The sequence below is a fragment of the Micromesistius poutassou genome, assembly GCF_964030765.1.
Source record: "Micromesistius poutassou genome assembly, chromosome: 16".
Classification (NCBI taxonomy): Eukaryota; Metazoa; Chordata; class Actinopteri; order Gadiformes; family Gadidae; genus Micromesistius; species Micromesistius poutassou.
This window is the reverse complement of record NC_140286.1, coordinates 2595751-2663976: the sequence shown is the minus strand read 5'-3', so window position 1 is coordinate 2663976 and position 68226 is coordinate 2595751. Positions and strand designations below refer to the sequence as shown.

The 68226-nt window shown below is 47.7% G+C and overlaps 4 protein-coding genes across 5 annotated transcripts in view; 2 read left to right on the top strand and 2 right to left on the bottom strand.

The window, feature by feature from the left end:
• Positions 1-9656: 9656 nt before the first annotated feature.
• phb2a (prohibitin 2a) lies at positions 9657-20165 on the bottom strand. 2 transcript variants are annotated; one of them, XR_014638603.1, is made up of 11 exons: positions 20061-20165; positions 19327-19459; positions 18480-18564; positions 17217-17296; positions 15664-15848; positions 14771-14900; positions 13816-13919; positions 12346-12423; positions 11021-11100; positions 10466-10541; positions 9657-10427 (listed from the first exon to the last, which is right to left on the bottom strand). XR_014638603.1 is itself a non-coding variant. In XM_084481532.1 (10 exons), exons 1-10 carry the CDS (start codon positions 20079-20081, stop codon positions 10523-10525), a joined length of 915 nt encoding a protein of 304 aa, XP_084337658.1. In that variant the 5' UTR covers positions 20082-20165; the 3' UTR covers positions 9657-10522. The 2 variants fall into 2 exon arrangements, 1 of the variants encoding a protein (XP_084337658.1); XM_084481532.1 differs by having other exon boundaries at positions 9657-10541.
• Positions 20166-27517: 7352 nt separating this feature from the next.
• LOC311360830 (PEX5-related protein-like) lies at positions 27518-51993 on the top strand (the record flags this gene model as incomplete). The annotated part of the gene is made up of 14 exons (XM_084480926.1): positions 27518-27532; positions 36061-36156; positions 37931-38045; positions 40573-40830; positions 41625-41748; positions 41958-42048; positions 43104-43196; positions 43426-43545; positions 48495-48638; positions 48967-49037; positions 49150-49359; positions 49898-50063; positions 50871-51028; positions 51795-51993. The coding sequence occupies 14 exons, from the start codon at positions 27518-27520 to the stop codon at positions 51991-51993; spliced, it is 1860 nt and encodes a 619-aa protein (XP_084337052.1).
• A 3740-nt stretch (positions 51994-55733) lies between these two features.
• LOC311360822 (mitofusin-1-like) lies at positions 55734-65661 on the bottom strand. The gene is made up of 18 exons (XM_084480916.1): positions 65645-65661; positions 65400-65522; positions 64591-64726; positions 63943-64105; positions 63433-63557; positions 62730-62838; positions 62222-62329; positions 61956-62109; positions 61541-61608; positions 61100-61221; positions 60633-60759; positions 59765-59869; positions 58798-58900; positions 57980-58200; positions 57590-57703; positions 57062-57258; positions 56474-56608; positions 55734-56194 (listed from the first exon to the last, which is right to left on the bottom strand). Exons 2-18 carry the CDS (start codon positions 65512-65514, stop codon positions 56107-56109), a joined length of 2190 nt encoding a protein of 729 aa, XP_084337042.1. The 5' UTR covers positions 65515-65522; positions 65645-65661; the 3' UTR covers positions 55734-56106.
• A 2463-nt stretch (positions 65662-68124) lies between these two features.
• LOC311360533 (erythroferrone) overlaps positions 68125-68226 on the top strand; it is a 7182-nt gene continuing 7080 nt past the window's right edge. The window contains exon 1 of the mRNA XM_084480616.1: positions 68125-68226. This exon is cut by the window's right edge and continues 129 nt beyond it. The gene's annotated coding sequence lies outside the window, so the exon portion shown is untranslated.

Sequence of the window (68226 nt, the reverse complement as noted above, 5' to 3'; positions counted from 1 at the left end):
CTGCACTACACTTACACACATAAAGGAATTTAATAGCAGTGTATAGCCTATTATAAAAGGTATTGTGTGTTGTTGCCTTTATATAATCATTGTTATAGGGCCCTAATGTTCTGCAATGATCAAGACAAAGGCGACGTTATAAAAAAAAGATAAGACAGCAAATCATTAATCCCCGTCTTTCAACAACAGAAAAAAATGAAACCGGATAATAAATCCTTACAAAACCCTATTTGGGTACACGGAAACTATCCTGAAGCGTATCAGCTCTGAACTTTAATATTTTAACATTGGAAAATGATAAGAGAGTGTCCGTCTTAAGTCCATTGGCGCCTTGTAGTGGTCACTTGGCGCATCGGTTAGGCGCCAACGGTGGTTCCTCCCCCCGACCTCATACTCTCAATGCTGTGACCGCTGGCTGTCACGTGGCTCCCGAGGAAAAAATATAAATTATAAACAGTGAATTTTGATCTTCCTATCGGTTCTATCCCGTTCGAAGAAGAATATCCAACCCCGTCCACAGACATTCCTTCCGCAAAACGAGGACGCAAACTATTGAATGCGTGACACGGCGTCGGAGTGTTTGAAGAATACAGATCTTCACTTCGTTATATATTTACTTGGCTACTTTTATCAAACAAATCGACATCGATTCGCAACACATCTCCAACCCCCTAAATATAGACCTATCATTTCGTGCCACGTTTGGTTTGACCAAAACGTAAAATGAAATGCGCCATCGTGAGCTTTTCACCCAACGTGTGCTGACTCGCATCATGGCGGGCTTAAGATGCAAGCGGAGACGGCGGGGACAACATGGAGTCCAACAACAACAACAATAGCTCGTCAGCAGTCCGCCCGCTTACACTCTAATCTCTTCGACTGTCCACTGGTGTCGCTTTCTCTCTCTGTGGTCGCTCCTACTGGGAAATATGCCAATCTTTCGGAGGATCGCGGCTCCTCTTATTTATTGTCTCGCGCGTCCTCCACGGTGACCGCGCTCTCGATTCCACGCATGACAATACAGGGTGGGGGTGGAGAGAGAGGGTGTGTGTGTGTGTGTGTGTGTGTGTGTGTGTGTGTGTGTGTGTGTGTGTGTGTGTGCGTGTGAGGGGGGGGGGGGGACTGCCGGTAGCACTGCGCGCCCTCGCCTGTTGGCAGCGCTGCTATTCATATGGAGAGTCTACTGACATGCGGGCAATGTGCCCTCCGTTACTAACGGTTGTTTTAGTTGTTCTGGTGCCCTGATCCGGCGATACGGGCGCCCCTTTTTTATTCGAATTATTGGACGTTCAGTCATTATATAACAATCTCGATCACACTGGGATCAAGTGTTTTGACTGCGATGGGACTTGGACGCGGGGCTAACGGCTGAATATGCCCATTGTTAAAAGAGCCACAACTAGGAACAGATGTGGAGTAGCCTATATTTAGGACTACCTCTTTTTTGTTTAAAATCAAAGATGGCTTTGCTTTTAATTGTTGCGTTATTGCAGCCCTGGTTTTCGGGTGAGCGACAGTTTTAGTCTGAACGGTGACATGAAATACATTGAAATATGGAAGCTTTTGCGCACCCTCCAAAAAGCCCCTAACAGCGCCCCGCCCACCCGGCCCTCGCAACCGAACATCAAACGCTCCTTTGATATTATGGGATGGCCTTTCCGAGGGCCCTCTGTTCTGTCCCGGGGAGGCTGTGTGTTGAGAGAGATAATTTGTGTACCATAAATCACTCGATTACAGAGAAGCTATTCATAATTCATATTTTTGTTGTTACCTGGTGCCCAAAACGAAAAAAACGCGTTGTTTTATTGTGTGCGTATAAGTTAGGCACTTATCACAGACCGCCACAAGACTGTCTGTTTAACCTTATACACAATTACCTAGATTATTTATTTCACTAATAAATATGTTTTTAATCTTTCAAAAACGACACAACGCTGTGTTGTTTCTACAGTGTTGTCACACACGGTGTGTCGACTCGTCTGGAAAGCATGGCTGCGCCGGGAACACAAAGACCGTCTTTTGCTCTCCTTCCATGACACGACTTGCGAGGAGCCCGAGACACGAACGTGAAATGGCGGCGCGGGGAGAGGAGGACAGTGAAACCTGAAGCTCGGAGCGAAAGACGGAGCCAAAGACCGGACTGGATCACGGCCGGCAGCGGATCAGGACTCGGGGACTCCAGCCATACGATTTGAATTGTCGTTTTGGTTTAACTCTAGTTCTTCTTTTAATTAATAATATTACTAATCCATCTATAGGGATTTGAGACTGGCGGGCATGTAAACAACAAAGTTGAGTGGACGGTTACATAAAATAATGTATATTCACAAAAGGGGAAGTTGCATAACAATACTGGACTATTTACCACAGCGTATGCTAACTTTAGGTTCTGCTTCCTGTGTTGCAGCTTGTCCAACCTCTTGAAACACAAAACTCAGCCAAACAAGAATATACATGAAGAGCTATCTAGCGGCGCCCCAACTTTCTAAGACTCTCTCTCTCTCTCTCTCTCCCTCACTCCCCCCCCCTCTCTCTCTCCCTCACTCCCTCACTCAATCTCTCCCTCTCTCTCCCCCCCCCCCCCCTCTCTCTCATCTAAAAATAAGAGCTAGCTCAGAATCCTGTTGTAAGGTCACTCCCTGTTTGCTTTTGTCATGCGAGGTACAAAACTTCCCAGCACCTCCTATCCTCCATTCCTTTCCTCACTCCTCATCCACTCCGCCCTTGTTCCCCATCTCCTCCTCTCCTCTCCTCCCCTCCCCCATCTCCTCTCCTTTATTCCTTTCCTCCCTCCTCCCACACCAACTCTCCCCTCCTCTCCTCCTCTACTCACCCCCCCTTCTCCCCCTCCTCTTCTCTCCTCCCCCTTCTCTTTTCTCCTCCCCTCTCCTCCCCTCCTGCTCTCTCCTCCCCCTCTTCCTCTCCCCCTCCTCTCTCCCAGTCCAGACCATACATGGAGTTGGATGAGAAATGGACTCCAAACAGAGGGAGGGGAGGGGGGGGGTAGAGAGAGAGAGAGAGGAGGAGGACATCAAGAGTGATGGTAGTGTTGGGAAACACACACACACACACACACACACACGCACCATCAGCGTTTCCTCATCCAGAATCTCACCGGACTGGTTTCACGTAAGGAAACACAACATGGACCTTCAACTCCTTCTCCACCTCCTTCTCTTTCTTCTCCACCTCCTCCACCTCCTTCTCTTTCTTCTCCACCTCCTCCACCTCCTTCTCTTTCTTCTCCTCCTCCTTCTTCTTCTCCTTCTCCTCCTCCTCCTCCTCCTCTTTCTCTTTCTCCTCCTCCCTGCTCCCTGCCTCCTCCCTCCTCTCATCCACCACCTCTCCTCCCCCCTCCTCTCACCTCCACCCGACAGGAGAAAGACAATATTTGCTGTCTAGAGGTGGGGGGGGGGGGGGGGGGGGGAGGGTGGTGGGGGCGGAGCCAGCAGGAATGTGGAAGTGGCCTGTTTTTTTTCGGTGGGTGCAGAGAGCAGTTTGAGAGGGCGGGGGGGGGGGGGGGTGGAGGGTGGAGGTGAGGGCGGGCGGGGGGGTGGAGGTGAGGGCGGGGGGGCGTGCACGGCAGCCTGATAACGAGCGTGAGCCACGGGGCACACGCGGCGCTATCTGCCGTGATGCGTTTCCTGTTGTTGTGGCCCTGTTTCCCCCCCCCCCCCCCCCCACCCCCCCCCCCCCCCCCCCCTCTGAATGGGTTACAAACACACAGACAGAGAGGAGGACGGTGATGAAGACGAGGGAGACGTCGGTGAGGCGCCCTCAAGTGTCCCGGAGCGCGGCGCTAGGGGCTGTAGAGGAGGGCCCCCCACCACCACGCTGCTGCTGCTGTCCAGGTGACACAAGCGGCCCTTTCATTGGCGGTTATCTGGTAACCAGAGTAACAGCGTGTGTGTTTGTGTGTGTGTGTGTGTGTGTGTGTGTGAGAGAAGTGTGTGTGATAGTGTGTGTGTGTGTGTTGGGGGATGCGGGGAGGGGGGGGGGGGCGGGTTTGGGGGTGTAGTGTATGAAGGTGAGGGAGGAGTAAGGGGACTAGTGTGAAATAGGTGTTTCTGTCTGGTGTGTGTGAGTGCATGCATGACTGGTGTGTGTGTGTATGTGTGTGTGTGTGTGTGTGTGTGTGTCTGTGTGTAACTGCATTGATCCCTGGTTGACCTTCGTTTCGATGACATCATTAATCAATAAGTCACCCTTTCACCAGGACTCAAATCTGCACACAGACAGAGAGTCCCCCCCAGGAGAGACAGAGAGAGAGAGAGAGAGAGAGAGAGAGAGAGAGAGAGAGACCAGTATAGACAGACAGAGTATAACAGAGTATAAGAGAGAGAGAAAAATATTGAGATAGAGAGAGAGTGTAATCCGACACCTCCTTCCTGGGTCTCCTCAGGAGCAGGAAGAGGAGAGGAGGTGGTCTGTGAGGGCCTGAGAACACACACACACTGTGTTACTCCTCAAATCCATCCTTCCCTCCACACTTCGCCACCTTTCCTTCACTGTCCTTACCTCCATTCCATCCCTCCTTCCCTTTCCCCCTGTCCTCAGCGCCTTTCCTTCTCTCCCTTATATTTCTCTCTGTCCTTTCCTCCTTCCTTCCATCCCCATCTCCTTCCCTCACTTAATTTCCTTCCCTTCCTCCTTGTCTCCTTTCCTTCACAGCACAATAATGTGCGCCTACACCTCACAGTGTCCATCTCTAAGATGGTGGAGCGCCACGCAGCAGCAGCAGCAGCGCGGCCATACAAGGAAGCAGACGGAAGTCTCCGGAATGAAACCGGTCCCAGCGACAAACAGGAAAGCCCCAGATTGAAAAAAAAGAAAGAAAAAGCAGGAAACAGAAAAGGCGGGCTTTTTCTTGTGGCTCTGAGGTCACCGGCAGCCCTCGTCCACACTGGTGGTACGGCCCCCGGCTCAGGCAGAGAACATGAAACCACAGGAGAACCCCCGCCTCGTAAAAGGAGAGGGAGTGGGAAGGCAGGTTCACGCGTCTTCACCTGCAGGAGAAAGATCTCGGCTTTCACACCACAGAAGAAACACGACTCTTCTCTCACCAGCGAGGGTTCATTGTATCCCACACGGTTAACAAGCTAGCCAGCTGACGTGGAGCCGTTGGATTCCTGCTACACCATCCCTGCGTTTTGTTTTCTTTTAGTTGTATACATTTAACTGTATCACGTCAGACATCCTATTCATTCAAATTGTACTACAATACAACAACAACATATGACTAGCTTTATGCACTTCAAGCATACCTCAAGTAGCTTAGACTTTCTTTTTTGTTGCAACCAATCACTAATGAGCAGGTAGACCATCTTCTAACGGTCTACAGGTAGACTAGAGGTAGACCGTTAGTTAACCCACTCTAGGACAGGTAGATTGTTAGTTAACCCACTCTAGGACAGGTATACTATTAGTTCACCTGCTCTAGGACAGGTGGATCATGAGTTAACCTGCTCTAGGACAGGTGGATCATTAGTTAACCTGCTCTAGGACAATTAGATCATTAGTTAACCTGCTCTAGGACAGATAGACCGTGAGTTAACCTGCTCTAGGACAGGTAGATCATTAGTTAACCTGCTCTAGGACAGGTAGATCATGAGTTAACCTGCTCTAGGACAATTAGATCATTAGTTAACCTGCTCTAGGACAGATAGACCGTGAGTTAACCTGCCCTAGGACAGGTAGATCATTAGTTAACCCGCTCTAGGACACATAGAGGTAGACCGTTCTACTACTCTACTACTCTTTCATACAGCTAGATGGCCGACATTGGGGATTTGAACCCAGAACCTTTCGGGTGGGAGTCCAAGGACCTGTTGGGATATTCTTTTGGATGCGGCGAACGTACAACAGAACAGTTGTCGGGGGGATTTTAAATTTAATTTGGGCTCGCTCCAAATGACATAACAGCTCCACCGCGTAATTATCAGCGAAATCAGCGCTAGCGCCCCGAGAGTTCAAGCTAGGTCAGCGGCCATGTTTAGGCGAAAGGTTTGCTGAATAAATATAATCAACTCAAACCAAAGGCTGTCATTTGGCGGCCGTTTCCACCAATCAGAATCCGGAACAGAGGTGTGTGTGTGTGTGTGTGTGTGTGTGAAAGAGGCGGGTCTATGAATTGGGCCACCCAGAGTGGCGTCCCGGCGGGCCTTTGTAGGAAGAGGAGCGATCCGCAGAAGCAGGTTAATTAGAACCATCAGCGCTGGAGATTAGCAGCACGCACACGCGTACACAATCATACACACGTACGCACACAGACACACACACATATGCACATAGACACACACACGTACACATTCATACACACATACATGTACGCGCACACACATGCGCACATAGACACACACACACACACACACACACACACACACACACACATATGCACATACAGACACACGTACACAGTCATACACACGTACACACACATGCACACGTACGCACAGACACACACACACACACGTGTACACAGATAGATACACACACACGCACATATATACAGAGACACAGACACACACGTACACAAACAGAGACAGACAGACACACACACAGACACACACAGAAATGTTCAGAAATTAGATCTGGTTTCTGTGGAGAACAGCAACAGTTCTACATTCTGCATTCTACATTCTGACGCCTCGCTACCCTTGCTCTTCCTAGAACTGAACTGATCTTAACTTGACCCATGAGCTTTGCTAGGGACTAGTTTTGCCATTAAAACAATAACAAAATGTCCAGAATGAGCCACGAAGACCCATAAACACCGCCCGTCCACGCAGGGTGTGTCATTGAGGCTTTACGTGCATCTAGCTTTGAGATTTTCACAATCCCAGCAGTAACGTCCTGGTTCGGAACCTAGATCTATATCCTACGACATGCATGGTACACATCTTTATATTGAGCTAAATAGTTAATGAGTTTCCCACAATTATCCAAAGGGTCTTACAATGGATTCAAATCCATGTCATTCAGGAGCATGTAGGGGTTAGATATTACAGAGACAGGTCATTAAGGAGCAAGTAGGGGTTAGACAGTACAGAGACAGGTCATTAAGGAGCAGGTAGGGGTTAGACATTACAGAGACAGGTCATTAAGGAGCATGTAAGGGTTAGACAGTACAGAGACAGGTCATTAAGGAGCAAGTAGGGGTTAGACATTACAGAGACAGGTCATTAAGGAGCAGGTAAGGGTTAGACAGTACAGAGACAGGTCATTAAGGAGCAGGTAGGGGTTAGACATTACAGAGATAGGTCATTAAGGAGCAAGTAGGGGTTAGACAGTAGAAAGGCCATTAAGGAGCAGGTAGGGGTTAGACATTACAGAGACAGGTCATTAAGGAGCATGTAAGGGTTAGACAGTACAGAGACAGGTCATTAAGGAGCAAGTAGGGGTTAGACATTACAGAGACAGGTCATTAAGGAGCAAGTAGGGGTTAGACAGTAGAAAGGCCATTAAGGAGCAGGTAGGGTTAGGGGGCATCTTCCTCTAGGACAGCTACAGGTAGACTGCAGACATTTGGGGGCTCGAACCCAGAACCTTTGGGTTGGGAGTCGAACACCCTCACCACTCGACTGATACAGCCAGGTCAAGAGCACAGCTTGAGGAAAAGGAGGGGTGACCACATCTGAAGACGGCTGGTTCTAACGGCCGGCGTGCTGGATCTGGTGTGTGCCAACATGTGCATCTGTGTGTAGAGGTGTGTGTGTGTGTGTGTGTATAGAGGTATGTGTGTGTGTGTGTGTGTGTAAAGCAGGGTTTTGCGAGTACAGAAGCATGTCATTGTGCCTAAAGGTGTGTTACTACACGCATGCAGGTGTGTGTTACTGTTTACAGGAGTGTGCTTGAGTTTGCCGTTGCTACCGAGCGTGTGTCTTATTATTATTGTCTGCGGTGTGAGGCGTCAACGTGAGGAGCAGTGTGTGTTGACTGCATGAGTCAGGGGTGAGGTGTCTCACGGAGTACTACAGACGTCCCACTAGGGGACGTAGAGATTAGAGAGGAACAGCCATGTTAAGAAGCCATGTTCAGACGACACGCCAACATTATGCTAGTCCTCACACACACACACACACACACAAAAACAAAACAAATGAGTTTGGCTTCAGACTTTGAGGTTTGGCTCGGCGTGGCTGTTTACTGCCGAGCCCCCAGTGGTCTCTCAGTAACGCGGTGCCTTTCCGACCGCATTACCGTCTGCGTGCGTTTCAAGGTGAGCATCGGAGCCCCTACAGCCGACAGTGAGAGAGGAAGAGGAGGAGGAAGAGGAGGAGAAGTGGAGGAGGAGGAGGAGGAGGTACAGCCGAGGTGTCGAGGAGCACTGCGACCCAGCCTCGCCATGGCAACCGCTACATCCTACATCTCTCTCTCTCTCCAACAGAACAGCAGTGGAGCGCCATGGCGACCGGCCCAGTTCGCCGAGAACAGTGTGAGGTCACTGTTTCCACGGTAACGGCCCAGCTGAGCGGTAATCCGTCCTTGTTTATGCGCTGCAGAAGGGAGGAGGGAGGGGAGAGGGGAGAGGGGAGATGGGGGGGGACGCATGGCGCGCGCACTGGAGAGCGTGCACGGGTGCAATAGTTAACCCCCCCCCCCCCTTTTCCTTCAACAGCAGATTTACAATCATGCAGTGCAGCACACGCATGATGCAGGCGGAGATAATAAAAAAAAGATGCTTCAGGGAGGGAGGGAGGAAGGGAGGTCATGTGACCAGGCAGCCATTTCACTGCTGCCCTCCTCCCCGTCCTCACCCCTCCCTCCCCCGCGGGAGCGCGGCTCCATGGCTCAACCCAGCCTTCTGCTAAAGCTGTGAGCAGCATAACGCCTGGTCGGACACCGCAGGTTCGATTCCCACCCGCCTATTTTACACTAGGTCACTACCTCTCTTCTTCAAGCATACTCATGTCAGTGAAGGACTCACTAACCCTACCCTACCCAACCCTACCAAAAGCAGCCAATCAGAAATATGCACATATGATAAACATACTAATTTAACAGAGATAATGCTCTTTCTATAGCTGCAGATATCGAACTGTCACTCACCACACCCCCCACCCCCAATCACATCTTACCTCATTTCTCCCTTCCTTTAAAAAAATAAATAAAAATCACTTCCCCATCATTCAAATGCTGCAGTGGCGCCCGATTGGTTGACAAGAGGACAGTGGGCGGGAAGAACCCCAGCCAATCAGGCGACGCCAGTTCATCCCAACCCCCCTTCCTGCGATAAATATTCATCCGGCTATAACATTACCCTCCCTCCCCCATCCTTTAAAGCGCTACCATACGGTCGCAGTGAAAGACAACGCCCCCCTCCCAGAAGCAAGCTAGCTCGTGTCGCATTCTCAACATGGAGGACGAGCTTTGTGTCGATCACACAAAAGCAGCGCTATGATCCCGCCCTCTTCCTGCCGCTACCCTTTCATCTACACCCGCCCCTCCCTTTATTAACCCCTCGCTAACCGCAAGGCTAACACTAGAGCACAGCTAGCCTTTACGAGCATACAGGGAAGATGTTTGAATGAAAGGTGAAGGAGAACGGGGCTTGAGTTTAGTGAATTTCAAGTACTAACCTACAAGTACAACTACTAAAACTACTGCTGCACCATTTAGGTTTTGAAAGTATTACAGAAACATTTTAGACCGAAAGACATATTTCAAGACACAAAGTTTAATTCCGCAGTTATACTTTTCCGTACATGGTTTCCGTGTTACAAACTAGAAAAGAACATTTGATTAAGGTCAAAAACCAACAGCTCAGATGTAGAATCCATGACAGTTATGATCCATCAACAGACACAAACGTTTGGGTTTAGTGCAGTAAACAAAAATCAGTATGATTGAATTGTTTTCCAAATAAAAATACATTTATTGGTTTGAGACGCCGAGCGTTCGGACCAGGACACAGACGTGATCTCCACCCCCCGACGTCCAGTTGCGGACACTCCACCGGCCCCACAGCAGTTCAGTCCCAACTGCCACGGATTCACGTTGACGGTTTTTTTTTTCCAACTTTGTTTCTTCTTCCGCGTCACTTTTGACGTCCGTCGACAAAAACTATGAACTTTCCCCGCTTCTCGGTGGACGTCGCTCGGTTCTTCTGACGGTAACGCGGAGGACGTGCCGATTCGTACGCCCCCCCCCCCGGCAACGAGGGGCCGTGGCTAGCGGCTGTCGCCACGGCAACATGTGGGTTTTGCGGGTTCTAGAAGAAGTGCGTTTAGAGTCTAGGGACCCGATGCCGGACCGGCGCCGTGTCCGTTACCGTGGCAACAATTTAAATAAAATAATAAAAAAAAAGACAAAAAAAAAGAGCAAAAGAAAAAGAGAGCAAAGCATTCTGTTTCAAAGCCCAGTTGGGATAGTCCAGTTACTGACAGAGCCGTGTGTGTGTGTGTGTGTGTGTGTGTGTGTGTGTGTGTGTGTGTGTGTGTGTGTGTGTGTGTGTGTGTGTGTGTGTTTCTGCAGAGATCAATCGGACCGATAGGAATGCAAATTCTTCATGGTGGGCTTCCTCTTACTTACTCAAATTCAAACTGCAGAGAGAGAGAGAGACACACAGACAGACACAATCAGACCGAGAGGGAGACAGAAATGACTAGTTAATCTCAGTCATGTTCACATGTGTGGTTACATTTTTTTTTTTTACGCTGCTCGCTGTAAAGCAGAAGAAGGATGCGCGGTTAAGACCAACATTGACGACGATTGATCAACTTCCTCTTTATCTCAGCGGCAGTGTTCCAGCTCCCTCAGACACGTTACAGGACCCCTCTGTTTTACCACCAGGTGTGACATCCACCAGATTCAAATCTACCCTTTAGTGACATCACAAGTGGGTAGTGTCCACCCAGATGGACGAAGGGACGGATCGGCCCACCAGTTGGTACGGCCCACTGTGGATACTGGTAGGTCGATCTGTCCATCAATCAATCACACCGTGGCGGTAAAATGTGGGGGCCTTTAAGATGGACATCGTGGCCAGACGTCCCATAATATGTGTGTGGGCGGGACTTACTTGTTAAAGTTGTCGCTGTCATTGAGATTCAGCACCAGGCTGTCTGCACTCAGGTAGACCTTGTTCTGTGACCCGGCAATCTACAGGTTAGAGACAAAGAGCAAGACAACCTTCAGAACCTTTTCATTTAACGTCCAACGATGCACGTGCGTATCTGGCGCCACCTAGTGGCCAGCGTTAAAAATCAACTCCAGCTGAAAAATTCTCCAGCACTTCTCATCCAACACTACTACAGTCTGTGGTTGAATACACATACACAATACCTGCGTATGGAAGAGAAACGGCTTGTATTAATTACATTACATCAATAATAAATTAACAAGAAAAAAAGAGTGTATTTTCTGTTGTGCAGCCGTGAAAGAAAGCGCTCCTTTTAAGTAATCAAAGAGCATTAATAAGAGTTAGGCTGACTTGAGGTCTGTGTAAGGGACGCGTCGTGTCACATCGTGGTCAGAAAGAAAGCGTCGCCCAGACACCCGACCACATGACGCTGCCAATTATTAAATGGTTCCCGTCAGGATGTGTACGGTCGTCGTGGCAACGTGTCCCTGCCATCTTAAGAGATAATCACTCTTATTCGGACGTGAAAATGCCACCATCGCAGGGGTTTACTGACACGACTGCGATATCAGCTTGAATTAATAATACAAAAAGTGAGTTGTCCACACAATGAGGTTACCCAGCTTACCTGGCCCTTTCCCCTCATTAGTTCTCCCCCCTCCCGCCCCCATTACGCATGCGTTTAAAAACGTTTTCCAGAACTGCGTTTGAACAGTGCAAAGGTTGAGATAAAAGTGTGCTTTAATGAGACCAGCGGTTTGTTCATTGGTTGGACCTGCTCCTCCTGAATTAATTATTTTCATCTGACACTCACAGTAGCTACAGAAAACAAAAACACGGGTGGGACGGCATCGTTCACATTTCGCTCCGTCTTCCCAACTGGGAAGACCTGATAGGCCGAGACAAACCGGTGGCGTCAGCCTTCTGATAGGCCCAACCCGTCGGTAAAACTTCAGCGGCAGTAAGAGGAGCCGGTAATACGAAGGTGGAGGAGCCGGGGAGCTCCTCCTACTGGGTGTTATGAAACAGTAGCAGATGCCGCTGGGGCGAGTTACAACCCGTCTGAATGACACACACAAGAGAGAGAGAGAGAGAGAGAGTCGTTTGTTTGTGCCCGTATGCATGTTGGAATCTGCGTGTGTGCATGTCTGTGTATGTTACGTTCTTGTTTGTGTGAGTGCGTTACCAGGTGTGTATGATAGTGTGACCAGGTGTGTATGTATGATAGTGAGTGTGTGACCAGGTGTGTGCGTGTGCGGGCGTACCGTCTTAGCGATGCTCTGTGCGGCGCGGATCTTGCGGAGCTTCAGGTAGCCAGGATTCTTGGTCACGGCTTCACCCAACTGTCAATCAAACACACACAATAAGACCGGTTCTAAACAACACCTACTTTCCTCCCAGACACCACGGCGGCGGTACCCAGCGACGGGTACCACCGGTGGCGGAGGGGAATGCCCCCGGGTGCTCCTCCAACAGGCCCGACCGGTGGCCCGACCATTATTCCAGAGAACGCTCCACCTGTCACTCATCCCCAAACGCTAGGGCGGGGCTGTCTGCCTGATGAGCCGGTGTGAAGTGTATCAAATTCTCAGTTACAGTTGCGCACGGCATATAAACACACCGGGCTTGTTGGCCTTGTGTACAGGAGCGCCACAAACAGTCCGATTCGTCATCTGGTTTGGATTTGAAAGACCATATGATACCAATTCATATGAAGTCGCACCCATGACCGCCAAACCCATGACTGATGGAATAGTTTCACATGATTAAAAAACGAAAATAACAATAGCGATCGCATTCTTGATCGACTGATGTCATCTGGTTTAACGGATTCCAGATCTTCCTCTTGATAAGGTGCAGCTCAGGACTCCTCCTATGTTGACAGTAATTACCCACTCTTCTTTCTCTAAGCTCTGAGTCTTTACTACAATTTCCCTTCTACAAAGTTCTTCACCTTTCCCTCTGCACGTCAGCCTCTGGGCATTCTGGGAGGTTTACATTAAATTTAAATATGTATTTTTTAAGATATATTTTTTGTTCATACAGAGACAGACGGATGCATACAGCGAGCATGAGACTGGCATACTGAAGTGTCATCAGGGGGTTGGACGAGAGGGAAATGATATTTAGTATATGACTGCGGGAGGGAATCAAACCTGCTTTTGCTACAAGGCTAAATGCTTTGTGGTTAGCGCAACGGCCCACCTGACTGAGGGTCTTTTGTATTTCACCAGTGACACCTTGTAATAAACTAAATGACTACTGTCAACAGTGTTCCTCCCAGCCTCTGAATACATTAGGATATGAGCTATAGGTATAGTGCTCAATTGTTAAAAAAATTGAAACCCATAATCGCAAACTAATAAAGGGTGCGATATACAACAGGAAAGTCAGGTTACAGTGCAGAGGTGGAGTGATAATCAGTGACAAAAATGACTGCACTGAAGGTCACTGGGTTTGACCTTGGGGTTTGGAGGAGCTTGTGTCTGTAGCTTCAGCTTTCCCTTTTCCAAATAACCTAGTCACTCACTATCCATAAGTGACCAGCCCACTCACTAGCCATAAGTGACCAGCCCACTCACTAGCCATAAGTGACCAGCCCACTCACTAGCCATAAGTGACCAGCCCACTCACTAGCCATAAGTGACTAGCCCACTCACTAGCCATAAGTGACCAGCCCACTCACTAGCCATAAGTGACTAGCCCGCTTGCTACTAGCTCTGGGGGTGACTCACCATTTTTGCGGCCTCTGCTTCTCCTTCTGCCTGGATGATCTTGTGCCTCTGGTCCTGCTTGGCCTTCTCTACGTAGAACTGAGCCCGCTGCGCCTCCTGCTGGGCTGGAGGACACAAGACACACACACAGGTCAGCTACATGGGCTTCACGGTGAAATATCTCATGTTACAATCAAAGCCACCCATGTAAAAAAAAACAACACTAAATTGTTCATTATTCCTGGCTTGTGGATAAAACACTGAAGACATTATCTTATGGTATGGTCCCAACATATTTCAGCAATGAATCCCAAAGCAAAAATCTGATGTAATCTTCCCTCTCTGGGCATAACCAATTTAACTCTATGTATTCTCTTCATACAACCATTTTAAAACCGAGCATTAGCACCATCTAGTGGTCAAAAGCAATACAACACCTTGTGTGCTTCATAAATTTAAATTGCATAAATAACATATGGTTGAACTGTACAAATATACAGTGTGTTCCAGTACATGCTGTGTTTGTGTGTGATACTGTGTGTGAACCAACTGGCAGAAGCCTACCTTTAGTACTGGCACCTATAATGGTACTTTTATGTACTGCGTGTGTACTATTGCTGCATGTGTACTGCGTGTGTGTACCAGTACTGCGTGTGTACCAGTGCTGCGTGTGTGTACCAGTGCTGCGTGTGTGTACCAGTACTGCGTGTGTGTACCAGTACTGCGTGTGTGCATATGTGTGTATCCAGTACTGCGTGTGTATCCAGTACTGCGTGTGTGCATATGTGTGTATCCAGTACTGCGTGTGTATCCAGTACTGCGTGTGTGCATATGTGTGTATCCAGTACTGCGTGTGTATCCAGTACTGCGTGTGTATCCAGTACTGCGTGTGTATCCAGTACTGCGTGTGTGCATATGTGTGTATCCAGTACTGCGTGTGTATCCAGTACTGCGTGTGTACCACGCTACTCCGTACCGACTTGCTTGGCCTCCACGGCGGCCGTGTACTCGCGGCTGAAGCTGAGCTCCGTGATGGCCACGTCGTCCAGGATGATGTTGAAGTCCTTGGCCCGCTCAAACAGGTCCCTGCGGATCAGCAGAGACACCTGGGGGACGGGGGACGGACAGAACACTCAGGTGACTCCGCCCCCAGGGACCATGACCCCGCCCCCCAGAGTCTATCCTCACCCCCCAGGCAACACAAACTCTCTGGAATTTGATTGTAGCAGCTTCAGGTCTTTCCGGCTCCATTTTAGTGAACTTTAAATTCCTTTGTACCGTAAAAAGTAGGTACGTGTGTTCCGTAGCGTGTGTGTGCGTGCGTGCGTTGTGTAGCGTGTGTGTGTATTACTTAGTGTCTGTGTGTGTGTTTTACGTAGTGTCTGTGTGTGTGTTACGTAGAGTGTAAATGGTAAATGGTCCTCATTTATATAGCACTTTTATCCAAAGCGCTTTACAGTGTTGACTGACATTCACCCAATCATGCACACATTCACACACCGACGGCGGAGTCAACCTTGCTGGGCGACAGCCAGCTCGTCAGGAGCAATTAGGGTGAGGCGTCTTGCTCAGAGACACCACGACACTCAGCTAGGAGGAGCCGGGGATCGAACCACCAACCTTTCGGTTACCAGCCAACCCCCTCTACCTCCTGAGCTAATGCCACCCCCGTGTGTGTGTGTGTGTGTGTGTGTTACGTAGCGTGTGTGTGCGTTACGTAGCGCACACATGCGTGCGGGTCCAGTGCGTACTGGTGTATGTGTGTAACGTTGCGTTTGTGTATCCAGTGCATACCTCTGTGTGCAATGCATTGTGTGTATCCAGTGCATACCGGTATGTATTAGGGTTGCGTTTGTGTCCAGTGCTTACCTGTGCTCTCTGCGTGATGAGCTGCGATGCGTTGAACTTTGCCACGACGCTCTTGAGCACCTCGTTGACGATGGAGGGCAGGACACGCTCGTCATAGTCCGTGCCCAGCTGCTGGTACATGGTGGGCAGGTTGGCGGCCAGGGGGCGGGACAGCACGCGCAGAGCGATGTTCACCATCTGGAGGTCTGCACGCACAAGGTAACATGCAGTTTAGAGAAGTTAAACAATGACTCAAAAGGTTAATCAGTGTCTGAGGCCCGAGGGACCGAGACAAGACAAATCACTGACGATGAACAGGAACAAGCATTTGTTTTGGGCTCCAATAAGCCCATATTTGTTATTCAGTAGCCCTGTTAGCGGAGATGAGCTGGAGAACACAATGACTAGGTATGATGTCATGGAATTTGTCCCAATAGAAAAATAAACAACCGCTTAATAGTCAACGTCTAATGGGTCATAGGTCATAAGTATATGGTTGAAATGACACGGTTGGCCGTTTTTTGGGCGGTTGAGCCAGAGAATGGTGGTTCTATGTACCGGTTTGAGACCAGTTGTGCGTTGTGTCCACCTGAGGTCCTCCTAGGTGTATTCACAGTACCAGGGAAGACGAGAGAGGAAAACTAAAACTAGGACACGGCTGCTTCCAAGTTCCACAGATAAAAATGGAACAGGGGGACAGGACTCAACAAATAGAGTTGGCTTCCCGGAGACCCACTGACCTGCATTCCAGACAGGCCAAGGTAGCAAAACAAACATACTCTATGGCTCCCCAGCAGACTCAGAGTGGGACCATAAGCACACAACACAGACGGCGCTGTCGTCAGTGCAAGGCCGCAAGCAGCCTGACCAGAACAGTGGGCAGTTCTGCTCAAGGACTCCCTGCACTAGAACCAGAAGGAACAGAGAACCGACCAGCAACCCTCCAGCTTTTTAGAGCTTGGATTATATTTAACACCTTTCGAGTCATTTTGGACAGATTCTTGATTGCGATCACTTTAATCAATTATATCTGATTAAAGTGACTTCTTGGGGTTATTTTACCCGCAGAAAAGGTGAGTGTTGCTGTGGTCCCAGACCTCTCCGGCTATGAAAAGCTTTTTTTTGTTTACTTAGCAGATCATTTTGGTAAAACAAACGAATCCAGAAAAATACAGTTTACCTCCCACCGAAACTATACCAAAACAAGTATGGAGCTGCATTTAACTTGTTTATGTTGTCCTGTTTGAGTGCAAACGTGCATGTCCCAGTCCCTACTGGTGTCCTCCCCTGTGTGTCCCAGTGCCTACTGGTCTCCTGCCCTCCATGTCCCAGTCCCTACAGGTCTCACCAGCGTGACCCAGTCCCTACTGGTCTCCTCACCAGTGTGTCCCAGTCCCTACTCGGCCTCCTCACCAGTGTGTCCCAGTCCCTACTGGCCTCCTCACCAGTGTGTCCCAGTCCCTACTCGGCCTCCTCACCAGTGTGTCCCAGTCCCTACTGGCCTCCTCACCAGTGTGTCCCAGTCCCTACTGGCCTCCTCACCAGTGTGTCCCAGTCCCTACTGGTCTCCTCACCTTTGCTTCCAGTGAGGGAGGCGATCTTCCTGGGCCTGGCTCTGATGTCGTAGACGATGGGATACTGGAACCATGGAACCCTGGAGAACAGAATCACCCATGTTCAACACAGTACTAGGGAAGAGTGAAGGCCGACAAGTTCTTAAAACAAAATCGAGGCCGTAGAACCCCGGGATTTCGGCACAATGTAGTCGCTGTGCCTTGTGGGTTTAAAATAGCAGGGCGACCAAGTCATTCACGTGGTGTTGTTGACAAATCCCAGGCAGCGGTTTAATGGAGGTTTGATCCGTTTAACTGAGTATCCTGCGCACACTGCAATGATCCAAGCCTGACGCTGTGTTTGATTTGATTACAAACCCACCTTTTTATCTGCACGAACAGCAACTACAATCTCAAGAAAACCTGGGCTGCGACTAATCAGATGAGACCAGATGGTTTCTTACACAGAACCTGGGAAGTTGTCTATGGAAACTGTTTGGAAAAGGGTGGGCAACTTCCAAAAACACTTGACAGGTGATTGGATGAACCATCTGTACACCACCATCTGTCATGTAGATCAAGGAGCTGATTGGTACAACATAATCTGAAGCCCTGCAAGATGGATTTTCACATGATCGGGATCTCGCTAATCAAGCCCTTGCGCAAGGCAAGGCCTCAACTACATAGTTGAGGTATTAAACAAGGTACACAAGAATAAGTAATGGCAGCTGGTTGTCTGTTTAGACTGCCTAGCTTTGAGTAGACTAAACTCTACAATGCTGTGTATTTTATTAATCCCAAACAGGAAATGTGGGCATTCTCGTACCAGTGAAACATTTTGTGACTAGCCCCATAAATAACCATGGCTAAATAACTAGCTTGTACATTCTGAGACTTGCTGATACATTGACTGACAGTGGGCAAAACTGTCTTTGTGTCTCTGGTTGAAACAACACATGCAATCCATCACAAGAAGCAAAACTCCATTGCATATTTAAAACGCATCACCTCTAGCTTTCTTAAATTTCTATAACACAGGCTAAATAAAACTCCTGAAAAATAGCCTTTAAATAACCTTTCAAACTCAGGACCTTCATGGCTGTGATGCTCTTTATTTACTTTCTAATTTGCTGTAACTTTGTAACTTTCATGCACTATGAGACGTAAAATGGCACATGAATTGCATCTTCATTGCCCCACATCACATGATTGCCGACCTATAGTCAAGGTGCTGTCTCCCTGTATCCCCATATAGGGGTCACCTCCAAGCTCCACCTGTCGTACCTGAAGTGCAGCCCCTCAGCCAGCACCGTGTCCTTCTGGATCCCTCCAATCCTGTTGAAGATGATGGCTCGCTGCCCTCCCTCCACTGAAACACACACACAAAAGCAGGTTCACTCACACACGTCTGAAGAATGTGGCGTAATGTTGAAGAGTGTACACAAAACTGTTTATTTTAAACGTGGTCATTTGTCCTCTATGATCGTCAACATAGTAATCTATGCAATTGTATCACGGTGACTGATATTAGTACTTGTACTTTGTCTGAGAAAAAGTGGAATCGGTGCATACTTACTTACTTACATCCTTACTTACAATATTTTGAATGGTGTATTCTTTTTTTATATTATAAATGATTATATCTTCAGTAGCTGCACCTTGGCAACCTACACCAGTGCTTACATTTATAGTTCAGCTGCACCACAGCTCAAAAACCTCCACAGCTTTAATCACTTCAATCTGCCTGATGTAATTTTCAGCAGAAAGCAGCCATACAGGCCTATAAATGTTCTTGCGTCTCCCTGATGTGTCATGGAGTACCAAAGGCACCGTGGCGGCTTAGTGGGCAATCCCGTGTAAAGAACCAGAACGTACCTACGGCTAGTTGAGGGAGAACTATACTTTACAGATACCGTCTAATGTATTTTGTCCCGAATCAACTTAGATATTATTTCTCCCTACTGACGCGGTCCAAGTTTAGCACAATATTTCTTGGGAGCTTCAACAACGTCTCATATTTGATATATATTTGATCCTCATTTCCCCCCACATCTAGTAGTTTAGGAATTTCAGAACGGCACAGCCCAGGTAGAGAGGCTGTATGTGGTGGTCTTGAGGTGGGCCAGCCTACCTGTGAATGTTGCTTCCCTCACGCCATAGGCCAGAGCTCCTGCCCCGATCAGAAGCTTCAGACCCACACCAGCCCCCCGTGGACCGGACCCCATCCTGGCAGCGATCTGCCTCAGCTGCTGCATAAAACCCTGCTGCAAATACAGAAAGCAATGACACACACACACGTTTAAAACCCTTGGAAGAATACCCTGTGAACAACCGTTAGGTAAAACAGCAACGATGAACGATACACGTACACCTTTGAGAGGTTAAGATGAACCCAAGGTGGTTCCTTTAACAAGGCGGTAGTTTAACATGACGGACATCAGACCTCGTGTCGATGCGATAAATAAATACTGATGATGACCAGGATTCGACATTGACGTGAGCCTTGTAAGTCAAACACCCTCCCCCCAATTCAGGTCAAGAGTCGGTCAACTTGTTGGACTAAAATGAACTGACCCACTATCCCCACAGTATCACATATATAACTGGCTAAGCAGTGGCCAATCCAACCACCTCAACTGTTAATTGTCAATCCTTATTTAATGCACATTTTCTATTTTAATGAATGGGTGCCAGCTGCTAGCTAGCTAGCTAGCACGTTCGTCACGTAGCTTCTCTCCTCACGTGTGTTCAGGAGTGCGACACAACCCGGCATGCAAATATACCAGACACAGATCCAGCTGAAACAAAACATGTCATAACGGAATGAACTTCATATTTAAAGTCTCAATTAGCAGAAGCACTTACAGTGGGTTCCTTATTTGCCATAGTTGAGCTGTTGTTACACAAACGTTACTTCAGAGCAGCCCAGAAGAAATCCAAGGTCGTGTGTGGACGTACTTCCTGTTCGCGTTGCACTCTGGGAAACGTAGGCCGAGCGAGTAGATTTCATCAGTCCAAGAAGAACAAGACATTCACGCAGAGCTTTTCTTTTTTTCCGATGAATGTTGTTTTTCTGTGAATTCCTTCTTGAAAAAATACGAATAGAAAGATGGCAGAGTAGGCCTACATCTCCTGATTGGGCCAAGGAGCTAGGACAATTAACGTCATGACCTTTATCTAATAACTTGTTGGTTTGGGACTAAATATATTTTGATTATATATAATAATAATAATAATAATAATAATAATAATAATAATAATAATAATAATAATAATAATAATTATTATTATTATTATTATATTTATAAATATAACGTGTAATATATTATTTATTTATTTATTATTATTCTGAAATCAGCTTGCTCATCAAGACGTCTGTAAACCGTTTTTGGCCGGCCTCCTGCCTGGATTTGGCCAACTGATGGCTGGATTCTAGGAACCGTGGTGACAGCTGAGTGATTATCTTTATGGGATGGATGGAGAGGTGGGAGGGGGTGCTGCACTTAACCGTATAAATAGATTTTTTATTAAAAGGATTGTTTCAGTCCTTGATTCTGATTGGCTCGGAGATGTTTTAAAATGCTGCACACCTGTGAGCGCATCATATTAATTCTTTGTATAAATGCACCGCCAACATCAAAGTATCCTAGCCTGTGTTGCACGGCAACCCTTTTGCTGTCTTGAAGAAGATTTATGATTTATATATTGTTATTGTTATTATTATATTTATAAATATAAATATAACGTATAATATACTTTTTATTTATTTAGTATTATTATGAAATCAGCTTGCTCATCAAGATGTCTGTAAACCGTTTTTGGAGGGGGGACATTTAACCCTGTCAAAAGTTCTTGAACTACAAGGTTTATATATTGAGCTACATTTCATATATTGATGAAAACAAACAAGAAGTGAATCCATACTTTAAAGAGATATTCTCATAAAAGATGTGATCACAGACAATTGTTAAGTAGAGTAGGCCTAAGTTGCAGGGGCTAACTTTGGACATTGACTTTGGACATTCTTAATTCTAGGTTTTAAGAATGTCGAAAGTCAATGCTTGTCTTCAAGCTGTCTTCAAGGTGTTACGCACACGCAACAAATGTCACGCCAAAAAAAAAGAAAAAAAACTCCCGTGAATTTTCTGTTGATGACTTGTTTTAAATGAAAGGGGAGGAGTTTAAGACATCCCCTTGCAACGTTCGCACAGCAGTATACCCCCCCCCCCCACCCCCCCTCAACAATCCCGAGTCTCACTCCAGCCAAAAACACAAAGTTGGCAACCCTGCTAGAGGTATGTATGCGTGGCCTTCGCTTACAGCATTATGGACTTGTGTTTTTGTACTACCCATCCCAACCACCGTGTGGCGCAGGCATTCTGCAAGGTTTAACTTGAAATGAGCGATGAGCAACGAGCACGGCGCTCTGAACTGACAGCTCCTACATCAAGATGACGGCTGGAGACGGATGAGTCACAATGAAACATAACGTTAATATTTAAAAGGTACAAGTAACAAGTAAAGATGTGAGGGATTACATAAAGGTCATATTATTACATTCACGCTGAAAAATAGCACCTTGAAAGAAATGAACCAACCATTTTAAGTACACATTTCTTTGGTTTTATTGTGGAAGATTTGAATGGGAAGGGAGGGGAAGAGGGGTAGAAAGAAGAGTATAGGAGAGGATTGGAGAAGTGGTCAGAGGAGGGAGGAGAGGTGAGGAGAGGGGTGGGATGAGAAGAGGGTAAAGGGGGGAGAGGTGAGGAGAAGGAGGGAGGACAGGGGTGAATGGAGGAGATTGGAGGTGGGCAGGGTGACGAGGACTGGGTTGAGGGGAAGGAGGAGATGGGAGGAGGGGGAGAGGGAGAGGAGGGGGAGAAGAGGAGGGCGTCTGAACTTAAAGTTCTACCTCGAGAGACACAAGGTGATATCCAGTCAGCAGAGGAGCAGATGGTCCAACGACCTTTACCACCAACAGGGAAGGAGAGAGAGAGAGAGAGAGAGAGAGAGAGAGAGAGAGAGAGAGAGAGAGAGAGAGAGAGAGAGAGAGAGAGAGAGAGCGTGAGCGAGAGAGAGAGGAAAGTGCAAAAAGACAATACTTGGTATGTGTGGATGTGTGTCTGTATTTATAAAGAGGGAGTGTCATGGAGGGAGAGAGAGAAGGAGAGGGGGAGAGAGAGAGAGAGAGAGAGAGAGAGAGAGAGAGTGAGTGAGTGAGTGAGTGAGTGAGTGAGTGAGTGAGTGAGAGAGTGAGAGTGAGTGAGAGAGCACAGGGACAAAGTGCAAAACTCAACTCAGAGGGGAAGACAAACTTTACTGCAGAGAGTACCATGACCCTTCTGGGCTCCGGCCCCATGCTGGGGATTCTAGAATGTGGGAGTCGGCCTCCTGCCTGGATTTGGCCAACTGATGGCTGGATTCTAGGAACTGTGGCGACAGCTGAGTGATTATCTTTATGGGATGGATGGAGAGGTGGGAGGGGCGGGGGAGGGGGTGCTGCACTTAACTGTATAAATAGATTTTTTATTAAAAGGATTGTTTCAGTCCTTGATTCTGATTGGCTCGGAGATGTTTTAAAATGCTGCACACCTGTGAGTGCATCATATTAATTCTTTGTATAAATGCACCGCCAACATCAAAGTATCCTAGCCTGTGTTGCACGGCAACACTTTTGCTGTCTTGAAGAAGATTTACGATTTGTTTTCAATAAAATGATTTTTATATACATTTGTTAAATCGAACAAAGTAGTCTATAGCAACCGTCTCAGTAACCGTTTTAGGGACGACACAAAACAACGACCCCTAGCTGTTCTTACACCCCTGTAACCAAAGGCCTCTCGTGGCTTATTGCTTAAATGACCTTTGGACACATTGTTAAGTATCTGTAGGAACTGTGTTATTTACCCCAGGTTGACGCATCCGGTCAAGCTGGAAATAGCCTGAGAATGTCCTTTGCTGTTGTCTAAAGAGAAGATTCAGTGAGCCACCTCACCCCTACCATGGACATGGTTTTCTATGGAACCATGTCATGGTTCTATGTTTTATGTTTCACCAGTAGGTCCCAAACTGTAACCAGAAATGCTTGTGTTGTTTATGCTCTCAGAAGATGATATGTTATCCACTCTGTGTGAGTGTGTAGCTATGCGTCTTCCCATGGCCATGCTACCTGAAAACACACATATACATGGTTTAACTTCAATACGGGTCAAATCAAACAAAAGATTGTAATATGTACCACCCCAAAATGGGGGGATTTAAAGAATAACCCCATCCACCCCTGTTGTTAAAACCAACGAACCTGCAGCAGCACCTTAGGATGAGAACCTCTGTATATTTGCCATTCAAGCACATAACTAATGAACTCTGAAGATGCCATGGTTACATTATCTCTCCTCTCCTCCTCTTCCACCTCCTCACCTCTCCTACTGTGAGGTGGGGGTGTTTATTCCATTAGTGTGTCTGTCGGAGGACTTGTTCTGTCAGAGTATGTTCGAGGTTAAATTGGGGGAAGGGGAGTATTGGCTGGACATACGGGCTCCCCTCTGAGCTATGGCCAGACCATTACATTACTTTGTGTAAGCAATGGTAACCGAGGTGATCCGATTACACGCAGCCCACGGTGTGCAGTGAAAAAACCGACCAATCAGCCATTGTCTTGGCCCTCCAGGGGTTAAACAGCCGAGCAAGTGTGTGTGTGTGCGTGTGTGAGCCATCTATAATCTTGCCTCTATCACTGACCAGCTGTTGGCCTATAAATCAACCTTACCTACACATGTGCATTCGCACACATGCTTATATTTGGCATTGAATCGGAGCCTTGCAGTGACAAATATCTTCCACTACATTGGACAACACCGGCCCACATGGTACCGGCCAAAACCGGTTTTAAGTCTAACAAAAGTGGTTTGATGGTATGTTGGTATACAGGAAAGAGCCCATGAAATCAGCATCGACCATGCTGATACAACCTGCCCATCTTGGCCTGGGAGGGAAGAGAGAGAGGGAGATGAAGAAAGAATGAATGAGGCTGATGAAAATAAATGTGATTTGCGGCGCCAGGAGCAGCTATATGTAACTCAATCCATCACCATAATGAATTCTCAGATGACAGGAGTGGAAAAAGCTGATGATTTATTCACTGTTGAAGTTTTAGATCACTGCCCGTGGGGAATACAGGGGCAAGACATGTATTGGATTTATACTAGTTCAGTGGAATTGTTTTTCTAATTACTGTAGATTCAGTGTAATAAGTCTTTTTTTTTTTGATTGGTTAGTGTTGATTTAGTTGACTCTAGTTGGGTTAACTGTAATAAGTCTTGGATTAGTTTAGCCTAACCTGGTTGAGTTGTATTTTGTCTTCACTTAGTTTAACTGTGTAGGTTTAGAATAATTGTAGTGTAGTGTAGTTAGTAGATTAAGCGTAGTTACTGTAGGTTTTGTCTCGCTTAGCTATTACGTCGGTCTTGGTTTAGTATATTAGTGAACACACAGATCCAATATTCTCAACTAAATAGTAACCTATTCAAATAGTTTGATCACAGCATACCTGGTTGCTTTGGCTGCAGAGTAGAGCAAACAAGATTTTGATTATATTATGAATTCAATTTTCAGTTTTTTTTGGGTTATATCTTCATTGTTGAATGCACTTATTTGAAGTCGCTTAATAATGTATAGTTGTCTAGTTCTGACATCAAAACTGGACCGCTCAATGATGTGTCTACAGGAGACTTGCCATCGGCTGACAATTCAGAGGACATCGCTTCGTCTGTCCTTTCGTGCGTCCTGTAGGTCTGCTTGTAAACACATGTTTCCTGATAGGGTGATTATTGGAGAACGGGTACGTGATGGGTCTATTTAGGTGACAGAATAAAGAAAATGGCAACTTCACTGCAATGGCTGCTTTTAGAAACAATAAGGGCTACAAACCACCACTGGTATCGACAAAGCCAGAGCTGCATCGTCTGTTAAAATCAATGTCAGTCTGTCAGTTTATCAAAAGACAAAAGGAGAACATTTTTCGGCAACGGCCGGTTGTTATTCACTCTACACACGTGGCTTTGAACTTTGACCTCGTCCTCGTGGGATATGTGACGACTACAGAGCTATCCTGGGTTCCCTCTGTAGTTTCCTACTGCCAGGCCTACCTGACAGTAGGCCTCTGACAGAGAAGAAGGACGAGGGGCTGGTTTCCATGGCGACGCGGCGAGACGCCTCAGAGCCCACACCCCCAAGGGTTATGTCTTGGGGTCAAGGTGGCATCACTGTGTGTTTGTGTGTGTGTGTCTGTGTCTGTTGACTCTGTGTGTGTGTGTGTGTGTGTGTGTGCACGTGTGTGCTGACTGTGTTTGTGTGTTTAATGTGTGTGGGTGTTGACTGTGTGTGTGTGTGTGTGTGTGTGTGTGTGTGTGTGTGTGTTTACAATGTGTGTGTGTATTAACTTTGTGTGTGTTCATGTGTCTATTTATAAAGTGTGCATCCATGTCTGAAACAAAATACATATTACCATTATCTTCTGAAACCGTGTATTCAGTCACAGGGCTGGAGGGAGTAGCAGGAGAATAATATAGAACGTTTTATATACACTTTTTATCTACTGTAGGCCTAGTTTAAGGTAATCTCTTTTAATTTAATGGGTATACTCTACTTTTCAGTTGCACTGTAACTCTCCAGAGCTGTAATTCCCAACTGCAATCCACTGTTATTTAATCCAGTCTTGTATATATGAATCCACTGCATGTTAATCCAATCCAGTCTTGTAGCTGTGAATTCACTGCACTTTAATCAAATCACGTATTTTATACATGAATCCATTGCACATTGATCTAATCGAGTATTTTATACATGAATCCACTGCATATAATCTTATCCAGTGCTCTAACCCTGTATCCCTACCTAATTTCCATATCTGATTGGCTCTTATCTCCCGGTCAATTTCTAATCAATATAATATAAATTGATATTGATTCAATATAAATTGAATCAAAGAACTGAGGTGTGTGTGTGTGTGTGTGTGTGTGGGGGGGGGGGGGGGGGGGGGGAGGGTTTAGATCACGACATTGGAGACTGATTGTGATTGTAAACCGAACCTGAAGCGAGACTCCTGACGGTGAAACAATCAAAGAAGCAGCCCACACCACAGACAGTGCGTTGGAAAGTCTGTCGAACGGTTGGCAAACAAAGCTCTTTTCATTATGTGATAATGTCGTTCAATTAAAACGGACCGCATCGCTCCGCCGTGGAGTGAACGCGAGATAAGTCAGCTCCACCCGAGCGGCGAGGAGATGTTGTAAATCACGGCGGTCAGAACGCCTCCTGACATGTCGGAGGAGTGGGAAGTTAATTTCCCAGTTCATTGGTCTTTATCAAAGTGGTTCCTGTTTCAGCAAATTGGCAGCACAATGGTTTTCAGGGGGGTGGAGGGGGGGGGGGGGGGGGATTTTGTGTCACACTGTTCATCCCGCCACCAAATCAACACATCCTTTAATTTACTACCACTAAGATAGGAGTATTTAACACAGCAATACACTGTTTTGCATTGTATAACACTTATCTACATGCTAGTCAACGGTACTAGGATCATTTGCGCACTGAAGACCAGTTACTGGGACAATGAATCCAGCTGCAACTACCACAACTGCCGCCGAACTATTGCATGGTTTATTTATTATTGGATAGTTTTTTTCAGATTTTTTGAACAACCTTTGAAACGTCCCAATATTTGGGATCTGTATACATTTGATAACAGTGTATGTTATAATATTGTAAAGTGGAGCCTTCATCCTCATATGCATCGTGGGAGTACCATCTCACGTTGCTTCGGTTCACCCTCTCGCGCCCAGTACAGGAAGGGGCACGTGAGCTGCAGTTGAGGAAACTGCTCTGCTCGAGCTTTCTTACTTGGAACGGATGCACGGGACAGCCTCCGAAGCCCACTCTCTATCCCGGGCGTGGAGAGAGAGAGAGAGAGAGAGCGAGAGCGAGAGAGAGAGAGAGAGAGAGAGAGAGAGAGAGAGAGAGAGAGAGAGAGAGAGAGATGAACTCTGTGCGGGACACGACGCGATGAACGCCCACACCGCTTATAAACGTTGGCGGTTTAGTTTACGGATAAAAAACACATTAGAGATGAGATGATGAGTGAAAACGTCGAGAAGGCAACGAGCGCTTGAACGCGGGACTCGACATCAGTTACAAAGGGGAGCAGCGCGCGGGCTCTCTCATCCCCAGCACTCGCTTCGAGGGACAGCTCCTCGAGACTTCTGCCGTCAACTGAACACGAGGAGGTTCGCTTTCCCCCTCTGGTCGGGCCGTTTGACGGAGTTATGTACCAGGTACAGGTAAGATATTGAACTAGAACCACATTTAGCCCATATTATATCGTATTGGTCGGTGGTGCGAGCGATTCCGGTCCTACAGAGTACAATGTAGAGTCCCAAGACGACGGATTAGCCGTTTAAATTTTGAGGCGGGGAATGAGCAGCACCGGAACATTGTCCCTCGTTACTCATGCCGGTTTTGTGGGATAATTTCACAGAATGGATAAGCGGAGAGCGGATGTTATGGTTTAGGCTATCTAAAGCTTAAGCCACTTCGACCATATATTCGCTGTCGTGTTTAAAACGGCTGGAAACGAAGTGTGTGAATGAAGTCCCATGGAGTCCAACCAACTACTGGGAGAATCCTTCACACATTTTACATTCACAAATCACTTATATAGTCGTGTATTTTTAGTGGGGCCAGGTTTGCAGAGTCACTTTCAACTACATACGGGTAACAGAAAAAACACTGGGTACAAGTCTGATCCATGCAATACCCTGATATCGTTTCAGTGTCACCTGCATAGGTTAGGTTTTTTGACATCCACAGCCTACAACAATCAATGTTGGAAACAATTCCACGTAATAATTTCGTAAAAAAAAAAGTATTGTAACGAGAACATAAACCTCAGCCTACAGTCCATAGTAGATATTAATAATTGTACAAATAAATAATTGTTAACCGTTATTTGCTCTCAGTAACAACCTTTGCACAAAAAAGCTATGAAATCCTTCAACCTCTGCTTTGATGATAAAGTCTCAAGAAAGCTTTTTAAATGTCGATTCTTAACTGAAGCAGCACACTGATTCTGTTTTTAATCGAAAACTACAAACAATTTCCTAAAGTCAAATCTCCTGTGCATCAATACAGCTTGCTGCATTAATTGCAGTTAGATGTTTTGCTAAACATTGCTATATTGTATTCAATCGTATCGTGACACAAATCCTCAACACCAAGTTCTTTGCCAATGCGCAGCCCTCGCCATAAATAGTGCCAAACAACAAACAGCGAGTCGTATTTCACTGGGTTTCAGGTGTGAATGGTTATTTTGGAAACATTTCTGTTTGGCCATGGGTTAATGAGATCAGAGTTGAAATAGAGAGAGAGAGAGAGAGAGAGAGAGAGAGAGAGAGAGAGATGGAGTGAGGGAGAGAGGGAGCGAGTGGGAGAGAAAGAACTTTAGTGGAAGACATAGAGACCAGCGAGGTGTGAGAGAGCAAGAGAGAAAGAGCTAAGTGTTTTGCTTCCTCTGGGAGAACACATTGTACGGACAGGGCTTTGGGCGCGAGTGTCTCCTCTCCGCTGACAGAACTGTTGTAGCTGCTCCTTGTTTTATAGACTTCTGGATTGGCTTCTTGGCCTGTCCTTTGTTTCATAGAGCAAGTGTGTTTTGTGTCCAACGGTGTGTTTTCTGGAGTCTGGAAGTCCTGCTCCACATTTATCTCTCTTAATTCACTGAAAGTAGTTTGTGCTTTGTTTTGTTTGTGAAGTGAGCATGTTTGCTCACACATTTTGTCGACTGAGTGGCCCGACCGGGAGTCCAACTCCTAACTCTGGAAGTGTTAATGCCTTGCTCTACCAGTTGGGCAAGTTAGGGAAACAAACCGCTTACCCTTGAATTGTTTACTTGATCTACCAGCTAGAACAAGGCAGGGAGTCGAACCCCTGACCCTGGAAATGACAATGCCATGCTCTATCACCTGAGCTAAACTGGGCCGTGATTTGCTGATGTTATTGGCAGATATAAGATATATATCTTTCCACATACCGCATGTAAGCGCATCCTTTTTCTTCACTCTTTAGGTCGTCTGTATCATATAACGTATTTAACATCGCTGGCGGTATCAGAATGTAACGCATGATGCACACAGCATTAGGAAACAGCCCTGATGGACTCCATACCAGGCTGAGTCAAGGTCTGTTTTCAGAGCGAGCCCTAGCTGTTTGGTCTGGGATCCTAAGTGCACTTTAGCACCTGGAGCGCAGCCGCCCCCTCCCCAAGGGAGCAAATAGAGCGGGACCCCGTAGGAGAGGCAGGCCGTAGGAGTCCTCCTCGGGCGATGGTGGTACTGCATACATTATAGAGCATCCTCCATCATCAGGACAAACAACAACATCTTCCTAACGAGGTGAAGGTGTTGGGTCTGGAGTAGCTAAACTGGATCCAGACGCCAGTCTGTGTACCACCAGAAACAGCCGTAGAAACAGCAGCCTCCTTAGAAACAGCAGCCTTACTAAACACAGCCATAGAAACAGTCACCAAAACAGCATCCTTAGAAACAGAATAGAATAGAATACAATAGAATAGAATAAATATTTAATGTCCACCAAGGTGGAACATTTTCTTTGGAAACCTCAATAAACAACAGCCCTAGAAACAGTTACACAAACCAGCATTAGAAATAGTCTGACTGTTGAAACAGTCACACAAACCAGCATTAGAAATAGTCTGACCGTTGAAACAGTCACACGACCCAGCATTAGAAATAGTCTGACCATTGAAACAGTCACACAAACAGCAGCATTAGAGATAGTCTGACCATTGAAACAGTCACACAAACCAGCATTAGAAATAGTCTGACACACAAGCAACAGCATTTGGAACAGCAGTCATAGAAACAGACACACAAACAGCCGCATTAGATACAGTCTGACCCTAGAAACAATCTCCCAAACCGGAACATTGGACACAGCAGCCGTAGAAAAGTTGCATCAGGGGACTCACTGCCCTTCTGACAATTGCAACGTTTGCAAAGATATTTTGTGTCGAGGTAAGTAATACCTGCTATTATTTTAACCTCAAGTTTAAAGGCAGGCAGCATGTAAAGAAGGACGCGCACCTGTTGAGAAGGGCCATGTGGCGTTGCAGAACAGCTAGCACTTAGCCCATAGGAAGCATCAGTTAAGCACTACTAGGAGTCCTAGTACTGATAGTGGGTCGGGAGCGATGTTGAAAAGTATTAGCCAAGGTTTGTATCGTTATTGAGAAAAGTACAAAAGTACCTTCAATGCTCTTTAATACTTGCGAAAATTTGCTGAGGTGTCAAGCTGACATGCCCACGTTAAAGCTTTAGTTTAGTGTCAAGTTTACCTCAAAAGAACAGAATACGAATACTGTGACAGTAAAACCACACACTAAATCTACACACTAAGTCTATTCACAACTATTCACAACTCCGGACAGTATGTCCTCTACCTACCCATGAGCAAGTCCTTAAGCATCTGGCCTCTGGTCACTGACAGTGGGAGGCAGAGCTTCCACATGTTAACGCCCCACTGGTTTGTGGGCACATCGAGACGGGCCGAGGGAGCCCGGTAACTATGGTTACGGCCGCCCAGTCAGCAGGGAGGGAGCGAGAGGGGCCAGACAGCGCTGACATCATTCATGTTGAAGCTGGGTCATACACCTGGTAGTTGGAAGTTTCTGCTGAGCGGCTGAAAATGGGATGATATGGGGCTTGGTCAGGCCAAATAAAAAACACACCTTGCACACTTTTGCATCGTCTCTGCACCGGAGATCCAGATGTTCTGGTTCACCTTTTGGTTTGCATGACCAACTGGGAATTCACCGAATTTAGTTTTTTTAATTAACTTTTTCTTGTAGTCAAAAGCAACGCCAGAACCCTAGTCGTTGTCATAGTAACCCTAGGATGACTCTGGTTGCCATAGTAATCCTCAAAAATGTGCGGATTAAATTCTATTCCGGGGGAAATTAAGGCGTAATCACTGTGTGTTCACTTACTCTGTAAAGGAAGGCGAAAGAATCTAATCTAAATGTAAATATGAAGCGGCACGGACGTAACGATATCACCATGTCACTCTCACGCCATCTTCAACTAAACACCCCCCCCTTGACCTGGCATACAGTCAGATCCACTAGCTGATGGAGCAGGGATCGTCTCCCCCCCCTCCCCCATCAGACCCACACCCCCCCGGGGGGGGGAGGAGGAGGCTGAAGAGTCTCGGAGTAGCCAGGGGTCGTTACGAAGCACAAGGAGGCAGTCCATCAGAGGGCCACCTGCGGAGAGAGGGGCTTAACATTGCCAAGGTGTCCGTCTGGGTCTCTGATGAGCCGTGTGCACGGCGGGCAGAAGGCCCAAACGGCTGACCTTGGAGAGGGTAGACGAGAGTGTCAAGACCGAGGGGAGAGGCCCTGCCGGATCCGGTGCCATGCTGCTTCTCTGGAGGCATATTAGGGAGCGCGGGTCCCTGCCGTACCGTCTGCCGAGGAGAGATGGATTCGGCTTGCTAATTGGCCGTAATGCGGTCTTAGTGTACACGTAGCTCATCGGGAATTCTGCCAACGTGGGTCGGCTCCCTGCTGTTTGCCGTGCAGGTACACGTTGGAAAAATATCCTTGCAGTGCAGGGCTGGTGCTATGCCTTACCATGGAGTTACACCGGAAATCCAACCCCTAACCTTGGCAGGGCTAGTGCCTTGCTTTACCATGGTTTTACACAGGGAATATAACCTCTAACCCTAGCATTGTTAGCGCCTTGCCTTTTCATGCAGTTACACAAGGAATAGCACCACAGTTTTGTTGTATTGTTGCTTTCCTTTACCCACCAAATCAAAGATGAACCATCCTTGGTTCTACCATCTCCTTCCCTGATTGGCGGATGGATGCTCTTCTTCCTGTATGGTCGCAGGCTGACCCAGCAGACTCAACACCAGAGAGCTTGAAGAGAAAGCAGATTTACTGCCACAGAGCGAAGAACCACCAAACTCTATACCTCCCACGCTAATTCTATTTCTCTTTTGTTCGTACTATCTTCACTGTAAGCCCTTGGCTGGCTGTAATTCCTTATCCGTACTGAGGAGCTGTGAATTAAAGTTCCATATTAAGTCTTCAAAATGAATCCCCATTCAAGGCCTGGAAGAAGAGAGGAATCCGCTCCCCGTGTCTGCACCAGGGAAGAGTTGGCTATGTCGGATTATAGAAGATTGAACCGTAGTGTATTTAGCTTGATCAAATATTAAGATGCAGTGCAATTTCTTATGAAAACACCCACAAACCGTAGAGCATATTCTAAAAAGAAATACATGCTAAGACAATAAAATCTCTCCAGCTCCACTGATGCAAAGTAACTACAGAGAGACTTGAAACATATTCATCATTGTGTGATGGACCTTCTCCTCCAACAGAACTGGAACAAACTGGTATCCAAGATCAAGCTTGGTCTGGCGGTCAGGAGCACTCTGTTATTCATAAACCAGGGAGATGTACAGATCAAAGTGTTGCATATGAATCCAGGCTGAATAATAAAGTTACAGTGAGGCCCGTGGTGGAAATACCTTTGGACTGCCACAGCTAGACAGGGATTTCATAACGAGCCTGACACATTGCTGCTGCTAGTCAAACCTTAAAATAACCTGCTTGGCTTTCACTGTTCTAGTCCACATCTTGGTACCGCGTGCAAGGATGTGCAATGACACTAGCTATCCCAATACATACGAGTCTGCCAGAGGTCCTGTTGGCTCTATAATTTAGCATGTGTCAATTCATCTGGCACATGGCACGAGGACTCTTACTTTAGTGACTGTCCCTGGCAGGTTACAGTACGGTAATTAAACAGAAACAGCCACGGGAGAGACTATTTCATGAAAGATTAATTAGAAACGGCACTGCTGGATATAAATATACCATCGCCCTACGCACAGAAACACACACACACACACACACACACACACACACACACACACACACACACACACACACACACAGAACTGGTCAACTCCCATTGGCCACCAGCTCAGATTGTCCCCTAGTAGAAGAATGTGTTTGTACTGGGAAGCTCCCAGTGTCCAGTAGTAGAAAACTGGTTTTACTGGGCAGCTCAGATTGTCCACCAGTAGAAGAATGCAGTTGTACTAGGCGGCTCCCATTGTCCAACAGTAGTAGACTGGTTGTACTGGGCAGTTCACAGTGTCCAGTAGAAGGCTGTGGTTGTACGGGGTGTTGGACTGTGGGAATGGGAGACAAGCAGAAGATGAACAGCGTCAGAGCAGCTTCCTCAGAGTTTGGGGCCAGATCAGATCGGCTCTGCATGGCTCTGTGCTCCAGGGACTCCCAGGGGCTGATGGGAAATGTTTACTCAGCACAGACAGAAGTTATTTTTAGGCCTGAGCATCTCCTCCAACAACAGAGCAAGACATCACCACCGGACGAGCGACATTACCCCAGTCAGGCAGGATTAGGAGAGAGCGAGAGAGACGGAGAGATGGAGTGTGTGATAGATGTTTTACACCACAGGGAGAGAAGACTAAGACATAAGACAGAGGAAGACGGAGAAAAAGAGACTTCAAAACCGCTAAAAACATATCTCAATATCGCTGTGCTCATCGCTCTGTCTAAAGAAATGAAGGAGAGAAGGAGCGAATGAGGGAGGGAGAGCGAAAGAGAGAGATGGAAAGGGAGAGAGGTCACGATTGAGTGCGGCTGTGAATTGTTAAAAGGTTGGAGGAAAGGGCGATCTGAGTGTGGCAGCATATCAGCTCAGTTCAGTTTAATCTGCTCTGACAGCTAGCTGACAGCTATGCCACGCAAGCATGAGCTTAGCTAACATAGCCGGAAAATAACATTATGTCAGACACATGCTAATTTCCAGTAATCCACAATGATGATATGTATGTTTACGATGATATGATATATTTGTTAAACCTAACCTAAATCATTTTCAGGTGATCAGGTGACATCATAGGTAATACGTATTTAGTACTTGTGGAAGCATTTGTGGAACAAATACAAGAATATTTGGAAGAAAGCTGTGCCATTTTATTTGGCGGACGTTGTTCAAAGTCAGAGATGAATAGCTGCATAACAGCATGGCCCCCCCTTGACATTGAGAGGTAGGTACAGGGATCACGACCGGACAGCTAGGAACACAGATATGAATGCTTCCGGGAAAAATGAAGATCTGATTACCGGGATCCCAGCCGGTCCGGCAGCCATGCGCCCGCAGGGTCCATGTCCAGGGAAACAGGATCCCTATCATCACAGGATCACAACACAGGCGTCGTCTGTGGACAGGTAGGACAGGCAGAGAGACAGGCAAACTGACAGACATGCTGGTGTTCAGCAGGATATATTTCTACACACAGACAGACAGACAGATAGACATATTTATAGACAGATACACACTAGGCATGTTTGAAGAAACACAGACACAGACATATGTAAAGGTAGACGTAGAGGTAGGTAGATGAGTATACAGACAGATAGTCAGACAGACAGGCAGACAAACAGGTAGCCAGGGAGCTAAACAACAAGATGGCTATGCAGTTACCAGTATACAGACAGACAGACAGGGTTCTAAACAAGTAGATGGCTAGACAGGCTAGACAGGGAGTCAGATAGACAGGAACTGGTTTCACCTCTTGCTCATCACAACGTGTCCGGTATTGATTTCGTATCTATTAATAAACCCCAGGCTGATTATCTGCTCACTGGCCTGAACAAACCCTCAGCAGGAGACGGAGGCCCCCTGCTGAGGGCCTTCAAGTGGAATTCACTTCTTCTGATCATTCCTGCCTTGTTTCTCTCCGACGAGAGGCATCTTCAGCTCTCACTGAGTCACCTCACAACCTCTCTCTCTCTCTCTCACTCTCTCTCTGTCTCTCTCTCTCTATTTGGTTTCAAAGAGAGAGAGAGAGTGTCCTGCAGTCCTCACAGACTTCTCATTTGCCCGTCGTTGATATACTGTGACCTGTTGATTGGAATCAGTGCAATCAGTGCTGTTATGTCACCATACAAACACAGTCAGACAATCAGACTCAACAAGTGCAATCCAATAGTCTCACTGCAGTTGCATTTCAGTTCCCTTAGTTTCTCTGTAGCCACTCTCTGTCTTAGTCAAACGGCATGGCCACCAACCAGCTGCTGGGCTCAAGCTCTAGCCATGCCATCATGGATGTACACGCCTGTGTTTGGTTGTATGTGTGTATACATGTACTGTATGGGCATGTGTGTTAACACAGTGCAGGGAAGATGTGTCAAAGCAGAGCTGGAGTGATGAGAGAGTTCTGGTTCACATAAGCAGTATATAGCCACACCTCTAATCCTAATAAGCTGTCTCATTGGGTAGATCGTAGTGCCTGAGATGTATTCAGTACCTGTGTGTGGGGTTTCTCCATCTTTCATTTCATCATGAAAACACTAATGATGACCCCTGGGGTTAGTTTGTTGTTTCTGCTTAGCGCAGCAGATAGGTGGGGCTCCAGTCTTAATGACACAGACCAAAATAGATGCATGTTTCAAACATGACACTGTAGTCTTTCCCCATAATTACGGTTCGCTGATATTTTCAAATTCCTGCCTCAGAGCCACCGCTTCTGGGAGACGGCAAAATGAAGCAGTTTAACAACATACTTTTATTTTTGTCAAGCTAGGTCCAACATTCATTGCGTCAATACATTGAGTAGGAGGTCAACTAGGTCAGCTAGCCAAGTGCATACGTCGACAGCGTCTTGGAACCTCTCTGATGACAGTGACGTCATGAACCCGTGAGTTGCTGCCACTGACTGGAATCGTCTCGTCTCACTGTTGTAGGGAACAGGGGGAAGGGTCGTTGCCATGGTGCTGAAGGAGCTTCCTGGTAAAAAGACAGCCTCAGAAGGAAACCCCCTCCTCACCGTGACAACCAAGGTTGGCATAACGACCATCTGATGGAAAAGTGGTGCAACCCCTCCCTGGTCTGTTAAACGGCAATCTATTGCATTTCCATTTCCGGCAATCTATTGCATGTCAGCTCTTTCACTCGTGGTTAAAGGGGACATATTATACCACCAGGTATATTATGACATCACAGGTGGGCGTGTCCACCTAGATGTGCGCTGGATGGATCAGTCTACCAGCCTGCCCAGTGGACAGTAGCAAACGTTGCTCATCTTCACACATCTAGGTGGACACGCCCACCCGTGATGTCAGAAGCTGCACATTTTCAAAACGGATTGTAACGGCTAATCACACTCACACCTGGTGGTGTAATATGTCCCCTTTAAGAAAAGTCATCGCTGATGCGACGCAGTCAGGCCACACCCGCACAAATGTTGGTAAACCACATTTTTGTTAATAATTAATAATTAGTAATCATTTACATATTTGCTTTTTATAAATTGAAAGTTATCATATAATTTTTTTTGATTAGGTCTTGAAACCTGAACCTAAAACAGCTTGGGACAATTAGCAATACCAAATAATGAATCTGGTGATAGGTTGTTGCATAGCTTCAGGCTTTACTAAACTGAACTAAGCTAAAACGGGAAAAATGGGAAATTAGACTTTACACAAATTCAGTAGTTCTTTACGAGAATGCAACCTAGAAAAGTAGGCACACTTTTAAGTTAAAGTTTCAAGTTTTCTCTCTGCTCCATCTCTATCTTCTCCACTCTCCCTATTCTCTCTTGTCTGCGACTCTGTCTTTATTTTGTTGGAAGCACTCCAGCAACAAATTGAGTTTTTCCCTTGTGTGTTGTGACTGCATAGACTTTAAGATCTGTCCTCTGATGTCGCAGCTTGCTCCACTTTAAATGATCTTCTTTCTACCAAGACATCACAACCCTGATCCACATCCCCGTAGCCCCAAACCCAAAGCTTCACCCTCAAAGACAGACACTGATCAAATGGATGGAGATCTCACCATCTTGTGACCAATTTGTACCCAAATTGCCCGTTCATGCCATTATAAATAGTCCATTGGACAAAACTTGTTAACAAGGAAAGGATGCAGCGCTAAATATCTTGAATGAAATCTCACAACGTTTAATCCTTTTCTGACAAAAACTATCTGAATACTGTATCTGTATTCTGTATCTGAATATGCTATCAGTATACTGTATCTGAAAACTGTATCTGTAAAGTGTATCTGTATACTGTATCTGTTTACTGTATCTGTATACTGTATACGTTTCAAGTTCAGTTCCGTTAAAAGCTTAGCTGAAATTGAATATGTTATGAAAATCCTGAAGTGGAAAATGAAAAAAATGTATGAAGAAAATGAAGTTGTTAGCAAATTGTTTAACACTACCACTGTTAGGGTAATATTCCCTGTGAGGTAAATACTAGAGCAAGGCACTGCCAGGGTTAGGGATTATATTTCCAGTGTGGGTTTATAGACTAGCACAAGGCAATTGCAGAGTGAGTAAGAATGGTTTAGGCCCTTTGTAGGTAAATCGTAGAGCAAGGCACTGTCATGTTAGGGTTATGGGTTATATTAGATATTATATTAATAGCTGCAAAGGGTTATTTTCCCTGTTTAGATAAACATAGTAGAGCAAGTGTTAGAGGATAAACTCTGTGTAGAGATGAATAGCAGTGGTTAGGGGCTCTATGCTCTGTGTAGGTTAATGGCAGAGCAAGGCGGTACCCGTGGCAGCTGCATGACCTATACCTGTTCTAAATGAGTGTTTCCTCTGGCCAGCGGGTGGGCGAGCAGCAGGAGATACGCCCTCTACTCAGTCCCTCCATCGATGACTTCCTCTCAGAGAGCCGTGTGGACGGCCCCACTCATCGGCCAGTCACCTCGAACACAGCAGGTACCCCCCAAACCTCATTAACGCCTCCCTCTGGAACACCCTACGTCAACCCAACCCCCCCCCACCGCTCCCTCCTACCTCTGCTTCTCTCCTCCGCTCATCTCTCCTCTCTTCCCCTCAGCTCTGCTCAGCCAACCCTTTCTCCACTTATCTCCTCCTCCTTCCACCTCCTCCCCTTCTCCTTTCCTCTGTCCTCTGCTCTCTCTTTTTCCTCTCCCATTTCCTCTCCTTTTCTACATCTGTCCTCTCCCCTACCTGCTCGTCTCCTCTCTCTTCTCCTCTCCGCCTCTTGTTTCTCCGTCCTCTCTCCTCTCCTCTGTCATCGATTCTCCTCCTCCCCCTGTCTCCTAGGATGTCTTTCACCACAAAGGTTGTTTGCCTCTGCTTCTTGTTGTCTCATACCATGAGGCAATACTGTTTCCACCGTCTTACAGCGAACATTGCATACGCTTTTGAAAATACTGTTTAAACAAATTCCATGAACAATTTATTGGTCATTTATTCGTGCAGCACAGAGTGAACTTTAGATATAGGTGATTAAGGAGCAGGTAGGGGTGAGGAATCTCTCTGAAGGATGCTAACCCTGTCAGGCCCTGCTGTTAACCTCCATGTTCCAGTGAACTGACCTTCACCACCAGTTTGTTGCTGGTTAGAAACCATAAGGCTGGAGCTGTCAATCCTTTTTATCTAGAAATGTGTTCAATGTAAACTAGATTAATGGTCCATATTATGCGTGTCATCGCATAGTATTGATCTTTTATGCAAACACAAAAATTATTGTGGCCTGAGAATGATAAAATCAATAGCTTTTTCTGGTGAGGTCAGAGGTCACGATTGATGTTGGTCAAAACAAAGATGGACACACCAGAGAAGGAAATCAGAAATGTGCTGTACGTAGGCATGTCAATTAATAGCATAATTTTATGTTGTGACCTTAGTATCATGATATTATTGCATCATGACTTACCTATCATGCTAAAATTGTATCGCTGCTTATATATCATGATAATACTGCATTGTGACAATATCGTATCGTGACGTAAGTATCGCGATAATATCGCACTGTGACGTAAGTATCGTGACAATATTGCATTGTGAATTAAGTATCATGATAATATCGCATTGTGACTTACTTACGGTGATAACACCCCTCAGACATGCCCCTATCATATTAGGTGCTGATACAGCCAACAAAGCCACATGTGCATCACACTCTGTGCTACTGCATTACATCAACAACAAGACAGTTGATCTTCAACAACAACAGCGCACACTCACACCACTGTGCTTTACCGCAGCTAGACTAATGCAGCCTCACCATCAGATCTTTCATTATGTCACTCCGCAACCAGATTGCACATCACACACATGACACAAAAACAAGTTTTCAGGGTTATTGTTATATTGTTCACCGGATGCTTTCGCAATTTCAACTTCAATGGATTTAATTAAGTATAGCGACAATATTACAAGTGCACTGCCTCCAGCCCAGGAGTAGTTGTAGGAGAACGGGTTCATTTAAAATAGGCCTACTTATTAAGCGGCATCACTGAAACACAGCATTACCGTTTAGCCTACTGCCCAAATTCCAGCAATATATTTATGTTTCCAACCATTACAAAAAATGCTTTATAAACTAAAGTATTACAACAACATTATCGCTCCTCCTACACAGTACAAAGTAACACTCACCCATCACTTCGGATCGGTGGAAATCCATCCTCCGATCCTTTCAGGGAAAAACGTTAAATGACCTCATGCGGTCGGGCGTCCTGTTTTAGTTTAATGAGCAGCTCCTTCTCGATGGCAATAGATGCCAGAGAGTCGGGTCTGTCCGGTTGCATTCCGCGATTCCGCGAGTACGTTTTAATGCGCTTGAGAGTTGAGAAAGATCGCTTGAAATTCGAAAAAGTCTTCTCTCCAAACGATCGCCTTGAAAAAGGCAAACGAAGGAGATCAGAAACAGGATCGCTAGGTGGTGTGAAGGTGGTGGCCGTAGTAGTTCATATCAACTCTCTCACACTACCCGCCAATGTTTCAAACTTCCCTGATGACATCACCGGGGACCAGCGCCGGCATATTGCTGGGCCCTGGGGGCGTTCTATCACTACACATCAACATTTGATTGGCTGATGACACACGTCAGTCAAATTTATTATGCAATGGGAGGTGGTAGCTTCAACAGAAGGCTAGCAATACTTCTAGTGCTGGCCCCGCTGGTCCATGTAGCTGTGATGCGTTATTCAGCTGAGCTCAGCCTTACAAAAAGAACCGTTTTCCTTCTGGAATTATATTGTAATGTACTGAAAGAAATATGGAATTAAGATGCGTTCAGACGCACATTAATGTAATTTTGAAAATAAAATAATATATATATATATATTATTTAGATTTTGACAGGGCCAGCAGAGAAGGCCCTGCTGCCACTGTCTCTTACGTGTTACGTGATGATATCGTATTGATGGTGACCCCGGTGATCTCCACCCTTACTCACCTGCTGTCCCCCTCCCTTCCCTCCCTCCCCCAGTGCTGAACACATCTCTGGACCTGGTGGACCTGAGTGACCCGGGGGACGGGGTGGTGAGGAGGTGCTCCAGTGGCAGCAGTGGAGGAGGAGGAGGAGGGAGGAGGAAGGGCAGCAGCAGCAGGAGCAGCCCCCGCAGGAAGAGGGCACCAGAGAGCGACCTGATCCAGGTGGAGGTGGAGCGCCTGCCGCCCAGCCCCCACACGCCCCGCACGCCCCGCACGCCTCGCACGCCCGAGAGGATCTCCCTGGACTCCCCAGGTGAGAGAGAGAGAGCGAGAGAGAGAGAGAGAGAGAGAGAGAGAGAGAGAGAGTATATAATGGATAACTTGTCGGCAACAATTTAATTTTTTAATAATTTAAAAGTTCCAATTAATAATAATTAGTAGTCCTGTTATTCTCCCTGTTTGTTCATCCACATTTCCATGATGCACTCCATTTAATAAAGGCATTATCATCAGATCAGTTAATGCGGTGAATCGTAATGTTCCCTCAATGTAATGCTCTAAGCCAGACCCCGAGGACGGCCGAGGATAAGGCAACACCATGATTACATTTACCTAAACCACGCTTCAGTTTATTTGGTCATTTGGCTGAGAGGGTTTAGAGCAGTCTTTGGATTCAGGTCGGTTTAGTCAGAGCTTTCAGAGTAATGAAGAGGATTCTCGCCCTCTATCCTGACAAGACTCTGAAAGCTTGTTATCGTCCTCTGCTCAACCGTTAGGATAACGCCACACACAGCTCTCAGGTAGACACAGGAGCCCTCCAGGCTGAGCATGTCTCCCACCTGTTTTGACCTGTCCTGGTCAAGAGTACTTCCGACAGCGACCTTTCCGACCACTGTGGTTGTCCCGCACTCAGCAATAGAAAAATACATGCTCTGCAATGTTCAGAAAGATCCAGAATGTTCTGAAATGTTCTGAAAATGTCCACAATGTTCTCAAATGTTCCACAATGTTTTCAAATGTCTCAAATGACAGTCTGTGGTCTCTGCTGGAGAGATGGGATGACTTCTTCTTCTTCTTCTTCTTCTCCTTTCTCCTTTGTGTTCTCAGTCAGTCTGTCGTCTCCGCTGGACAGATGGGAGGACCTCACCATGGACCTGGAGGCCAGTGTCAGCCGGCGGGGCCGGCACGAAAACAAGTGCTCCTCGAACCACTCGTCCAGTGAGCTCCTCTGGTACGTCATCGCTGTCGACACAACCGGCAGTTGTTAAAAAGACCATACATCTGCATATTCCAGTTGCAGAACAAATGCGCCCAAGCCAGACCCGGTAACATGTACCCTCCTCCATTTGACCTGTTACTTAAATCTAATATGTTCTATGATAATATGACATATATGTGTGATATTTGATCTGATCTGCGTGGCCTGTGCTGTGTTCCCAGGTCTGCAGAGTTCAAGACGGACCCTTCCACCAGGATCAACTTTGACGTCCGGAGTCTGGACGAGGGCGACCTGCTCTCCACATCCCCCCAGGTCAGTTCACATCCCCCCAGGTCAGTCCACATCCCCCCAGGTAGGTCAGTTCACATCCCCCCAGGTAGGTCAGTTCACGGCCCGTAGGGAGTCTCAAGGCCAGGGTGGTGGACCCTGAGCTGGTAGGAGCCCCATGGCCTGGATCTGACTTCACCAACATCAATCCCTAGGGGATAAAAGCTCCTAAATGACAGAGGAACACTTTACAACAAGGGTACATTCATTTACCATTAGCCAACATCAGTGAATTCACTAAATTCAATCAAGTAAATAAACTTACTGCTAATTAACAGCTTAGTCACCATAAGTAAATGCTGGTCATTTACTTGTGGTGATCATGTTAACTAATGGTGTTCATGCTAACGAATGTATTAATTTATACATTATTTAACAGAGTTAGGGTTAACCCTATACCACTAACGCTAACCTCTATGCAAAAGCTATATAATAATGCTTATTACTGCATTAACTACCCATTAATTAATGGTTCATAAGATTGGTCAAACAGTATCTCTGATAACCCCAAAGATCTCGCGTCGAGAGACATCCTTCATCTATTTAGGGACATATGGGAAGACAATACATCCTTCCCCTGTTCAGGGTCCCATTTTAGTCCCTCCAGGATTTGTTGGCGCATCAAATCAAGCCTCATCAACCGATCCCAGTAAAATTGAGCAAGCTTGCATATTTCTCTGTGCAACATTTCCACATAGAGGGACCAACAAATAAAAATCATTTCAATCAATCAACCCTCTTCATTAATTCTGTTTATGAAAAGCAGGCACGTTTACCAACAACATTTAGTTCAAACTCAGCCAGGACCCCACCGCACACTTGTAAATTCTGTTCCAGACAGAGCATCTGAGGGTCTTTATCCAGTGATGTTGAGTAGAAATATTAAGTGTGAATGTTATTATGGTCTGCAAGGTTAGTCATGTCTATTGGAAGCGACGCACTGTTTGCTTCAGCCTTCGTTTTTTTAAACATTTGTTTGTGTGTGTGTGTGTGTGTGTGTGTGTGTGTGTGTGTGTGTGTGTGTGTGTGTGTGTGTGTAGGACTGTGCCCGGCAGCGAAGAAGAGCTCGCTCTCTCTTAGCGAGGAAACTATCTCTGGAAGACGAGTTTGTTAAAGCGAAAGCTGCTGTGGAGGTACACACACGTACACAAACACACACACACACACACACACACACACACACACACACACACACACACACACACACACACACACACTCTCCCACCCCCCCCCCCACACGCACACACACAAACACACACACACACACACACACACACACACACACACACACACACACACACACACACACATTAAACTGATCTGTGTGTGTGTGTGTGTGTGTGTGTGTGTGTGTGTGTGTAGTCCGACACAGAGTTCTGGGATAAGATGCAGGCGGAGTGGGAGGAGCTTGCGCGCAGGAACTGGCTCGACGAATCGGAGAGCAACAGCCCGCTGGCCCCCAGCATCTCACCTGTGGAGAAGGTAGGGAGACCCCCTGGGAGGAATGGGGGAGGCAGGGAGAGAAGGTAGGGAGACCCCCTGGGAGGAAGGGGGGAGGCAGGGAGAGAAGGTAGGGAGACCCCCTGAGAGGGAGGGGAGAGACAGGGTGAGGAGGGAGGGAGGTGAGATTAGAGAGTCAAATAAGGGTGAGAGACTAACAACAACTAATTCTATTTCCTGTGTAATGTGGGATTTTTCCCTCTAAAGAGGACTGTCTGTCAAACCCCAAAGGCTTTGATAGATTCTCTCTCCACCCCCCCACCCCTCTCCCCCCCCGCCCCCTCCCCCCCCCCCCCCCGTGGAAAATAAAAATCGTGATGTACTTTGAAAATCCTTACCGTCAACCCATCGCTAATCCCTGTTTAATCCCTGGGGAGGGCGGAGCGTGGCCCGCGAGTCTCGTCCACGGTCACATCACTTACATCACTCAGCGGGTCAGCGCCCCTCCTCTGATCAGCTCAGCACACTGAGGCGCCGCGCTGCTTTTTTAGAGCCGTCCACACGTGCTGGCGCTCAGCTCCGTGTTTTCTTTTCCCGACACAGCTTTGACTGCAGCTTTCTTTGACATTCTAGAAGCGTCCAAATCTGAACAAACCCAAAGTTAGTTCAAGGAGTTCCCGGAACAATTCTAAAATGTGTCTGAAATAACTTCCATCATGCCCCGATCTGGGAAGGAAAAAATATTGTCGTCTATCGGGTTTGAGCGTTCATTTCACTAATTAGAATTCCTGTTCGGTCATTAACGGCGAATAATCGTGAGGATGACGACTATCAACCATTGTCTTCCCTCCACGGAAGCCAAGCAGGAAATATTAGCAACACTGAAGATAAAGTAAAATGATCAAAGATAATCATAAAGTGAAGGCTCTCGGGCAGATGATTTATAACCAGGTTTATTAAAGTATATGAGGAACCATTTTTAATTAATGGTTCATGCGGTGCCACGTTGACTGTTTAACCCCAGAGACAGTCCCTCCTCATCCATCACACGTTATATCACACACCCTGATGATCTGTTCCCAATATGACTTCATTAATCCTGGCTACCTCCTGTTGTTGTTCAGTCTATATACCCTACACACCCTCTTAAAAGGAACACCACAAAGCTGCGTTTGTACTGGGAAGCTCCCAGTGTCCACCAGTAGAGGACTGTGGTTGTACTGGGCAGCTTATGGACAGCTTATTTCACAGAAAACGTTCCCTAAATGCAGGTGTGTGGCCTCGTGACTGTTGCTCTCATGTCTCTGAATCCAGCGGTGTGGCCTGGTTGCTGTTGCTCTCATGAGTGCTGTGTGTACATTCCTGTGCCATTCTCTGCCTCCGTCGAGTGCTAAGAGCCGTAATCCTGAGCAAAGGTTGAGCGTAAACGACCCAGAGCGTGTAAATATCAGCGACGGGACTTGGCACAGACTGCAGAGGGTTCCTCATAATGAGAACAGATGGTGGTGCGAGGCTCCCCACCTCCCAAAGTGCTTTCTACGCTGCGGGACCCATCAGAATTGCTGCAGTCCTCCACATCGGATGGGACATGTGTCTGAACCAACGTCATCCTTTCGGTGTGATGACGATTTGCTTGGAAGAAGATACTCCTTCTTCTGCTTTTTCTTGGCTTGATTGATCAGCAAAAATCAATCATCATCATATTTTACCACCAAGTAAACGCTCTTTGAAGCCAGTACCCTCTGTGTTGGGAGTGGCTGCTTCAGAGTGTGCATACTGTGTGTATGTGCATCACACACACACAAACACACACACACACACACACACACACACACCTGCGCCTTGCATGTCGGGCGTGTCACCTCTCCCTCGGAGGACGAAGCCATCGCTGCCAGCAGCGGGGCTTTGTCCTTCAGCTGATCTGTGAACATATGGAGGCTGTCAGGGGAGCCTACACAGCAGCCGGCCCGGCCCCACCCCCCCCACCCCCCCACCAGGCCAGGGTTGATATATGGCCCTCCTCACAGGCATTCTGCCGACTAGGAGATTCAGCGCCATTCATCTCTCCGCCGTTAGAGGAGAGTCTGTCGGCTTATTAGAGAGCATGCACAAGCACACCCTGCATACACACACATGTAGTACGCACACACACCCCTGCATACACACACATGCGCAGTACGCATACACACCCCTGCGTACACACACATGCAGTACGCATGCGTTCATGCCTGCATGCATACACACATGCATGCATGTATGCACACAGACACACACACACACACACACACACACACACACACACACACACACACACACACACACACACACACACACAGGCATGCATGCACGCATGCAAGTATGAATATATATACACACACAGACAAGCACACACAAAAATGTGTGCAGACACACACACCCCTTTCAGCTTGAATCGTGTGGCAGAGGGTACATTGTCAGTGCTGCCAGTGCTTTTATATCCTCAGCAGTTTAATGGACAGAGGAAAGGCATTAATCATGCTAGGTTAAGGACTAGGAGTTATAATGCCTCTGTAGGTACAGCAGGGCACCAATACTGCTGTCAAGGTTGGGAGTTCCATTCCCTCTGTATTGTAAGGTAGAGCAAGGTGTAGGGGTTCAATCCCCTCTGTATAGGTAGAGCAAGGTGTAGGGGTTCAATCCCCTTTGTATAGAAATAGGTAGAGCAAGGTGTAGGGGTTCAATCCCCTCTGTATAGAAATAGGTAGGCGTTTTTTTCTATCCCTGCGGTGGCGTTTGGAAAGCCAGCGACCCCACGGAGCGCAGAACCACTCCCCCGAGCCGCCCGCACGTCTGCCTCGGCTTCAGCACCTCGTCTTTTGTTTCTGCTCTTTATCGCGCCACTGCAGAACCGGAGAACAGCAGGTTCTGAGAGCGTGAGCGGGCGGGAGTTATGGATACCGGCTCCCTATTTATAGAGCGGCTGAATGACGGAGAGAGAGCCGCGACCCGCTGCATGGCAGCTCAGCGCCGTGGGACGCACGCGCAGAGGAGCCAGACTCCAGAGGTGGATGAATATTTCATCAACGAGGAAGCAGACATCAGAACGGAATACGGGGGGCTAATTAACCTCCACCCGGGGCCGGGACCCCACGACCTGCGGTGACACGCTGAAGGCGCCCTGATGGGCCATTGAGTCAGGACCCAGTTGGGCTGAGATGCGGTTCTAGTGTTGCAGTGGGGTAATTAACAGCTCACCTGGCCGTTTCAAATGGTGATGAAATTTTGTGTTTTTTTTAGGGCATCAAAACGCACGATGCCTACCTCTGAAATCAATGTTGTTGTCTGCCTGTTTTGAGTTTTTTTAATGTGTAAGTGCCTCGCGAGAATCCGTACAGCCCATAGTAAACAGACAGCGGTCCGAGGCAAGAACCAAGAACATGTTCCCAGTCCTCTGTTCATCTCTCATGGCTTCATCACTCATTGTGTCATCCCCACATTAATCCATTGTCCAATCCATTGTCAATAGAGCCCTTCATTCAGTTGGACTGCTTAAACTGGTCTTCACAAATGTTACATAGTCTTCACAAACGTAAACTACTCTTCACAAATCTAAACTAGTCTCCACAAACTTGAACTAGTCTCCACAAAACTATGCTAATCTCCAATAACCTAAACTAGCCTTCACTAACTCTGCTCACCTTCTTACTAGCGTCAGCATAATTCAGTTCACCCATGAATCCAACACCTCTAAAATGGTCCAGGAAAAACCTTTCCCATAGAAACCCAGTGCAGGAGGAAACAACCCTTTAGGCTACAGGTAACCACTGCTGTCTACTAGGAACACACATCTCAACACGCACCATTACCCTGGACTCTGTCCAAGCCCAAATGATTGCCAAATTTGCCTTAAAATGTCTGGAATGCGGCCCTAGATTTAGTAACACATTGGCGGGATGATTCATTTAAGGGGATGGCTGGGGAGCCCGGTGTGAGTCAAGGTCGATACTAGGTTCATACCTAATGGCTCAAGGTCAGCTTGGCCTTCTGCATCACACACGGCGCAGAACCATCGATGCAGGCCCCCGGCATGGAGGCCCACTGTTCAACAGGGGGTACGCCCGGGAGTGGATGACCCCTGAGGAGAGGTGGTGCTGTAGAGGTGGTGCTATAGAGGTGGTGCTATAGAGGTGGTGCTGTAGAGGTGGTGCTGTAGAGGTGGTGATGTAGAGGAGGTGATGTAGAGGAGGTGCTGTAGAGGAGGTGCTGTAGAGGTGGTGCTATAGAGGTGCTGTAGAGGTGGTGCTGTAGAGGAGGTGCTATAGAGGTGGTGCTGTAGAGGTGGTGCTGTAGAGGTGGTGATGTAGAGGCGGTGCTGTAGAGGTGGTGCTGTAGAGGCGGTGCTGTAGAGGTGGTGATGTAGAGGTGGTGATGTAGAGGTGGTGATGTAGAGGTGGTGCTGTAGAGGTGGTGCTATAGAGGTGGTGCTATAGAGGTGGTGCTGTAGAGGTGGTGCTATAGAGGTGGTGATGTAGAGGTGGTGCTGTAGAGGTGGTGCTATAGAGGTGGTGATGTAGAGGTGGTGCTGTAGAGGTGGTGCTGTAGAGGTGGTGCTATAGAGGTGGTGCTATAGAGGTGGTGCTGTAGAGGTGGTGCTGTAGAGGTGGTGCTATAGAGGTGGTGCTGTAGAGGGGGTGCTATAGAGGTGGTGCTGTAGAGGCGGTGCTGTAGAGGCGGTGCTGTAGAGGCGGTGCTGTAGAGGTGGTGCTATAGAGGTGGTGCTGTAGAGGGGGTGCTATAGAGGCGGTGCTGTAGAGGCGGTGCTGTAGAGGCGGTGCTGTAGAGGCGGTGCTGTAGAGGTGGTGCTGTAGAGGCGGTGCTGTACAGGTGGTGATGTAGAGGTGGTGCTATAGAGGTGGTGCTATAGAGGTGGTGCTATAGAGGCGGTGCTGTAGAGGCGGTGCTGTACAGGTGGTGCCGTAGAGACGGCGCTGACGGTGCTGGTTCTGTTGCAGGGCTACTACTTCCACACGGACAACCCGTACCGGGACTGGCCCAACGCCTTCACCGAGGGCCAGGAGCGGGCCCGAGAGGGGGACCTCAACACGGCGGTCCTACTGCTGGAGGCCGCCATCCTACAGGACCCCCAGGACGCCGAGGTCCGTTACCATGACCACAACCCCCCCCCGGCAGCCAATCACGATAGCTCACGGCCCAACCCATCAGAGTCGTGACTTCTTTTCTGACTTTAGATTTACTTATCTTAGTAGTTGGTAGTTAGTAGAGAACATATGTTTTGCATAGTCCGGACATTTGTGGACAATTATGTATTTTATGGTATTATCAATATATTTGTATGATATTTCCTATGTTTTTCCCTCCATGGATATGGTTTGACTACTCTTATCTACACTTCTCTTATGTGTGCCTCTATTCGCCTGATACTGGAATCCTCCCTTTGAGATTTATTTTGACTCTCCATCCCAGGCCTGGCAGGTCCTGGGCACGACGCAGGCGGAGAACGAGAACGAGCAGGCGGCCATCGTCGCCCTCCAGAGGTGAGCACCACGCTCATATACACAATATACATGGGGAAGGGGGGGGGGAACCCTGGTGATATGAAACAGGAAACAGGAAACGGAGGAGCTCTGCGCTGTGTCCCCCCCCCAGGTGTCTGGACCTGCACCCCAACAACCTGTCGGCGCTGATGGCTCTGGCGGTGGGCTTCACCAACACGGGCCTGCAGCGCGACGCCTGCCACGCCCTGCACCGCTGGATCTGCCACAACCCCCGCTACAAGCACCTCCTGTTGGACAGCGCCGGCCCCCAGCCTGGCCCCGCCCCCGCACCGAGCCACGCCCCCAGCCCTGCCGCAGCCAGGTACGGCGTGGTAGACGTGTGTGTGTATAGCGCGCACACGTGTAGGAACGCACACATGTGTATATGGTCAGCCCGTTGAGACCCTAACTCTGATTAAGGGCTGCTGTACAAACGAAATGTAGAGGGGAACGCACACAACGGCCCAACAAACACCAACACCCAACTTTCGAACGTTGGCCGAAGTTGGCCAACACCAGTTTTTCATGTCCGCCAACGAAAAGCTTCATCCGACAATAGCCAACCACCACCTACAGTTGTGGCCCACTGGGTCGATGTGGGCGTTTGGTTGGGCAGTGTGCAAGCACCTTAGTTGTGTAAGATAGATAAAGATATATCTGTCTATATGTGTGTGTATGTGTGTTTACATACTGTAAATATGTGTGAATACATGTGTATGTATCTGTAAATGTATACTGCATCTGTTCATACTGTATATTTAGTATTTGTAAGTATATATGCGATGTATACATCTACATGCATATGTTTCCTGTTTATGTATATACAGTGTGTGTGTGTGTGTGTGTGTGTGTGTGTGTAGCCAGCAGCTGGCGGAGGTGAAGGCTCTGTTCCAGGAGGCGGTCCTACTGAACCAGGACGGGCTGGACCCGGACCTCCAGACGGGCCTGGGGGTCCTCTTCAACCTCAGCTCTGAGTTCCACAAGGCAGTGGAGGCCTTCACTGCTGCCCTGTCCGTCAGACCCCAGGTAGGACCACCCTAACATAACCTACACTCACCTAAACTAACCTACTTTAACCTCACCTACACTCACCTGACTAAAGGGCTCTTTATGGTCCCACGTTCACGCAACGCAAGGGCGTTACGGACCCCTTACGTCCTTGCGGACCCTCCTTGCGTCCACCGCAAGGGCCTGACGTGCGCCTCCCAAAAATTGTAACCTTCCGTCGAGGCGACACAGCCGCAAAGCACTGTGATTGGTCCGCTCACTAAAACCTGACGCAGGACCATAAACGTTCACGACTACGCTGAAGCGTCTGCGGGGTCCTTGCATTGCGTGAACGCGGGACCATAAAGAGCCCTTTACTAACATAACCAACACTAACCTAAACCAACCAACCAACCCTCCGCTAGATAAGGAGGCCCTTCACACTAACCTAAACTAACCTACCGTCCGCTAGATTAGGAGGCCCTTCACACTAACCTAACCTGCCCTCCGCTAGATTAAAGAGGCCCTTCACACTAACCTAAACTAACCTGCCCTCCGCTAGATTAAAGAGGCCCTACACACTAACCTAAACTAACCTGCCCTCCGCTAGATTAAAGTGGCCCTACACACTAACCTAAACTAACCTGCCCTCCGCTAGATTAAAGTGGCCCTACACACTAACCCAAACTAAGGACGTTAGGACATTAGGGTTCGAACCTAGAACCTTTATGGTGGTGGTTGTCAAACCCCCTCACCACTCCACGCCCCTGACCACCCTGTCGATGAGAACCGGCCCCTGCACCGCGGCGTGGCCCGGCCTCCAGCGTGACACTGTGGTTCTGGTAGGACTACCTGCTGTGGAACCGTCTGGGCGCCACGCTGGCCAACGGGGACCGCAGTGAGGAGGCTGTGGAGGCGTACTCCCGGGCCCTGGAGATCCAGCCGGGCTTCATCCGGTCCCGGTACAACCTGGGCATCAGCTGCATCAACCTGGGCTTCCACAGGTAACCTGCAGCCCTGCACACAGTACCCACACTGGCACCGTTCTGGATCACAACCCCAACATTCACACAACACAGTACCACACTGGCACCGTTCTGGATCACAGCCCCCACATTCACACAACACAGTACCCACACTGGCACCGTTCTGGATCACAGCCCCCACATTCACACAACACAGTACCACACTGGCACCGTTCTGGATCACAACCCCAACATTCACACAACACAGTACCACACTGGCACCGTTCTGGATCACAGCCCCCACATTCACACAACACAGTACCACACTGGCACCGTTCTGGATCCCAACCCCACCTCCAAACACACAACACTCGTACTGTTATGGATCACAACCCATACATACACACATTATGGCCAGTGTCACTGCATTATATGCGTAATATAGCAGGATACATATACACATATATACAATGGATGTAACTGTAATCATTAATGACAGTGCTTTACACAGGGAGTCCACAGCACAGCATGTATATGAGATGCAATATCCTAGAGGGTACCTTATGTGCAATATTACAATATACGAGATTAAATGCTACTCTAATGTAATCTAATGCAACTCGTATGGAATCTTCTAGAAAGACACAGCCTTATGTAAGACTTTGAAGCCCTCCAGCTGAACATAATACTGAGACTAAAGCCACTGTCTCTTTAAGAGTCTAGTATCGCAGGGGCTGCCAGTGATTGGCTCACCTTGCAGTCTTTAAGCCCTTTCGCCCTGTCTGCGATTGGCTGACCCCTGCAGGGAGGCGGCCAGTAACTTCCTGACAGCCCTGAAGCAGCAGAGGCAGAGCCAGCGGCCCAGCCAGCCCGTCATGTCGGCCAACATCTGGGCAGCGCTCCGCATCGCCCTGTCCATGATGGAGCGACCCGAGCTGGTCCACGCCGCCAGCGTGGGCGACCTGGACCTCCTGATGAGGGCCTTCGACATGGAGGACATCTGACCCCCCCCCCCCCACCCCCCACCCCCCAGCCCCCAGCCCCACCCCCCCCAGCCCCAACTACAAGGACAACAGCGACGCACAGTGGAGGTTAGGGAGTAGCCAGGTTGCCAGGTTGGTGGTGCTGGGCAGGGAGGTTGGCAGGTCTGGGCATGGATTTAAGTAAGAAAAATAGCGACGACACGACAGACACTGAGGACCGGCTGCTGACGGAGCTGTTACACTTATATTATGGGATGGATGTCCTCTCCTGGATTCTCCAGGGGTGTAGGGGGCAAACATCAGCACAACCTTCTGAGCTTAGATTCAGTCTAATAGCACAAAATGTTTATCTGCATCTTTAAAAAAACGTTGTTTTCCAACAGAGATGTTGGTTTATTGCCCAGAAGCCGGGCATTTTTTTATGAATGCTATGAAGAGCTTTATAACAGGCTGCAAGACCTTCATTCATATGAAATCCAATCAAACATGTAAACAAACATCATATACCTTTAAGCTAGAAGAAGATGTCAGTTGGGTTATGTTTGGTGAAGGGGGTTTGTTGAACGTGAACGGAGGTTCCTGATTGGTTCCTCTGGACTTTCATGAAGAAACAAAAGAAAATGGCGGCGACAGGGAAGAGACGCAGCAAGAGGAAACCGAAGCCATCTTGTACGTTCTAGGACCTTCCAGGGAGAACTGAAGCCTTATTGTACTCTACGTGCACGCGCATGATTCTACGACGGTGATCTATTGTACATACAGGGGGAAGCACTTCGAGATACAGAATAAGTTAATCAATTAATCTGATTCCTCCTGAGATTTTGATTTACCCAAGCTGGATTTGCTAATTGACAACAATTTAGGCTAACGAGCTAGATCACCTGGAACCAATGTAACCAAATAAGGACTTTCACCTTTGACCAACGGAAATTTAAAATAAGTCTCGGTTTTGGTCTTGTTTATCCATCCCATCATGTGTGTTAAGCTCAGCCTGGTTTACCTTCTGTAGACAGCAGCCTCCATTTCGTTTGGTTTAGCTTGCTTTCCCTTCTGTAGACAGGAGCGCCCATTTTGTTCGGGACTCAAACCCATGATGCCGCTGCTCCATGTGGGAACAAATGGCGGGAAAGACACAATTTCCTTTGTTTGTCTGTTGGTTGCATCCCTTTAAGGAAAGCGGTAAGTAAGAAAAGAGTAGTAAAACCAGTCTGGAGTTGGACTGGTTCAGCATTGTTTCCTAGTGGGACAGCTACTGATGTATTTATTGATTAGGAGATCATCCCCTGTAGAGACTTATGTTAAGAGTGTGCATAAACATGTATAGGTACAGAGCATGCACACAAACACAAATAAACGTGCACATGTTATATTTAACCATGACAATAAAATGACATTGACGTCCTAATGCATGTTGCTACCACTTCAGGCATTCCACAAAATACAGAGGGGTGGAGCCTTTGCTTATCTCCACCAATCAGGATACATGTAACATCCACCCTGTATCTACCGTTATGGAAAGTGAAAAGTGATTTGATTTAACTGTTTTATTAGATCAACCTACCGTTGATCTGATGACCTCCATAAAATGGCTGGTTACCTGTAGAATAGACTAACTTACCAGACACTAACTATTTTAGCAGATCAACCTAGATGTGAACAGGACCTCCATAAATGGCTGGTTACCTGTAAAGTAGACTAACTAACCAGACTGTTACTATTTTAACCATTCCTTAACCAAATTGCAGGGCTGTAAATTAGATTGTTCAATTAGAAATCACCCAAGGAGTTGTTACTGAACACACACACACACACACACACACACACACACACACACACACACACACACACACACACACACACACACACACACACCTGTTTCTCCATCTGCTGTTTCTCGATGAGAGATGAAAGGAGTCATCTCTACTGGCCCCGTCTGTTCATGCTGAGATGATCAGGACAAAGGTCATACAAGACCTCACCGCACAGCACCAGACTACCCACAGCCTCTGGGGTCTTGTTCAGAATAGACCGGTTATGTTGGTGACAGTTCATATGGTGAATGATCTTACTTATATTAGAATAATTTTAAATCAGTTTTGTAAATCTGTTAGGAGGAGCCTTCCTTTGAATCCAGGCTAAAGCACAAGGCATTAAAAAGGCTTCTCCAGCCCTGATGCGGGAGAGACTGCTCGGGTACCCCTCATAAGGTCATGTGACGCCTGGTGGCTCGAGATGAAGAACGGCTGTGAGTCAGAGCAGGGATCTGGCAAAAATAACGGACAAAATGAAGCCTGAAAAAAGAGTGGCTGTCCTTCACCAATCAATCCAACTTTATTTATACAGCTCTTTTGAAGCAAAACGGCTATACAGAGTGGAGGCAGCACAACCAGAACAAGGAATGAAATTAGTTTAAAATAAAAAATGTGCTAATACAAGACTTGCATGTATTTGAGTTGTAGATCTATGCAAACAGAGACGACCCACTGGATGAGACAAGATCTAACCACAAGACACATGTTTTAAGATTGTGCTTGAGGGATGGATGATATACATGTGATCTAAGCAGCTGCGTGCAGAGACCAAACCCTCTGGCACAGAGGGGATACATCTAAGGATTATGGTACTCATTATGTCTTAGATCTGTCTGTTAGGGGAAAGGGTTTGAAGGTGGAGGTTACTCTCCCGTCCCCTGACAGATACCCTTATCAACACTGTCATAAAGACTACGCCCTTCTCCGCTAGGCCTCCTTTCACACCTCTGGGAAGTTTATTGGAAGGAAGAAAGACCTGCTGTGGAATACTAAACTCAAGGAGCTCTGGACCGAAAGTAGTTATATTATCTGATGTACTAAATTTTTCTTGTGATCCAAATACTTTGAGCCACACTGCGAGATACTGTGATATAAATCAACTATTCCCTAACATCCAATTTCATATCCCTGATGTATGCGTTTGATCAACTGTCCTTTCATCTACTAACCGAAGGCCCATGGTATGTAGTTTCGAAAGCGAAATTATACATGTTCTCCAGCAGAGGGAGACAAATTCTAAAGCATAAACCTCTGGAATACCCAGTAAATACAATTCTGCCTTTAAATAAGGCTGATTTATAGCCCTGAAGACCAAACTAAACACGTATGTTTTATATCACAGAAGTGCTTAGAATGCGCTCTACAGAGGTCCTCCTCTCTGCACCAGAGGGCGCTGTTCCACCACTGAGACCATAGTCTGTCAGGCTCCACCATTGTTCATTTTACAATAAGCCAGGGAAAAAGACAGTGAAAAAGTGTTTCGATTAAAATTGTCTTATGATTCTTTCACCAACAAACTGTCGCTATACAAGACAATTCAGTATTCTATTCAGTAACCAACTTTTTTTATATGATAGAGATTTATAGGCCAACAGTTTTTATATGAACTAAGAAAAGTGTTAAGTGTATTGAAGGCATAGGACTACCATTCAGCTCTAAGTATCACAGTATTGAGGTGATGCTTATGTCCACGTTGGAGATTGTTGGACATCAATTGTAGTGCGATCGAGAAGACTCAAGGACAATCACCTAACCCTAACAAACACACACACACACAAGGCTAAAGTGAACTGCATAAGACAGTGTAGAGGGACGTCTCTGAGCTGTAGGTGCTGGAGCCCTGTCCACTTGAGACGTGGTGCACAACCCACTCCATTGTTTCCCTGCGGAGAAAGTTGCGCAGAAATATCCTAGTGACGCGTTACCGTAGAGGGGACTCGCATCGAATTATTTGAATTGTTTAAGCTTTGACCTGCCGTGTCGCTGTCACATTCAGTCCAAAAACAAAGACTTTGGAGCTCGGTGTCCCACCGGGTCTCAGGTGAAGAACCGTCAGTTTGAACCCACCAACAACTATCTGAGGTTGATTTTATCCCTCTTTCTTGGATAAAAAACAAAAACCTTTGCCAAATTGTGATCAAAATGATTGAACTTTTGATGTTATGTTGCTATGTAATGCTATGTCACACGGCAAGAATACCACTGTGTGCTTTTTGGGAAAGATTTAAAAAAATGGACTAATGCCTCTCATTCGCATGTGGAGAAGAATTTAGGGAATGGATTTTACTAGGAGGAGTCTTAGAGTCCAACTAGATTCTTGTGTCTAGTCCAGCGGTTGGGTTGGTCTGGTTCTGGTCAGGTACTGAGCAGAGAAAACGTCCAGGTGGCCTTGCAGTTCAGTGGCTCTGTTCCTGTCAAACACAAGCCATGAAAAACACTCAGCTCAAACCACATTAAACCAGATTAAACCAGCTCACGTCAGTTTAAACCACCTTAAACCAAGTCAGCTCAAACCAGCTAGGACCAGCAATATAGCTTTAGTTATATCGCACTTTTTCCAACACAAGTGTGAAAAAAGTGCTAGACAATAAAATGTGCTGTACCTGAACGTAAGCAGCTTGGGGTACAAGCTGCTGCTACATGTGGCTAAACTGAGGGACTTAAGAAGGTTGTGCGGCTGCTGGACGGACCTGAGGAGCTTGGAGCGCCGCTGGACGCCCTCCAGCTGCTGGATCTTGAAGGTGAGCAGGCGGATCTGCTCCTCCAGCTCCGCCTCGCTCAGATCCACGCGCTGACTCATCCGGCTGAAGGCCGACATCAGGTGCCTGATCCGGCCCCGCCGATTGGACGACGATGTACCCGGAACAGGAAGTAATGAGACCCCACGGGAAAGGAAACATGGAGAACATCAAAACAACGTCAAGTCAAAAGAGAAACTTGTGTGTGTGTGAGTGTTGTAGACGTGTATGTGTGCGCGCTTGTGTGTCGGGACTTGGCTCACGGACTACATTATGTGCGTATCAAGTGACGCGCCTAATGTTGTAATGTTATAGTTATATACTCGTCGTCTGTCTACTGTCCACACGTCGTACCCGCCCGTCGTCACTGTAAACGAGGGAAACCTCAGTGTCTCTCGAGTGAAAATAAAGATTATTGATTGATTGATTGATACTCTGAATGTGAAAACACCGCCCCCCCCCCACTGCCCGCCGCCACCGGCTACGACCTCGGCCCTACGGCAGTCGAGACAGTAGAAGACCACATCGCAGGAGACTCACGAGTGCACCTGCTGGCTGCAGCCGTGGCTGGCCACGGGGACCAGGGCCCGCAGGCGCTGGGCGGCGTGCTCCACGAACTGGCGCTTCAGAGCGCGCTCCCGGGCCACCTCCGTCCAGGTGAGCTTCTCGTACAGGTAGAGCAGGCCGTAGAGCGACAGGGACAGCGCGATCAGACGCCAGCCCACTGAACGCCACACCTGCCGCCGTGCAGCCCGTTAGGTTTATTGCCGTGGATCGTTGTCGTGCTGCTCAGTGTTGTTTCATTTAGTGCTGATGATCTTATGCTTAGCATGGCTTAGGTTGTCTCGTTTCAGGTGAGCTTCATTTCATTTAGAGTACAAATTGAATTGACAGATTTATCTATATTATCTAAGGTTATATTAGCTTCATTTAGCATACAGTATTTATCTTAGTTTGTCTAGGATGTGGAGTGCAGTTGATGATTATTCATGTTCGTCGATCATTCATGCCTTTACGTAACCGAACGTCGTTCGTAACATAATTAATAAAGTTAAACCCTGTACTCACCACCCCACCGATGACTATCACCGTCATGGAGGCGCGCGAGGTGACCGACACCAGGCCCGTCGCTATGGAGACCACCATCTCGTCCTTCAGGTTGGCCCCTTCCTGCACCATGTTCTGCTCAGAGGAGGGAGGGAGGGGCACAGCTGCTGACAGAGGATGCATCTGGAGGTACTACGCAGTAGTTATTTACATGGTACTAACCACATAGTGAGTACTGTGTAGTACTCACTATGTGGTTAGTATTACACAGTCCTAACCACATAGTGAGTACTGTGTAGTACTAACTATTGCAGTTAGTATTACACAATCCTAACCACGCAGTGAGTACTGTGTAGTGCTCACTATGTAGTGAGTACTGCGTAGTACTCAGTACGTGGGTGGGGGGCCCACCTGGATCCGGGGGTCCACGCCGGCCAACGCCCTCTTGGCGTTGATGGGGCCGATGAACCGGGTGACCAGGGCGGTCCAGCCCAGAGAGAACTGGAAGCGGATGTCCTCCTGGAAGTCTGCACACAGCTGGGCCAGGTTCAGGTCCAGGACCAGGTCCGGCCTGGAGCCCGGCAGCTGGAAGTGCTCCTGGGCGGCCAGGGACAGCAGCGGGCGCACGCTCTCTGCTCAAACACACGCACGCTCGCCACAGTAAGAGGCCTCTCCCAGCGGACCGATTCACCAATAAAAGGCCTCTCTGAGTGGACGGATTCAGCAAAATAAGAGGCCTCTCCCAGCGGACCGATTCACCAATAAAAGGCCTCTCCCAGCGGACCGATTCACCAGAATAAAAGGCCTCTCTGAGTGGACGGATTCACCAAAATAAAAGGCCTCTCTGAGTGGACAGATTCACCAAAAATAAAAGGCCTCTCTGAGTGGACGGATTCACCAAAAATAAAAGGCCTCTCTGAGTGGACAGATTCACCAAAATAAAAGGCCTCTCTGAGTGGACGGATTCACCAAAATAAAAGGCCTCTCTGAGTGGACGGATTCACCAAAAATAAAAGGCCTCTGGGAGGTTTCACCCCGCACCGCCTGGCTTTTCAGATTAGCATAACGTGGAACAGACGGACTCTGATTGGCATGAAGCCAGATGTAGCGCTGACATCTGGCCGTGTGACCGGCTGAGGTCAGTGCGTGTGTGTGTAAGCCACACGCAGCGGGACTTTTATTTTGTAATCAGGTGTTGTGTAGTGTGGGGCTACTTAAAGGAGGCTGACCCATCATGCTGGTCTGGGTGGCCTGGATGTCGTGGACCACTCCTGGGGAGCAGCGGTACGACAGGGAGCTCACCATCCTCTCCTCCACATGGGACACCAGTTTCTACAGGAGGAGGAGGAGGAGGAGGAGGAGAGGGGGTAGAGAGGGGGAGGAGGAGAGGGGGTAGAGAGGGGGAGGAGGAGGAGAAGTGAGGTGGAGACGGAGGAGAGGGGAGGAGGAGAAGTGAGGTGGAGACGGAGGAGAGGGGAGGAGGAGAAGAGGTTAGGAGAGAGGAGGAGGAGAGGTTAGGAGAGAGGAAGAGAAAGAAAGCCAGAGAGAAAGGAAGACGAGCAGAAGACCGGGAGGGAGGAGGAGAGAGGAAACGATTAGCGCTCAAAGACCTGAACACACACACACACACACACACACACACACACACACACACACACACACACACACACACACACACACACACACACACACACACACACACACACACACAACACACACATACACACACACACTGACTGTTGAATGTTGACCTCAATACTCCCTAAGTCATTAAGCCTCTCAGCTGCCTTACGACTGTGACTGTGTGTGCGTGTGTGTGTGTGTGCGTGCGTCCATGCGTGCGTGCGTGTGTGTTAAAAGCTCAGCAGGCGATGGTTGAAGAACCAGGCAGTCTTCTTTGATCACTGTTATTACTAACTAACTCACCACCGGAAAGCATCTATTATTATTATTATTAATACCATTTAAGATAAGGGGTCAGGGGACAGAAATTGCAGGATATCTATTGCTGAATGTGAAGCTGATGTGTGTGTGAGAACATCCTGGAGCCCATGTGTGTGTGAGCCAACCCCGAAGCCCATGTGTGTGTGAGCCAACCCTGAAGCCCATGTGTGTGTGAGCAGTCATCAAGCCCATGTGTGTGTGAGCCGTTTTAAAGCCCATGTGTGTGTAAGCAGTGCTGAGGACCAGACGTACAGCCTTGTAGTGGGCCAGGGTTTCGGGCGTGGGGCTGAAGTCTGACCGGAACTCCTCCACCAGCACGGCCAGACTCCGGATCTGATCCAACATGGCCGCTGCCACCTGCAGCAGGAATCAGGGCATAGAGGTCAGAGTTCAGACCTTGTGGGTCTATATGGGGGTGTGACCGGGTTGGGATCGGGTCTGACCCGGGTCCGACCCCGTTTTTTTCCTTCTGTATAAATGGGGACCATATTGGTGGTGAAATAGGTCAGTGCATCTGTGACGGCCTGCCACCAGGGCCCTCTCTTCTCATAAGGAATGAACATGCTGCTGCTCATGTTACCTGCCTTTTGCATGCGCTTTGTTGCTTGTTACCATGGGTCATAACATAACACGCACCCTCCTTCCAAGAGCTCTCTGCACAAAACACATTTTTCCTCCCAGCTGTAACTGTGGATTCACTTGCTCTTTAAAGGGATAGTTCAGGATTTTGGACATCGGGTCTCATTTCCAAGTGAGCCAGTGTGTTGTTTATCATTGGAGAAAACAGTTTTTATTGGCAGGCTAGCAGTGCCCCTCGCCTCGCACCAGCGATTTCTGCAACTAGAACGACTAAATGAAACGTGTTGAAAACGGTCTCCAATGATAAACAACACACTGGCTCACTTGGAAATGAGACCCGATGTCCAAAATCCTGAACTACCCCTTTAAGGCAAAACAAATCTGCCGAGCCTAGACGTCTATAAATCGCAGCTCTTCAGTCCAGCCTTTTTCACAAACCGTAGGAAACGAAAAATGCAAATGAATCAATCAAACCGAAACGATGGCCCAGCCCTACTTGGGGGCCTACATGGGGGTGAGACGGGGGTCCAGCAGGACTCACCCGGGCGGCCACGTCCTCGCTCAGGGTGCTGATCTGGTCCTGGAGGCTGGTGCTCAGACGGCCCATCTGACCCCGGACGAAGTCCAGGCGGTCCCGCAGGTCCTCCCGCTCCTCCAGGCAGCAGATCCTAGAGCAGGGGTCGGAGGGCGGAGTTCAGGGGTCAGAGGGTCATGGCTGAGCGCTGCGTTCACCGGATCCGGTGAATCGAGAATCAAACCCAGAACCTTTGCGCCAGGAGTCCAAAACGACTAGCTACTTTAAGATCATCGTCATGTCACTTGAATTATTCCCTCTATTTCAGTTACTGAGTTTCCTCCACCGAGAAGTCTGAACGTTTGCTGTGACGATTTCTCTCGATGGGCGATCCAGGTGTTTCTCTGGCGTTCTGTTTCATAAAAAGACCGGGGGACGGAACTGGAGCCAGACAACACAGACAGACAGACAGACAGACAGACAGACGCACTCACTTCCTGTCTGCAGACGAAATGTTTACAGCGTCCATGGCGTCCCTGACGGCCTGGGTGATCTGCCCGGCGCGCACCGTGTGCTGGCCGAACTTTGTCTTCACGGCCGACTGGGAGATGAACTCCTGCAGGTCGAAGGTCACGTGGACGAGAGATCACACAGGGTTCAACGGTTCAACGGGTCGCCGTGTTCGAGAGGAAGACACCTCCCTGACGGCTAACACAGGAGGACCGGCGTTTCGTCGCGGTTCATTACATTACAGAGGGTGGATTATGCTTTTAACAATCATGCAAATCCAAACTGACGCAGCTACGAAAAGAAGGTGAAAGTGCTGCACGACCTAGTTTAAAAAAACACGGACAGGGCGCAAACTTGCCAGCGGACTCAAAAAAATACTAAGTTAAAACGGTGGTTGTTATTCGATTTCCCCATGAGCTCCGTACCTCGAACGTCCGCTCGAAGCTCTGGAAGTCGCGGAGTCTCTCGTGGAAGCCCTCGGCCAGAGCGCCCCCTGCAGGAGACACGCAGTGAGCCTCCCTCCCTCACACTGCTGGACAGCCAGTCCAGGGCCAGGTTTACCTCTCCCACGCTGGTGGACCGCAACCCTCTTCCCGTCTCCCCCATCTCCAACCGTCTCACCCACCTCCACCCGTCTCCCCCACCTCCACCCGTCTCACCCAACTCCACCCGTCTCACCCATCTCCACCCATCTCACCCATCTCCACCTGTCTCCCCCATCTCCACCCGTCTCCCCCACCTCCACCCGTCTCCCCCAACTCCACCCGTCTCCCCCATCTCCACCCATCCCACCCACCTCCACCCGTCTCACCCACCTCCCCCCTGTCTCCCTCGCCTCACCCGTCTCCGGCATGCCCTGGGCGCGGTGCATCCTGGAGTACAGCACCTCCTTGGCGGAGACGAAGAAGATGCGTCGGGGCGCCTCCTCCAGGCTCACCACCCTCAGCTCCTCCGCCAGGAAGCTGGCCCCGCGGTCCAGGTGCTGCTTCCTCACCTGGGGCACAAGAACCAGACCCCCCCCAACCCGCGTAGGACCAGACCTCAGTTCCTCAGGTCCGCCCTGTAGGCCTACAGGGCGGCGGCGGCGGCGGCGGCACCGTACCTACCTCCTCTACGTGGTCGGGCTCCGTGACCGAGGCGTCCCAGCGGTTGTGGAGGATGAAGATGTTGGGTTTGGAGATCCGCTCGCTCACCTTGTGGAAGAACAGCTTCTCCTGCGCACAGAGGGACATTGAGTGTGTGTGTGTGTGTGTGTGTTTATAGTAATGCGTGTGTATAGTTATGTGTGTGTGTGTCTGTGTGTGTGTGTGTTTGTGTGTGTGTCTGTGTGTATAGTAATGTCTGTGTGTTTAGTTATGTGTGCGTGTTTTTGTGTGTATCTGTGTGTGTATAGTAACGTCTGTGTGTCTGTGTGTGTATAGTAATGTGAGTGTGTGTGTCTGTGTGTATAGTAATGTGTGTGTGTGTTTGTGTGTATCTGTGTGTGTATAGTAATGTGTGTGTATCTGTCTGTATAGTAATGTGAGTGTGTGTGTCTGTGTGTGTATAGTAATGTGTGTGTATCTGTCTGTATAGTAATGTGTGTGTGTGTGTCTGTGTATAGGTGTGTGCTACCGTGTTCATCAGGGTGGACTCTGCGTTCCCCACCAGGACGAAGACGTCTGCGTCCAAACAGAACTTGTCGATCCAGCTGTCCAGCTCCTCGGTCACGTCCGTCCCAGGGCTATGACATCACAACCACACACAACACGATGGAGCTTCACCTTGTGGCACCGCAGTACAATATGTACCCCATCTGGTCAGTTATCCATCGTCTGGGCTAACAATGCAATGCAATGACACTTTATTCCGACCAAGACATGTTTTAGCCCAGGTCTTTAGAAGGTGTACGTGTGTATGTGTGTGTGTGTGTGTGTGTGTCTGTCTGTCTGTCTGTCTGTCTGTCTGTCTGTCTGTGTGTGTGTGTGTGTGTGTGTGTGTACTATATTAGTGTGTAGTGTAGTTTAAGTGTACAGGCAGTGGGGGTTAAGCTGCAGATGTGTGTACAGATGTGTGTGTGCGTCTGTGTTTGTAGTATGTTTGTGTGGGTATGTGTATGTGGTATGTGTGTGTGTGCAAGTCTGTGTGTGTGTGTGTGTGTGTGTGTGTGTGTGATTGTGTGTCTGCGTGTGTGTGTGTAATGTGTGATGTGTGCCTGTCTGTCTGTCTGTCTGTCTGTCTGTCTGTCTGTCTGTCTGTGTGTGTGTGTGTGTGTGTGTGTGTGTGTGTGAGTGTGTGTATGCGTGTGTGTGTGTGTGTGTGTGTGTGTGTGGTCCACCTGTCCATGAGAACCAGATCGTCTCTGAGCAGGGTGCAGCGGCCCTTGGGCCAGAACACTTTGACCAGACTGCCAGAGTCTAACGTGGGATCCATGTGGAGCGCATGGGCGAGGTGGTTCACTGTCTGAGAGACAGAGGAGGGGGGGGGGGGGGAGAGAGAGGACGGGGAGGGGGGGAGGAGAGAGAGGTAGGGAGGAGAAAAGGGGAGAACGGGGAGGAGGAGAGAGCGGTAGGGAGGAGAGAGGAGGAGGAGGACGGGACCGAGAGGGAGAGGGAGAGAGCGGAGGGCAGAGAGCGATGGGGAATCGAGAAGGAGATAAGGGGAGAAACGGGGGGGGGGATGAGAAGAGAGGAGGGGAGAGAATGAGGAGGGGAGACAGAGAAGGGGGGAGACACGGTCACCATGAGAGAAACCCAAACCAAACCAGCGCCCTATGACAGCCCAGTCCTTCCAGCAGCCAGACCCCCAGTGTCCGAGGGGTCCTAGCGACCACCATGTGCCCCTGTACCTGCAGGCTCCTCCTCTCTGCGGAGGCCTCGGTGGTGAGGTACGGCTCGTCCCCGTCCGTGCCCTCCACCCTCAGGAAGCAGTTGGTGGTGTGGCCGATGCCCGTGGGCAGCACGCGGTCCCGCAGCATGGCGTTGATCACCGTACTCTTACCGTTGCTGGTCCTGGAGGGACAACCAGTGAGAGCTCAGCTACTGGCCCTGAAACAGCCAATCAGAGCTCAGCTACTGGCCCTGAAACAGCCAATCAGAGTTCAGCTACTGGCCCTGAAACAGCCAATCAGAGCTCAGCTACTGGCCCTGAAACAGCTAGACCCAATTCTGTATTTCTCCTTAATTTTCTAATGATCGTCGTTTTATGTAATTTCGATGTAAATGTTTATGTTCATTTTGAGTACATTTTACTGTTCATTTAATCAAAAATACATTTGAAATTCAAATGTCATTGCAAAAATATATGTCAATCTTTATTTAAATTTGAACTGAAATTCAAATCAAAATTCGGATTTAGAGGGGATTTATTCAGTATGAAGAAAGGACAGTCACAGTGAATGACCTTTGTAACTATAGCCTAAGCAAAGTGGGCAGAAACGGCCAGCCTTTGACCGGTTGCAACAGCAGAGGGGAACTGGGCTGTCTGTCTGTCTGACCTGCCGAAGAAGGCCACCTTCATGTGTCTCCTGGCCAGCACGTCTCTGATGGTGGTCAGCTTGGTGCAGCAGCTCAGCAGCTCCTCACACTGAGCCTGGCCCACCACACTGGAGCCCTCGGACCCACACCACGTCTCTGCACACACACACACACACACACACACACACACACACACACACACACACACACACACACACACACACACACACACACACACACACACACACACACACACACACACACACACAATATACACACACACACACACACACACATAGATATATATACACACACACATAGATATATATATACACACACATAGATATATACACACACACATAGATATAAAGACACACACACATATATATATACAGTATATATATATACATATATATACACACACAAACATATATACACACACACCCCGACATCCACGCTACATCTCTCCACACACACACTCACACACACAGATAGATATATAGATATAAATGGTCCTCATTTATACATCTATACAGTATGTATGTATTTATGTATACACACAGGAACTCTGATATACAGACAAACACACACAGATTTATATACAGAAACACACACTCGCCACACACACACACAGAATCACACCCACACCCACTACACAGCCCCCCCTACTCTCCACAACTCGTCTCTACACACACATACAAAGATACACACACACACACACACACACACACACACGCGCACAACTCTATTCAGTACTATCCAGTACTCCAGAAGTACAGGGCAGCCGACGGAGACGGGAGGAGCACTACTAGGCGGGTGGAGGTCAGACCTTCTGCGAAGGCGGAGGCCTCCTTGGCGTACAGCAGGATCTGTTCGAAGATGCCGTTGACGGTGCGCTTGGCCAGGACGAAGTGTCGGAGGGGAGAGGCTTCCCCTGGCTCCATGCTGAGGCCTACACCACAACCACCACAGCCAACATCAACATGTTAGTGCCGGGCAGTGCATCGGAGGTTACAGCTACCACACAGCCTCACAATTGCATACATCCATCACACAGTTGGTTACCATGGTTACCTTGTGACGGGGGACGGTAGCCGGGGGAGGGGGGGGGGGGGGTTGTTCCGAGTCCTCAAAGGGCTTTGGTGCTCAACTTCCTGTATTCACATGGTCCACTTCCTGTTTCGCATGATCCCCTTCCTCCCAGCGACCAGTAGCACGCCATCAGGGTCCAGACAGACCTGTATCTCTCTCCCTTCGTATGCGTGTGTGTGTCTCTCTCTGTCTGTCTGTCTCAAGAGCTTAACACAAAAGGGAGCAATAGAGAGAGAGAGAGAGAGAGAGAGATCTGTGTGTGTGTGTGTGTGTGTGTGTGTGTGTGTGTGTGCGCAGACAGATCCTCTTAGCAGGGACTTATAGCCCGGTGGTTCAACAGGTAGCAGGTCTTCCCTCTGGAACAGCCACAGCACCACACTACTACCAACTAACTAACTAATTAACTATCTAACTCTGTTACTTACTGAGGAGCTAGCTCACTCACTGAAATAACAAGCAAGCTAGCCGACCGGCCCACTAACTAGCAGACAAATTAATCAACTAACTCAACTAACTCTCAAAATGAGGAGCTTGCTAGCTTACTGACTCTTTAACCAACTGACTTAACGACTAACTAGCCCTAACTAAATAATTGACTCTACAACTTACACACCAACTTTAACAAGCTAACTGACTGTACAGCTAGCTAACTAGGCCTAACTAGCTTACTAAACTTTGAACTAACTAACCGACTCTATAACTAACTAGGCCTTACTAACTAACCACCTCTTCAACCGGCTATAACAGAATACATTTACTAACTGACCGAATCTATAACTAACTAACTAAGTATCTAACTCTCTAACTCTGGCATTGTTACAGTAAACAAAACAACCATATTGTTTTGTTGTTTATTGTTTCATTGATGCTACAAATAAAGTTGCTACAAATAGCTAACAGATAGATAACTGTTTTGATAACATACCGTTGTCAAATGTTACATTATGAAAATAGATTGTTGAAAACTATTGTACTATAGCCAGCAAGCCTGCTGTTAGGCTGTAGGCCTACATTATATGACCAAGTAAATTAATCAAAAAATGCAAAAAACAGCTTGTTGGTCCATCAGCTGTCCTTTTATTTTATTATTATTATTTTTGTTATGAATTATTCATTGACTCATTTGCTATCTGCTTCATCAGTAAAGTTACGTTTTTCATTTGCAGCATTAAAATAGTGTAACTGGTCATTTTGAGCCACCTGGGGGCAGTGAAGTCACAAACCTTTACTGCTGTGGCTTGTTTCAAGAGAGCATTATGAGAGTTACTCATTGAATTAATAAAAACACCCATAACCTCGTTTCTACACTGAAGCATGAAGAGAAAAATACTATTTTAACTTTTGTAATTAAATACACAATAAAGATAAACAGTAGTGTTCAGTTGGGCTATAGATCCTGCTTATATTATGTTCATTTTTAAAGATTCAGTGAAGCACTTACAAATACATTTTGATTGATTTTGTATCGATAGGGATGCAGTGTTAACCAACAGCAGTACCCATGGTAACCATATTGTTACCGTGGTATTTTATTAAATCGATTTCAGACCGATCCAGCCTACTTCAACTGAACAATGATTATTTTATAGAAGGGCCTATTAGTTGAGGGTCCTTGCAATATAAATGTTGACATATAAATACATCAAAACATCCCTAACCCAAGTCACTCCACATGGATCGCTGGACTTTGACAGGGGATCTGAAAGGGGATTCTCAGATTTCCGGTACGCTACCGATATTTTATGCCGTTGACATGCTGACATCTGAACGCAATAGCAATGTTCAACAATCCTCCATGGTGCATTGTATTACGTCTTGACAGAAGGTGTTGCGATATTACTCTTTAGTCTCAATTTTGAAGGCACGCTTCATGTGGCGGTGCATGATGTAACATTAGTGCATGTGTGCATGGTGCACGGTGGGATGGCCCTGATGGCTCTGATATCAGCAGGGAGGAAACTACCGAGGAAGTCTTTCATCATGCATGCGCTAATACCGCCGATGTATGACATCATCCTGCTGCCACCCGCCTTATCTCTGCACCAGTAACGCTGTTTGTTACTGTGCGTGTGTGTGTGTGTGTGTGTGTGTGGGTGTGTGTGTGTGGGTGGGTCTGTGTGTGTGAGAGTACTCAACATATTCACAGATTGGTCCATTACACTTCAGTCAATATAATAATTGATACTAATACATTTTTTACGCTGTTTAATTATGCCATATTGTTTGGTGTGTGTGTGTGTGTGTGTGTGTGTGTTAAAAGAAGTGATAGATGGAAATGGCAGGATACTGGTTGAAGAGATAGATGGAGGGAGAGAGAGTGAGCAAGAGATAGTGAGAGAGAAAGAGAGGTAGAGAGTGAGAGAGTAAGAGAGAGCGGGAGAGAGAGAGGGAGACAGAGTGATAGAGTGTGTGTGAGAGAGAGAGAGTGAGCTGGGGAAAGGGGAGGGGCTTTGGCGAGAGAGGGGCGGGGTCATAACCATGTGAAGGAAATATAAAGAGAGAAAGTTAGAGCAGAGAACAGTAGAGGAGAGAGAGAAGAGGTGGAGAAGAGAGAGAAGAGGTGG

Coding starts and splice junctions, on each gene's coding strand:
- phb2a (XM_084481532.1), bottom strand. CDS start 20,081: ATGGCAAATAAGGAACCCACT. Junction 14,901..15,663: donor TCATCACGCAGAGAGCACAG/GTAAGCACTGGA, acceptor CCCGTCCCCCAG/GTGTCTCTGCTGATCCGCAG. Junction 12,424..13,815: donor AAGCAGAGGCCGCAAAAATG/GTGAGTCACCCC, acceptor TTTGATTGACAG/TTGGGTGAAGCCGTGACCAA.
- LOC311360822 (XM_084480916.1), bottom strand. CDS start 65,514: ATGGAGCCAGGGGAAGCCTCTCCCCTCCGACACTTCGTCCTGGCCAAG. Junction 63,558..63,942: donor CAGAGAGGAGGAGCCTGCAG/GTACAGGGGCAC, acceptor TCTGTCTCTCAG/ACAGTGAACCACCTCGCCCA. Junction 57,259..57,589: donor TGATAGTCATCGGTGGGGTG/GTGAGTACAGGG, acceptor GCACGGCGGCAG/GTGTGGCGTTCAGTGGGCTG.